This window comes from Sander lucioperca, chromosome 12, assembly GCF_008315115.2.
Source record: "Sander lucioperca isolate FBNREF2018 chromosome 12, SLUC_FBN_1.2, whole genome shotgun sequence".
Lineage (NCBI taxonomy): Eukaryota > Metazoa > Chordata > Actinopteri > Perciformes > Percidae > Sander > Sander lucioperca.
Window position 1 is genome coordinate 8,873,825 of NC_050184.1, and position 53,999 is coordinate 8,927,823.

At 40.6% G+C, this 53,999-nt stretch overlaps 3 protein-coding genes across 15 annotated transcripts; 1 reads left to right on the forward strand and 2 right to left on the reverse strand.

Moving 5' to 3' along the window:
• Window positions 1-601: 601 nt before the first annotated feature.
• Window positions 602-23,120, reverse strand: kif5aa (kinesin family member 5A, a). Of its 9 annotated transcripts, none has more exons than XM_031286935.2 (29): window positions 22,482-23,120; window positions 18,676-18,763; window positions 18,516-18,589; window positions 17,868-17,972; window positions 17,613-17,661; window positions 17,446-17,501; window positions 17,184-17,271; window positions 13,478-13,602; window positions 13,230-13,334; window positions 12,207-12,355; window positions 11,471-11,619; window positions 11,152-11,330; window positions 10,766-10,834; window positions 9,987-10,193; window positions 9,155-9,301; window positions 8,811-8,999; window positions 8,536-8,653; window positions 8,332-8,393; window positions 7,434-7,540; window positions 7,090-7,191; window positions 6,740-6,800; window positions 6,463-6,534; window positions 5,876-5,980; window positions 5,086-5,362; window positions 4,719-4,893; window positions 4,274-4,353; window positions 4,012-4,051; window positions 3,838-3,920; window positions 602-3,273 (listed from the first exon to the last, which is right to left on the reverse strand). In XM_031286935.2, the coding sequence occupies exons 1-28, from the start codon at window positions 22,608-22,610 to the stop codon at window positions 3,845-3,847; spliced, it is 3,183 nt and encodes a 1,060-aa protein (XP_031142795.1). In that variant the 5' UTR covers window positions 22,611-23,120; the 3' UTR covers window positions 602-3,273; window positions 3,838-3,844. The 9 variants fall into 9 exon arrangements, with proteins under 9 accessions (XP_031142795.1, XP_035864447.1, XP_031142794.1 ...); XM_036008554.1 differs by having other exon boundaries at window positions 602-3,270; window positions 3,838-3,923; XM_031286934.2 differs by having other exon boundaries at window positions 602-3,270; window positions 4,012-4,054.
• Window positions 23,121-24,182: 1,062 nt separating this feature from the next.
• mbd6 (methyl-CpG binding domain protein 6) lies at window positions 24,183-40,056 on the reverse strand. 3 transcript variants are annotated; one of them, XM_031286926.2, is made up of 13 exons: window positions 39,819-40,056; window positions 38,625-38,849; window positions 37,676-37,815; window positions 36,361-36,463; window positions 35,639-35,810; window positions 32,323-34,743; window positions 30,912-31,912; window positions 30,163-30,271; window positions 29,834-29,979; window positions 28,544-29,302; window positions 28,297-28,349; window positions 28,090-28,156; window positions 24,183-25,712 (listed from the first exon to the last, which is right to left on the reverse strand). In XM_031286926.2, the coding sequence occupies exons 3-13, from the start codon at window positions 37,789-37,791 to the stop codon at window positions 25,641-25,643; spliced, it is 5,019 nt and encodes a 1,672-aa protein (XP_031142786.1). In that variant the 5' UTR covers window positions 37,792-37,815; window positions 38,625-38,849; window positions 39,819-40,056; the 3' UTR covers window positions 24,183-25,640. The 3 variants fall into 3 exon arrangements, with proteins under 3 accessions (XP_031142786.1, XP_031142787.1, XP_031142789.1); XM_031286927.2 differs by lacking the exon at window positions 39,819-40,056 and adding an exon at window positions 39,443-39,791; XM_031286929.2 differs by lacking the exons at window positions 38,625-38,849; window positions 39,819-40,056 and adding an exon at window positions 37,241-37,436 and having other exon boundaries at window positions 37,676-37,796.
• A 1,263-nt stretch (window positions 40,057-41,319) lies between these two features.
• On the forward strand, window positions 41,320-48,965 carry stac3 (SH3 and cysteine rich domain 3). 3 transcript variants are annotated; one of them, XM_031286903.2, is made up of 13 exons: window positions 41,320-41,687; window positions 42,658-42,698; window positions 43,194-43,272; window positions 43,945-44,098; window positions 44,241-44,338; window positions 45,080-45,140; window positions 45,302-45,399; window positions 45,608-45,677; window positions 45,946-45,995; window positions 46,132-46,214; window positions 46,512-46,563; window positions 47,342-47,479; window positions 47,635-48,965. In XM_031286903.2, exons 2-13 carry the CDS (start codon window positions 42,691-42,693, stop codon window positions 47,740-47,742), a joined length of 999 nt encoding a protein of 332 aa, XP_031142763.1. In that variant the 5' UTR covers window positions 41,320-41,687; window positions 42,658-42,690; the 3' UTR covers window positions 47,743-48,965. The 3 variants fall into 3 exon arrangements, with proteins under 3 accessions (XP_031142763.1, XP_035864348.1, XP_031142762.1); XM_036008455.1 differs by having other exon boundaries at window positions 41,320-41,608; window positions 47,635-48,352; XM_031286902.2 differs by having other exon boundaries at window positions 41,320-41,604; window positions 47,635-48,352.
• The last annotated feature ends 5,034 nt before the right edge of the window (window positions 48,966-53,999 follow it).

Here is a 53,999-nt window from a genome sequence, read left to right on the forward strand (position 1 = left end):
ATGGTTTTGGTTATCCTATATGAGATACAGTATCTGTACTGCACTGATGACACTTTGCTTAATTTTGTTCTCCATTTCATTTAGATGTTCCAGCATAAACAGATTCATTCATGTCAGAATTTGTTTCATAACATAGTTAGAAAATGAATTTCCTGTTTGGGTCAGAGGTTGTAATAACAGAGAGCGTCCAACATACATGCAACTCACCAGCAGTGACTGTTCACAATTAAATCATAGTTTACAGGGGAGTTTCAAACATTGCATCAACAACTGGTATATACTGAAGTATAAGTATTCTAAAGAGGAGCATTTCCGTCTTGTTTACTCTAAATGGAGTTGAGAAACTCTAAAAAGGGAGTAGTCTTTTGGTGGGCATGGGTGCAGTCCCTCGGTATACCTTTATTCCATCTGAGGTTGGGTTGAAGGCAGCTGTTTCTTCTCAGAGAAGATGTGCTGATGTGGAGAGTCATCCAATGAAGGGGCTCTTCATTCAATCAAATCTGTATCGGTACAATTTTCTTTTCCATCCACTAGATGGAGCCATGATCAGTGTGGTACAGTGAATATCTTTGGACCCAAATGATTCTCTACAACACACTCCTTCCTTTCTACAAGTTTATTGAACTTTTTACTACAACACAATGATTCACATACAATACAGCATAGTAATGAGTCTATATATACAGAACTGTGATTCTTCACATAATCATGTTGACGCTACAGTATAGGCATACAGAAATAAATAAAACAAACATTTCTTTGAACGAAATTAGCGTGTGCATTTCTTTTGCATTTTACTATCTCATGGCACGCTATTTTACTTACAAGATTAACAATATATAGCACATGTATTTTAGATATGTTGAAATAAGACAGTTGGACAGCAGGTGGCAATATAGTACACATCCCCCCCTCCTTCGGATTTATTTATAATACTTGAAACATGATGTCAAATAGAGGGTTTGCTTGGACACATACAGTAGGGTCTGACCAGAGGGTTTTTTTCATTTTGGATGTCATGTGCTAGAATGGAGACACTATGTTTAAAATGTTGTTATTTCTGTATATTTATCATCCCATTTATCTGCTAAGCCTTGAAGAATACCTGCTGACCTGATTTTTCATCAGCACTCGCATGAGGAAGACAGTGGTGATGGCTCATGGTGGCTGTGATTGTGAATGCGAAGCCCTGAGATGTTGTGATGAGCATAAAGCATGAGACAGAGTGGTGCTGTCATGAGTTAGGCTGTTAAGTATTAGACAATTTACATACTCAGGTCCTATTTGGGCTAAATAGAACAAGTCCAGTCATGCCATGTAATACACTGAACTTAGCATAGAGAATTATTTTTCATTGTAAAAGATTTTGTTATTTAAAAGCTGTTTGGTCGTAAAGCACGTTTCCTTTAAAAGCGACACACGTCTGTTCTAATCTGTCCTTTCAGCGACTCAGCTCAGTCCAAACACATCCATATGTTCGTCACCCACCAGAGACATGTTGCGTTCTTCTATCCTGATTGGCTGGTCAGGATTTCTGACTGAAGAATAACAGCACACCTTGACAACAAGCTACAAACAACAAGCATCTGTCAAACGGTCGGTCCATCCCAGACTGGTGGCTGCTCAGCTGGGGACTCGTTTGCAGACACTCCCTAATCATCGGACTGTTGATGGGTCTGTTTAAAAAGCACTGAATCACTAAAAAAACATCCATATAGTCTAAAAAGTGTTGAAGATGTTACTTCACTTCTGTTTTAAAATCAAAATTTAGACAATACATAGTCTAACTTTACATTGGGAGACAAAGGATGCAGGCATTATAATTTCAGCCTTACTAGGTACCAAATAGGAAAATGCATCAAGCACCAGAAAGTTTAGGAAAATATTTGAAATCAATGTAGTATACCTTGATATGCCCTTACGTGGTAAACCCAAACTTTCTGGTCCTGCACTAGAACATTTTTGCAAGCACGTTTTCAGCCTAGCCCTGATTCTGTTTTATGATGGAGGAGGAATCTGTGTATGAATGAACTTCAGGAGAATATAACTACTGCTCTGATAAGAGCTTTTAAATCTACTTACAGCTATTGATGTACTAAAGTTGCATCTTTCTCTAGAAACTTTAAGATCAGCTCTTATTCGACATTTAAGAGGATGTTAGTATAGTGTAATAAGCGTATAATGAGTAGCTCTAGAGGTAGTAATTACAAATGTATGCACACGTGTTAGTTTGATCATGAGAAGTCAGCTCTTGTTAAGGCTCGACATGAAGACTCACAAGGTGTCGGTGCAATGCAGGGAGGGATCCACAATAAATGGAAGTGGGCAGCATTACCTGAAATATACAATGGCATCATACAGCTGCAACATCACAGTATCAAAGCAATAACAAAAGGTTTCCTCAACACAGGCTGGGTTTCCCTGACACATGTTGCTCCACTTATGATGTGTTTTTTGTTGTTTTTCCTGTGTTTGAGCCACATTAACACAACAGACCAGTTTTACATTAAAATAGGAAATCTAAAGCACTGAGCCCTGATCGGGATTAAGGGAAACCCTCTCGCTTTCTCTCTCTCTCTCTCTGTGTGACATCTGTCGAAGTCGATCAGACTCTTCACTCGCAGCATACCAGCTCCTGACTGGAATCAGGACACATGCAAAGATTTGAAAGCTAACCCTCTAAGCGACATGCATGCAGAGTGTGGGTCTTCTGTTACAAGCTGGCGTTACACACTATACTCTTATTTACGACAGAGAAAAAGGTCACGTCTGCCTACAGTATGCCATTCACATGTTGCCCATAAGAAGATGTGTGCAGGGGACGGTGGAGGCTGGAACAGTTGCTGGTCAAAAACCTCTACTGGAGTATACAGCACTATTATTTACAACATGTGTGTACTAAGTCATCAGGGATGGAGTTAGTCCCGTTTCAGCTCAACCACCTCAGGAGGTAATCAGCATCAGTGATATCTGGTGACAAATTGATTGGGAAAGAGATCAATGAGTTGATTAAGTGAAGTTCTTATTTTTAAAAAAACGAATTCTGATTTAATTTACTTCCTCTACTGACTGAACTGGAAGGGACTGGACCCCAAACCTAAGGGTCATAGTGGTCACCAAAGGAGCTGGAGGGGCTTCATCTAGTGTGAAGACTACAGGGCTACAGATCTTCATCATCATCTTCATCAGTGATGCAGTGGAGGGACAGGGGAGACAGGCTGCATGCAGATGGAAGGAGAGGGTCCGTGGACAGGTACAGTGTTTGGTCATCTTCTGGAGAGAGACAATAAAAGGAAGTCATCATTTGGAGAAATACAGAAATCTGTTGAATGTTCTATTAGATGTTTCTTATTAAAGGACCATAGCAATGGTTTTGTTTGTTTGAAAAAACCTAAATATGCCTTGCATTTTTTGCCCACACATTTTTCCAAAGCGTGCCATAAGTTTGTCGACTGATTTTCTAACTTCCAGGCAGCCACTGGTTTCAAGTTTAAGGCAGTGTGTTAATAAAGTAAATTGCAGTGACTTTTTCTTGCTTGACACAGGAACCACCCAACCCATCATGGCGAACACTTTTTCCACCTTATTAATTTCTTTCTGTAAACTGTGAGTTGATTTTCATAATGTACTATAACAAATCAAAGGACAGAAATTTGTCTAAAATGTTAAAAAGTAAATTAAAATGCAGATGACTCGTAGTTAATGTCTATCTGTATGGTTGAAGTAACTGCATTGATAAAGACGGTTTTAGTGTGTGTTGTGTGTGTGTGTGTGTGTGTGTGTGTGTGTGTGTGTGTGTGTGTGTGTGTGTAAGACTCTGTGTACTTTGTTAATTACCATGGCATTAACTTGCGGCGGTCTCCTGCTGAATGATGTAGTGCCTGTTTGAATCATCCACCTCGCTGCCACAGTAAACATCACTTCTGGTGCAGATATACAAACACAACACTCAGTATTGTAATTCTGTTTACTGTTGTTTTACTGTAAACTTAGTGTAACTGACATCCTCACCTGTTGTCATTGATGTCTCTTGTCTCACTGATACTGTTACCTGCTGTAAATAAAACAATAGATTAATTCCATTGGTTGATAAGGATGATCAATATCATCAACTGGTAAATGGATCCTATAATATAATAAAGAGTGTATAAAGAACAGTGAGCTCCTGACAATAAACATCTCATACTCTTGATGCCAAACTCTGTGCACGCATGTATACATGTATGTGAATATCAGTTTGGATACAGGTACGTGTGTGTGCTCTTGTACTTACCGTTGTCAATGTTGAGTGGGAAGGACTCCAGTATGTCTCCGGTATATCTGCCTGCTCTGTAGCCCAGTGCTGTGGAAACTCTGTGTAAAACATTACAGAGGGAACAGAAAACACAAATATGAGCACAGCATTAGACGTTACAAGTGAGGGAGACTTGCCTGATCCAGCAATATGAAAAATCAAAAGGTCGACAGAGTAAAAAGGAATACATTGTTGAAGCAATACTTAACATCAAAGAGAGAAGCCTGCCAGCTATAGATTATAATGAAATGACCATGCTTGGATGAACGACCGCTCAGTACCCGTCTACAAACCACAGGATGCTATGTTTTTTAAAGAGTAGTGCTGACTCTTCCTGAACTCTGTCATCTGACATATGTCACACACCTTACTTAGGCCATGCAATCTGTGGCCTGAAATGGTGGAAGGAAGGATTTAAACTCACGTGTTGCTCTGGACAGAGTTGGGGTTGCAGTTTGAGCTGGCGGCGCTTGGCTGTGTCACGTTGCCCTGGAAGAGGGCGTTGCTGTAGGTGTTGGCCTGTTCAGTGGCACGGATGTAAGTGTAGAACGGGTTGGTGGGAGAGCAGACAGGCATCTGCTTCGGTCTCACTGGCTTAGCTGTCAGGATGATAATGTAATGTAAGATAGGATACAATAATAATGAAACTGGGTTATTGCAGACCAAATAAGAGACAGAAAGTCAGTTTAAAATTCCTTGCATTTCAGACATTTCATTTAGGAAAATACCAATACCCAGGCAGCGACACAAACATAAAGCATAAATCAAATGATCAAGCTTCAGTGCTATACCGATCTGTGCTGCATGGGGGCGCCTCAGGGCGTTCTTTGCCCTCATGGCGTCCTTGATGCGGTCAACCTCCTGCTGGTAACGGCGGCGGTCCATCATTGCGCCCTCCTTGGCATCCCTCAGTGCAGTCTCCAGGGCCTTAACTCTCTCAGCAGTAGACCGAAGACGTTTCTCCAACTTTGGAAGCTCACAACGCAGATCTGCATTGTCACGTACCAGCTGGAAGGGAGAGAGACAGAGGGAGGGGTGAGAAATGACACAGGGTGGGAAAATTGGAATCTAAATTAAAAAAAATAATCAGTGTAAAGAAAGAAGAGGAAAAAGAGGAAGAGGAAGAGGAAGGAGTGAAAACATGTAGCCAAGTATGGCACTTACAACTTAAGAAGCTAATTCAATTCCTGTTTAAAATACTCCAAGAAGTACAAATACATAAAAAGCCATGCAATTACAGTAATGTGATGCAATATCATTTAGTAAGTCACTTCCATCACACCAGTCACTAATAAAAAGACATTTAGGGCAGAGTTTAGAGGGCACAATTTGCTTACATTATTTTATTATTATTATTATTATTGAACATACTACTTTACTTGAAGTCTGTTCAATATAGCAACAAATATTCTTTTCTGTTATGGACCCACTTAGGTCAGACTCCTGAGTGTGCAGTTTAGGCAACTAGCAGGCAAATTATCCACCAGAATTACTTTATCTCTTGAAATAAAAATATCAGTCAAACTGTGTTTCCATCACTAAAGGTTATAGTTCCTCTCATCCTCTCTGTGTGTTTCTCACCTGTTTGTGAACCTTTGTAAGTTGGTCCAGGTTATTCTCAAGAAAGGAAATCTTCTGCTTCTGGGTGCAAGACCCCCCGCTATCATCAGGCTCCATTTCGGAACTCTGCAGAGAGGAAGACGAAGCACAAAGATGAGGAAACAAATAGTAAGCAAGGTAGAGAAAGAGGTTTTCTAGTGTCCGGTGGCAGAAGATGATTGTAACACCTGACGGGGGCTGACAGAAGCCTTTATAAATACCACGGATTACTGTGAGAAGACCTTTCAAACTCACTTTTGAGTAATTGTGGTTTAAAACCTTCCACCTTATCTGTTATCAATACACAGTCAAATGTGCCAAACAAGCCCTTTTAGAACAGCTATTCATCCAGCATTTTGCATGGTGACATACTAACTCCTTGCAAGGCCTTTCTGTTGGATCTTTAATCCACTAGTTTACACAAAAGTGAATTTCTTGTGTCACAATATCAAAAAGTCAAGGGGATTAGAGGAATGGAGGATATTGTTGCTATTCTCAGGTTCATCACTGAGAATTTAGGTCACAGATTCCTTAACATCCCGTAACGTAATCATCTTTGAGCTGCTTACTTTTTTAACCCGCGACGTGAGGTCTTGAACGAACAGCTTGCGCAGGTTGTGGAGGGTCTGGAGTTCGCGGGCCTGGAGGACAGAAAGATGGAGAGCAGGTTAGGAAGACAATTCTGCATGTACAAGATGTTAGAGAAAGGTAATTCAAAAGAAAATATAGCAGACTGAGGTAAGACAAGACTCTAAGGTATAAAGAAAGAGAGAGACAGAGACACAGCAAGGGACAATGTTTCAGAAGAGACAGAGGTACACAGATAGTGGTGTATATTTTACTCACGACAGTCTCCTCCAGACCCTTCAAGTCCTGTTTAGTCTGCTCATGGCGCTCATGCAGGAATCTGACAGAAACAGCAAAACCATCATTACAAATAAGACAACACTTCTGTGTATTTCAGGACAATTTAATATCAATGGGTTGTTTTGAGTGCCCTCTGCTGGAATTTAAAAGAAGAAACAGTGGACTGTATCAATTCTATACTCCAATGTTTCTAAGTTCTCCATTGAAATAATCATGAAAACGCTGTAAACCACTGTATGCTGACCCATCCCACACATGCAGTACTCTATACTCAGACCTTTGTTTCAACCACACTGAGTAGTGAGAAAGTGGACCTCAACAACACTTACGAGAGCTCCTCCAGACGCTCACTCTTAGTGTTGTCCTGACTCTTCAGGCGTTCAAAGTCGGCGCGGACATGAGCCAGCTCCAGTTCCAGCTTGGAGTTACGACTGGAGGTGGGAAACAACAGCACACATGTTCGGAAGGAAAAAGAGAAAAGGAAGAGTTGAATGAACAGCAAACCTGTTTTATTCCACAGATAATAGTTGGTAAACCTTTGTGTCTACAGTATGAATAAATGTATGTTATATTGTAAATAATAAAAATAGCTTACAACAATTAATAATGTTAAATTATAACATATATGGCATCTATGTGTAAATAGAAAGAACTAATTAAGATGGTCACAGACTCAGTGAGCTCGTCAATGATCCTCTGCTTCTCATTGATCTCATCCCGCAGGCGGGCCAGCTGCTTGTGATGGAGGCCACGGTGAGACTCCTGCTGACGGGAAACCTTCTGCAAATGAAAAGAGCAAAAGGCACAACGTCTTCAGAGATGCTGGCTTTAGCAGGGAAAACTAGAAAATAAATATTAATAAATATAAATTTTTAAAAATAAAAAGCCACATAATCTAGGATTTTAGGATATTTTTAGGAAAAAGGTATTCCGTTTTAAAATTACAGAAAAAGAGGCAATCAGATAACTGATACATTTAGTAAAAATGGGGATTATTAGCAATATTACAATTAAAATATACATTTTAAAATAAACAACAGTATAACACCATGCACATGCGCACTCATTACAACATTTATGAGTCTCACACAACACCACTCTGGTCTTGAGTGAAACCATAGCTAATAGTTGCCATTGTTATTGCCATGTTAATTTGTAAATAAAGCAGAAAAGGGGAACAGCATTACAGTACAGTGCAAGTTATGCCCATATTTGGCATTGAGGGACTCCAAAAAAGTAATGGAAAGTAATCAAGTTATATTGCTTTAATATTGTGATATTGGGATTAGGTTGCTGACCACATGTTTTAATAGATAATAAGTAACTGTATTGGAATACATTTTTAAAGTAACCCTCATAAACCCTGCATGTAGCACCCTACAGAAACTAAAATACAGGCATGAAATGGCAAAAAGGAGTTACATCTGAACAATAAGTACCTTACTTGTATTATATTCTGGGGGGACAGGATGCCCGTGTCACAATTTCAATTAATTAAGTCAAAATCAGTAAATCAGTTTACTAAGGTTTTAGGCTGGGCACTAAAGAAATTGCCTTTTAACGTTTCTTACCTTCACATTTCCATCCTCAGTCTCACCCTTCTCTCCATCCTTCTCCTCAAGCAGGGAGTTATCTGTAAGAAGAAAAAGAGAAAGAAAGTATTCACCACAGAGCAACAACCTAAAAAAAAAATCCTATTTCCTTTTGCTTGAACATTAATTCTGTAGTTAATATTTGGTGTATGTGTATGTGTACACGTGCACTGTGCAGGTTACCCTGGTCTTGCAGCTTGGCCAGCTCTTCGCTCAGGGAGTCGTGGCTCTCCTCCAGCAGCCTCTTCTTCTGCTCCACGCTCTGCATGTACTCTGTCAGGGAGCGGATCTTAGCTTCATGCTGTACGAACACAAACAAACGCACACACAGGAAATAAAAACAAAAAAAGTCATAAAAACCCAGCCACAACAAACTACAATATTTCATTAATTCACGCAGGCTTTCCTCCACTCCATCTCTTCCTCTCCCATCCTGTCCCTCTCCCTCCATCCCTCACCTGGGAGATGAGGAGCTGGCATGAGGAGAGCTCCCTCCCAGTTTCCTCCATCTTGCGGTGGCACTCCAGCTGCATGTTCTCCAGCTGGCGGCAGCGCTTCACCATGCTCTTCACCTCCGACTTGATCTTGCTGATGTAGAGGCGAGCCACCGTGAACTCTTCTTCGATCGCGCCGCTAATCTCCACCGGCTGAGGATTGTAGAAAAGTGGTGATTATTTTCTCTTCCACGCTTTCTTCTCCAGTCGGGACTAACGAGAAACTCGACTCAACACACTCTATGTAGTGTACCTACAGTATATGTACAGTACATTTAAACCTCTGTTAACACTTAGAGCCAACTCACCAGCTTGATCTCCCCGTTGCCCACGATGGTGCTGAACTCACTGAGGTCCCTCATCAGACCGTTGAGGACGTCAGCGATGCGTTTCCTCTGCTGCCCGCTCACTTCCTGCATACGAGACAGCTCTGCCTCCAGCTCCATCAGACTGGCCTGTAAGAGAAAAAGAGAGGCTCAGTCAGGACCAGGGAAGCACTACCAATTTCCAACAGAAAGCACCCAGAGACCACATATCACCAGAAAAAAGTTTATGGTACATCTAGGTCGAGAAACCAGGATATCTCTTCATATGTAAATTATATAAAAGTAAGATTACCCCAAATAGGACAGAGGTACTGTTGCAGTTTCAAGCTTTCAGTTTTAGTCATAACTGTTGGGTGATGGAGGCCATAGTTTTTGGAGAATATCTAAAAATTGTCCCCGAACATTAAGGCTTTCATATGACGATGGATTGTGCAAGATTTCATCTCAAATGATTAGGTTGCTAGCTTCACCTATAGGTCCTTAAAATGTGACTGCACAATTCTAAGGTGTTATGGCAGTTAAGCCAAATGGAGAAGAAATTGACAACCATCTGAGAAACAGTACTGCATCTCAAAAGTCCATTTATTTTTTCAGTCCTCTACAGCTAAGCCTAATGTAATGTAAAAAGTCTCTAACACTTCTCCTCCAGTACTTGACTGTCATATAATTCCTGCAGTATTTTCCGCTCACTGCTACAGGTGCTTGTCTCTTTAGTGCAGCAAGGAAGCGAGCGTCCTTCTGTTTCAACTCCTGTCTCTGATTTTAGCTCTCTGTCAGTCAATCTCACATTTATACCATTCCTCTTCAAACGTACCATTTTCTGGGACAGTTGGTCAGCCAGCAGCTGGTTCTGCAGGCCTTTCTCCTCCACCTCCTGGCTCTTCTGGTCGTAGTTGATGGCAAGCTCCTCCAGAGCCTGCAGCACCTCCTTCACCTCAGCCTTGGCACAGTCGCTCTCCACCTGAAGCCTGCCAAGTTCAGCCTGGACCTTATCCCCATCGCCCTTGGATGAGGCTAGGAGCTGGAGGGGGGGAGGGAGGGAGTAAAAGAAAAGAGAGGGAGACATGTCGTCAGTTAAAGGTGCAGTAGGTAAGACTTATAAAACTAACTTTCTGTCATATTTGCTGAAACTGACCCTATGTTCGAGTAGAACTACATGAAGCAGGTAATTAAAAAAAAAAAAATCCGGCTCCTCTGGCACCACCTACAGCCTGTAGTGCGATTTGCAAATATCCACCGCTCCCTGTTCAGATACACCAATCAGGGCCAGGGGGGGTGTCTAACTGCATGTCAATCACTGCTCATGCACACGCGTTCATTCTCCCTTGTGGGGGGAGGGGCTTAGGAGACCGTTTTGGGCTTCAGCGGAAAGGGGGGAGGGACTGAGAAGTTGTCGATGTTTAAATTTTTTGAAGTCCTGGATCTTCGCAATCCTACCTACAGCACCTTTAAGTCATTTTCTCCATTCCTCAATTCTTCAGCGGCTGTTTCAACGCTGACACTTGGTTTTAAGATTACATTTAGAATTAGTAAGTACCCTCTCAAACATAGTCTGTGTGTGCATACAGTGTGTATGTGTTTGTATAAACTGACCTCATCCTGGTCCAGCATCTGCTGCTTCAGTTTCTCCACCAACTGGCACTGCAGGTTGATCTCATCATCCTGCAGAAACATGATTTTATCATTCTTGTTTGATTGAATATATGTGACACTGAAAACTTTATAGGCTTTCATCTACTTTGTCCATGATTGTTTTATATCTATAAACCCTTAATTAAATTTCGGTCTATAAGATGTCGCAAATGTTACTGTACACACTAGCGAGAAAGACACTTAAAAATAGTCCTTCCTTTGATATTTATAAAAACAATTACATCTACATTTACACTGAGGTGGAATTAAAGTGGAGCAAAAGTAAGCAAGTTCACTAATGTACAGGCAAAAAGTGTCTGTGGTAATTAGTATGTTGATGTTTGGACCTTATCATCCAGCTGCTTGTAGAGCTTGCGGATTTCCTCCTCGTACTTCTGCCGCTCCTCCTCGGAAATGCGAACCACAATGGAGGAGGTGTCATTGTCCAAAATGGGACGCTCCTCCACGGTCTCAAAACGGGTCACCACGTCTGCCGTGGTCTGCTCCGTCTCAGGCACCTCCTCTCCTGAAGGAAAGGGATGAAGGGACAAAGACGACAGAGAAACAAAGAAATTAGAATAATATGGTTGTGTTTATAATGTCAGCACAGAAGAGTTGAAGTTATGCAGCTGAAAAGTTAGTCAGAAAACACTTAATGTGTCTCACCATTTCTCCAGCGGTTGAGCTCAATCTCCAGCTTCTGGACGGTTTCCTTCAGAGTCTTGTTCTTCTCCTTCTCTTTCTCATACTTCCTCTTCCACTGCTCCGCCGTCAGCTCCAGGTTGATGGAGGCGGTGTTCCTGATGGTCTTGGCGCTGTGACAGAGGACGACAAAGACAGAGAGACACAAATGGAGAAAACAATGTGAGTCATTTTTTTAAGTTTTAAATTAAGGAAAGGACTGATGATCAGTGTTTGTGTTCAATTAGAAATTCTACTGGATACAATGCCCAAAATTCAGCTTTATGTTGATCATATAGTTTTAAAGTCACCTGATAAGTATGAGAGGAAACTATTGTAAAGAAATAAGAATATAACACAGCTAATGCCTGATTTTCTTATAGGTACATTTCTATTTTTGAGACATTTCTTCAGCCTTCTGACTCAAAAACACATTAATACCTCCCTGGTGAAATAACATAATTTCCTTTAAATAAATATAAGTGCAATATAGTCAAATGGGCAGTGTCAGTTAGCTTCTGTGTCTGCCTTGTTTGGATTTTAGGTCACGCCCAAAATAGTTCATTGCCTTCCTTATGTAAATTATAATCAGTTTGGGTTCTTGCTAAGAAACCTTGCAGCATGTTAATAAACTGTTAGACTGAGTTCATTTTTCATGTATATATTGTATACTAAAGTTTCTTTCCAAAGCTGCATTGGCTGTATCCACAAATGTATCTACCGTTGTCCAAACATTAGAGTGGATTTGGTCTCGGCGTCGTTGTAGCTGGAGGGAGAGCAGCAGATGAACATGGTGGTGCGACAGTTTCCACCGAGGGAGTCCTGCAGGATGCGGGTCATTTTGCTGTCACGGTACGGTACGTGACTTTTCTGAAGGAGAGAGGTGAGGGAGGGAAGATGATGAGAGAGGAAGCAGAGGGAAATAAAGGAGAAGAAAAAAAAGGAGGGGAAAAGATCCAGATCCAGAGACAATTTGAAACTAAAAGCATGACAGGAAGGCAGGAGATACATTTAATTTGCTTCCTGATTTTGGATTTCTGTGTGATTCATCAGCAGATTATATTCAGCAAAAATGTACACTTTCCCATTCAACTTGATTTCTCAAACAAATCCCATAACTCCTGTCAAAAGTCTCAGATTTATTGTGCCGCATCCAACTAATCTTATAATTGGCAGGGATAGTTTTGGCATTTGACAGCCAAACCTGTTGAGTTGGCAGAATGGAAAGAAGGGTTCAGATACTGGGCAGGATGCATTTCATAAACAAATTGACAGGAGGGACAGATTTGAAATGAGAGAGGAGGGCTATATGCAACAGTCTCTGAACATGGAGATAAACAGGACTATTCCAGTTGTAGAAATAGAAATTAAACACGTTTTAATTTATTTTAAGTCCCCAAATTCTACAATAGAAGTAAGCTTCAGTTGGGGAAAAGGTACATATGTTTCACTTAACTTAAATGTGAAAATACTACTTTACATCAGCTCCTTAAATATCTCACACATTGATTAAACACTGCGATACAGTATACTCCAAAATAGCAAACCAAGACCAAAACATACAGTAAGCACTACCATTGTTTAACACTTTATGGTGATTTATTAGCTGATCTACAAAGTATTTTAATTTAATCCAGATCTGTATTTCTGTAGACCTATTTTATTATATCTCTTGAGGCACACAGCCTCAATTGTTTCTCTACCGTCTATACAAATAGAGGTAAGTAGGGTGAAAATAGCTCACCGTGCCCTCAGCCAACGCAGAGATGACATTTCCCAGAGCAGAAAGAGACTTGTTGATGTTTTTAGCCTCATCCAGGACAGCTCCTGCTGCTCCAGTCTTACTGACCTGGAATAAAGAAAAAGAGTGAAGTAAAATATTAATGATGAACTGCTGCAGAAAAACACAGAAGGTAATTAATTTGAAGCAGCTGAATTGCATGTTGGAAGTTGCTGATTTATAAACAATATTTTCCTCAGGGTGTCTCCTACCTTCTCACTGCCAGCCAGATCCACCAGGTACAGCTTTCCACACAGTTTCTGCTCAGTCTCCACATGCTCCTGTTTGATGTTGATCAGGAAGATGCTGTGGCTGCGAGAACTGTGCTCGTTCATGTCTGCACAAAGACAAAAGCAGCATAACAGTTGGGTAGAGCAAAAGGCAAAGAGGTTTCGTTGCAGTCTTAGAACCTTTGCTGTTAAAATTTATGTTTAAAAGCGTTTTCAGAGACACATACATACAGGAAAACACAGTAGTTTCACAATAGAAAAAGAGCCTACAACTAGATGTGTAATAATGGAGATTTACATACAAGTAAACTTTGTTTTACAAAACATACAAACTATTATTTGCATGCCTCTCTCCTACCAGCAGTTCTTACCAATCACCTTAATGCAGTGAAACTATTAACAGATTAATTTAATAATAATTTATCTGTGCATTTCAAATCTTCCTTGTCTTTTTTGTCAACCAGAACAAGTCATCTCTGCAGCAGAATGATATCATTATTTCACAGAGTGCAGATAACAAGCAGCACGGATCGAAATGCTGCGCTTCATCAGACAGTAAGTAAGTTCAGGTTTCTCTGCAGACCATATATCTGAGGGCATCAGCTCAGTGTCTGCAGAGTGTCGCCCCATTAGTCTGCTATCAGCACACCGCTCTGCAGCACCGTGAGTCAGCAGGCATCAACCAGGAAACAGAGAAGACTGCTGGTGAACGCAGCTTTAAACACATTGGATCCACTTCTGCTCACAATCAGTTGATTTTCAAAGCTAGAATGTTGTAGGATTTGATTGTTTGTGAAAGGTTTGTCTTATTTCTGCTCTACTGAGCACACTTTCTTTTGGGTATATAGTATATAGGCTACATTACAAGTATGAGCAAATAATATATATATAAGTAAATATTTCTTATTTTCTTTTTTAAAGAGAGGAATTCTATTTAATTTGTCACAAAGAAGAAATTTGTCTTAGCCTCCATTATCTCCCACACAAGTACGTAAAATCCATAAAATACAAAGCCCACACAATCCTCTAGCTTAAACATCCATGCATGCCTGTTATACAACCCCGTTACAATGACAATGTTTATTTATAGTCATAACACACAGGCAGAGATACATTTCATAGTGATTTTGCATGCACCAAGGGACTTTGTATCTTCTGCCAGAGCACAAGCTGCAGCTCAGTGTGAAGAGTAAGAGTTGGGTCAGAGACCACCAATAGATCAACTCAATGGATGGATGATTTAAAACACCATAGCTGTTTTATAGCAGTCTGTACCAGACAAGCAATCTGACCGTATTATCTTTAAGTTGCAACATGATGCAGAATTCTCCCAGCCAATTACACTCTGTAGCTGAGCCTATATATATCTAGAAAATAATTGTATTCAAACTCTGCTGAACACAAATATCTGTTATTATTAGTTATAAACATTTCACTTTTGTTTGCCTTACATAAGACACCAAAAGCTTTGGAGATGACTTCATAATAAAGTCTTGGACTGCATAGCCCCAAGTGCAACAGATCTATTAAATGAGGAATATGATTTCTAAATAAAGATTATGCATTTCTGTGCTTCTCAACTGATCCTTATTGCATAAATAGGAATATTATATTTCTGTGTTTATAAGTATTACTGATATAGGAAAACATAGAAAACAATGATAACAGATTAAGTTGTTTTCTGTTGTTGGTCTTTAATATAATAATTAGAAAACCCCAAAACAACGCATGTTCCACCCCCTAGGTTGCAAATGTGGCATGAATACTATTGGGACATCAGCAAGATATAAATGTTTGCATATGACGAGCAATATGATTTAAAAAAAATAATAAAACGTAATATTTCTACAAGAATAGTACTGTTCTGCTTCCAGAGAGGCTGAGCAAAGGCATGCATCGGTCTGAAATGAACATTCATGTAATGTGTGAAGCTAATTTGATTGCATATCAATAAATGTATTAAGTAACTGTGAATGAACATTCCTCCAACATTAAGTGTGAGCAATAAAATCATAGTGGCTTGATCATTTGCTCATGGTGCCAAACAGGAATTCATGATACATCCTGCATTAATGTATGCATTAAATCATCATGAGTCATGCACATAAGTATATGACTTGTACCTTTATTATAAAGTGATGGCCAATTATTTTATTTTGAATGTGAGTATCACTCGTGATTCATCTCTCTGGCTTATTACCTGCATCCTGAGACTATGGGATTATCATTGTCAGGAAGCTACACTGCAGTGATTCAGTTTCAGGTGATTAAGGACTCAAACTGAGAAGCAGGAATGTTAATGCACAAAAGTTCCTACTGATATGACACAATGGCTGAAGCGTAGCAGATAAATAGTATTTGATGACTCTACAGTTAAATTAACTCCACAATATGCTGTGTTGATTTATGTGGTGTTTCTGGTTAACAATAAAAAGAAATTAACTAATGTGATACTAGCTTATGTTTTACAGAGGACATCTCCTTGTTCTGGAAGTTTCTTGATTAATATAACTGTATGAACTTGTCTTTGTTTGCATTAACTGAGTATTTCATTACAACGAGATAACCATGCACTTGCAGAAACGTGTTTTTATCCCTAAATCATAAGGGTTTTTAGCACTGTAACGTATTGTGGGTCATTCAGTGTATTTTTTGTAATTCATTTAAAAGGATCTTCTTGTATGAATGCATGTAGGTCTGGTCCTGCAACACAGTTGATTTGGAATGGCTGACAATAAAGAGAAGTCCAAGTCAATCACTTTGCAGAAAAGGGCAAAATCAAATCACTGATTTCTTGAAAATGTCACAGAAAGTCTGACACACGAATCACTGGGGTACAAAATGCATTAACTCTGAAGAAAGGAGAACTGCACAGGTTGAGATTTATTACACTGAAGCTGTCATGGTGTTTTTGTTGAGCACTGAATCCCAAAAGCTCATCCGGTCACACTCTTTTCACTTCAGTCAACTTCAGCAATGTGAGTCAGCAAAAGAATGAATGAATATGGTGTAATGGCTTGTTGTTTGGATAGTTCTCCAAGGACTTGCTTCATTGTATTTTTGAAATAGCTCCACAGTGATTTAAACTGATTCCTACTTGCTTAAAGACATGAAAGAAATGTCTCAGTGGGGTATGATTATTGTTTTTGCTCTTTTTTCATTATAACTGGCACAACATTTTGACATCAAACCAAATTAGAGCAATCATACTGAAAGACATTGTAAGACAAATGGATACACCTATTGAAGCATTTCTATGGATTTGATGGAGTGCAATCACTGGGTTTACTGAGGTCACGTCTGATTTATTATAACTATAATGAAGTGTTGTACAATGAAGCTAAAGCATCACTCTGACCTGTAAACCCACAGTATTGAAGACGTTAATAAGATATTAGTACTACTGAACCACAGACGAGTGAGTCAGCAGCATGGAGGGCAGCACAAGGTGCAGGAATTACAGATGAGAGAGCTTTTATTTCTTGTGTTTGAAGGTTTTGTAACATACATTAAAGATAAACATACTGTTGCCATTTTATTATATATATATATATATATATATATATATATATATATATATATATATATATATATATATATATAACTGATTTATGTCCTGAATTGCTATATTCATACACCCACTGAATATCCTATGTTGCAACAACAATATTCTAAGGTATAGACTCACTGGTCACAGCAACATGGCGGGCAGCTTTGCCTTCATCGATCACATCCATAACCTCATCAGGGCTGGAGACAAAACGCTCAGTGCATCCCTGAGGAGAGGAAACGAGAGGAGAGGAAATAAGAAGAAACAAGAGCAAAGGAAACAAGAGGAGAGGAGAGAAAACAAGAGAGACAGAGTATGAGTCAGACTTAATATCATGGATCTGAAGCAGTACAGGAATATTGTCGCCTACAAAGACAACATACAAGGCACTTTCACAAACCTTGACAAATGGCACCCTATTCTTATCCTCATGGACAGACAGGTTGGTCTTTGTCACTAAAAACAATAGAGAAATGCATTAGCTAAACACTGGTGCTATATGAGTTTATATTTCACAAATAAAAATACTGTTGCAGGTGATTCATGAAGAGCTAATTAGCACTTTACCATCCAGAAGGTCACGGATTTTGTCCATGTAGATTTCAAAATATGAAACCTGTTGGAGAAAAATAGGGAACCAAATTTAGCTCAGGCTGAAATGTATCATCACATTAAAAAAACTTTCTTTTTGTAAAAGTGCATACAAGTTTTTTGTTGAACAGTTTGCAGACACCAGGTAAAGATTGATACAAAAACAAAGAATTAAGACAAGAAGCATAACATAACACCAGACATAACTCAGGTACTCATGAAATACACTACCTTGATGTGGAATTCCAGGTTTTCGTCCATGGCAAAGATGTGGTTGAAAATATCCTCAGCGATGCGAGGAATGATGCCCATTTGGTGAGGGTCGTGCAGCTTGCCCTGAAACAGGGTGTCACAGATAAAGGTATAACTAAGAATGAGGTGGTGATAGCTATCTGGGGCCAAAGGTTAATAGAGATTTCGTGCATTAATGCCTTTAAATTCTCATAAAATGCCTGTTAAATCAAAACTGAGGACAGCAAATTGGCTTGGCAGAAAAAAGAGAAAATGCTATCCTGGTAGAACCATGAGTCAACAAAATATAGAGTACTCAAATAATATGACTGGTGTCACAGAAAGAATGACTGGTAGATCACTTCTGTGGACCTCCCACTAGTTCCTAGTGACATTAAAATTAATCTTAGTTGTAATGTAATTTGTGAAACAAAAGTGCAATGTTAAATTAGTTCATTGTCCTATAAAATTATCAAAAAGACCCAAAACTACCCAAAATGTTAATAAATAGGGGCAGATAAACACTGAAACTTAATGAAAACGTCCAAGTGGTTGGACACTTTGCCTTATACAACTTTCCATATTTGAGTGGTTGGATAATATTAAGATTCATTTAAAGAAATACTTTTGCTTTATTGCTCTGAATACCTCCATGGTGTGGGTCTTCCCGGAGGAGGTTTGTCCATATGCGAAGATAGTGCCATTGTATCCACCCAGAACATCTATGAGAAAAACAGAATAACAAATGAGACCACAACACATACATTTCAAATATCTGACATATTGTGACATGGCTAATGATTCATACCCTTGACAATCTGCTTGGCACAGGTGTTGTACACCTGCTCCTGGGTGGTGTTGGTCGGAAACACTCGATCAAACACGTAGGACTTCCCCTGTGAAGACCATGAACAACAACAAACAATGAACAAAACAACATAAAAGATATAAGGTGGTCTATCTCCAAATTGAGATCAGATTTCTCAGTTTAGTCTCAGGACATTCAAATAAATCAAAGGTGCAGTATTTGTTGAATGTGTTATGCAGTAGCAGCTAGTCATCAGCCTGAGCTTTGGGAAATGATGTCAGCCCTGTGAGGTGGCTAGTGATTGATTCCTCTGTTTGCACGTGCCTGGCCATAAAGGTATGACATACACACTCATATAAAATGGGTAACTCATCTTTAAACCTTTAAATTTCATCTCTCATAGAGAAACAAACATTAATGTTACTGGCCAACACAACATATTGCTGTTGTCGTGCCAACATTTCAGAAATGTTTAAGAAATGTCTCTTGATGGATTTCTTTTTTTTTTGAAAACTCAACACATTCAAGAGAAAAACCAGTCTCTGAGAATGCTTCAGTGTTGGTAGCATTTTTGTGGATGGTTTGTACAATGCTGCATCATCTTCTGAACAGAAAGTGCACAACAACAGATGATATCAGCAGAGGGAGAAAGCTAGCTTTGCAGTGCCTCTTTCTCCCAGCTAGTCAGAGCCAAATTTCATCCAGGACCAAGGTTGTTAAAAAAACAAAAACATTTTATAGTTTTATATCTAACATGGGAAAAAGTCGTATGAAAGACAATAGCTACTCATGTGTATCCAGTGAGGTGCTATCACTAGCTTTTCTGCAGCACCCTCAGCTGTAGCTAATCAGTCCTAACGAGCTTCTGTTGCTCTATCAACTGTAACTTGATGGGTGTTCTCATTGTGGGTTTCTTCCATCAGGCTTTCTGGAAAATAGAAACACGTTCCCGATATTTTCTGTACGTATTTTTAAAATTAAGGAGTATCTACTGCTGTACTACATTTTAATATGTGAACAATTATTTTGTTATTAGTATTAGTATTTAGAAGAACTACAGCTCCCACAAGACTTTGCCAGTGTACCAAGACTCATGGGGTATGTTTTTTGCTAAATGCTGATAACATATAAAATAATTATCCTTTTATCTTTGTTAAAGGAATAGTTGGACATTTTGGGAAATACATGTATTCATTATTTATATTTTATTTTTTTATTTATTACCTTAGCTTAGCACAAAGACTGGAAACAGGGAGAAACAGCTAGCTATGGCCAACATCTTCCAACCATCACCTCTAAAGCTACCTCCAAAGCGTAGATCCATTTGTTTAGAATATGAACAGAAAACTCCAGGAACACGTTTCGGCTTTTAAGAAAAACTGATTAATTAAATATAAGAAAATAAATTAGGTACAGATGCTAGTTGAACAGGTAGAAGAGGGGACAGGACTTTATAGTCTCTAATTTCTCAGAAAGAGTTTCCACTCTGAATATATTGTTTGGAAATTACCACTCACACTGCAAGGAAGTAGGTCAACAAACCGAAAAATGAAGCTCCTCCACTCAGCATTTTAAATTACTGCAAAGCTCAGTAGAAAGTGCACGAGAACTACAACACACTCTAAGTGTTCTTTTGAGTTTAAAAAAACAAAAGAATATTTATTGTGTGTAGCTAGGTATAATGTACATTGATGTCTGCCCTCATTTTGTAAGAGGGTTGGCAGCTAAATCCACAAGAATGGATTTTGTTTATTTCAAAATGTGCCCCAAATAAATCCGCTCCTCCTAAAATACACACAATCTTGCATAAAACACTGATGAGTGACTCAGCTCTGACACGCCTCGCTGCAGAAACCAAGCTATGAAACCCCTGAATGTCACCGTCCTATCTGATACAGAGGCCAAAACGCAAAGCAATGATGTGAGCTGCCAGAACATGAGCCGTATTAAATGTCATTAACAAATTGACTCATCTGCAGACCTACCCCATAACAGAGTGATTTACCAGAGAGAGATACATTTAGTCCCAGAACAGGGAGGAGGGGAGGAGGGGAGGAGGAGGAGGAGGAGGAGGCACAGAAGGAGACATAAAAATGGAAATGGATGAGCAAAGGAGAAACAGAGGTGAGAGTCAAAGAGGCAGGCGCAAAATATAAAGAGAGAAACAGTAGAATGAGACAGAAAAATTCAAAGACCGAGAGAGAGACAGATGGAGCCGGAGACAAGACTAAACGCAGGTCAGCCGGTGATGCAGGAGCTTGCTGGATGATTATTGATTCTCTCTGTGTGCAATTAGAGAGATCAGTTTCTGACTCTACTGTCCACCGTCATGGGGAGAGGAAGGTCAGGTTGAGATGTTTCCATTATCACTGGAGAAACTTTCAACATGATTCCTCCCTCTGCACACTGCATGTATCAGCCACAGGAGAACCAAAGCTAACTATTCCTCTCCTTTTAGCACTCTAAGTATTCATTGTGTATGTTTCTTTAGCCTTCCTTAGACATGACATAGGCCTACTTGACCAAGAAAAAAAAAACATAAAGAACCAGCAACATATATAAGCAAAATAATAGGCCTACAAGTTACAATCTTTCCTTCATTTGGCCTTTAAACTGGATGTATTTGGAATGATTTTGGCCTCTGAAAATGGGATCAAATCAATTTACTTTCTTTGGATTTCAAATGTAACAGGCGCCAGTGTAGGTGGAGTATTTCAGTCTGCTTCCGATACAAGTCAACTTGTTTCAAGATATTTCTAGAAAAGTGTAGATTGCTGCCCGAAAAAATCTGAAAAATCTTTTAAAAATGCAATTTGTATTCAAAACTAACGCTGAAATGAGGCGACGCTGGCAGTTTTTCTCTTTTGAGGAAATGTTTTCATGATTCAGTCATACACAAAAACATGTCATGTAAGATGACAATGTTTTTGAGTGTTGGATTAACTGTATGAAAATGAATTTAAGTCAAGTGTCCTGACATGAAACAGTGTTCACCCCACATCATAGCCACATGCTCTCCAGCTATTAAACATTCAGAATTTAAAGAGACTGGCTTATGTAATTGTATCCTCCCATACAAACAATCTTCAGAGTAAACAAGGCATGAATCATGAGAATTTGGTCCACCCAGCTCACCAGACCCCATTTCCCAAAACCTAAACATCTACTACAGAGGTGCACCAGTATATTTGTCTGCACCAGCTGAGTAACCCACACAATAGAAGAGAAGAGAAAGCTTGCATGTGCTGTAGCTGACCTCCTTCATGGCAGCATTAAGGAGAGGTTAATTTGCAAATTAACTAAATCACACAGAATTAATGAATGGACCCATCAATATCAGCATGGGAAATACTTTACATTCATTTATATTTACCTTTGAGGGTTGTATTCGTTGTGTGTTATGAATCAGGATTAGGCCTATAGGGCCATGACTGACTGATAAAGGCCTACAGAAAATTATAGCAATTTGTTGTTTTAAAATATGTTATGTTAGCATATCTGTCTCTTTAGAAAAGTGCCTTCCAACATACGTTATGATAACAAGGTGTTGGCTATGTTTCATTCATATGCTACACAGTGCAGACTTTGGTCAGCTGATGCAAAAGGCCAGTTTGCGCACTAACAACATTACATGTATTTGTGCTTTGTCATGTTAAGGAAAAGACAGATTGTGGGGAAATGTATATTCCCCTGTGCTGCACCGATTATCATGTTTCCCTTCCATTCTGCGACCCAAACAGATGAGTCGAGCTGATGATTTATTGATGAAGGCCTGCATGCACAACAAAGCGCCTCCCTTTACTTACCCCGACGAGGACAGTATCGTCTGATTGGAATTTGGGGATGAACTGGTCCCCACGTAGAATCTCTGACTGGTTGAGAGGACGAAAGCGACACAACACTTTTATGTTACACTCCGCTGGAATATCGGCCATTGCGCAGATTCAAGGAGGAAGGATGCTGCTTTCTGAGAGGAGAGATGCTGCCGAGGCTGGAGGCGACCCGTCGCTGATCGGGGCCTGATCTGACCGTCTAAATAAACGAGGAGGGATGCGCAGTGACTTAGTCCTTCTACGTCGAGGGGACTCTGAGGACGGTGGAGAGGTTGGATGGTTTTATCCTGACAAGCTGCGAGAGGATGCAATTTATTTATGCGCAGCTGGATGGTGTTTCCGTGTCGCAGAGAGGCTGGCAGACTGAAATTAGATGTCAAACCGCAAAACGATCCCCTACATCATTGAAAAATAAACCCCGACTCTGCTGTTGCTCGATTTCAATTGTTGGTTTGTTTGACGCTGTCTTTCTCTCGTGTTTTTCTTTTCCTTTTCGGGTGCGGCGGTGGATGTGCGTCAGGCCGGTTGAAGGTGAGATGCTGCTGGAAGGGCAGTGAGGTAAAGCTGCGGATGTTTGGCCTGCTTTGATGGCCACAGCGCCCTCTATCGGCGATCAAAGGAAGGGCGTGGTCAGCATCCGTCTCTTTAAAGTGGTACCCACAGCCTCGCATCATCATTTCAGCATCCTCACTAGCAGGCGGAAACAAGAGCCCCCGTGCTGCAGCGTCACATCCTCACAGAGCCATGAAGAATAACTTCATTACTTTCTGCAAAGCAGCTGCCAGGCCCGATGATGCAGTGACTAATCATCAAAGTCATTATTTGGCCTCTCTCCAATGCCTGATTGTATTCTTTGGAAGACATAAGAAACCATTATGGAAAGGCAGTGGATATTATTGATTAAAGCTGAGTTTAGGCCTCACCTTGAAGGAGCATCTCAGAGATGATGCAGCACAATGTAAACATTAAAAAATACAATTCAGAATTAACTCATTAAGCTGCACAAACCCGTACCTTTGTTTTCATTAATAGAAAGATTATGGATACTTGAGATATTGTGCCAGATATTTTAATTTATGAAAAAAAATGCCCATTTTGCTAACATTTAAGATATCCTGATAAAAGGCTAACATATTATTCCAGGGGCAACTACATTTGAAAATAAAATGTAGTTGGCCCTGGACTTTGTCTAGACCAAACAGTTAAACCTCTTAACTACGGTGAACGGTCACTTTAATTGATATCTTTTGTAGTAACAGCCTCCAATGTTATGCCCATGTTTAATATAATCCTTATCTAACAATGTGTGAGACTTAAAGGCAAATTCTCATAGCTATAAACTGCATCACAAAGTTTCTTGCATCCCTTTCAGAAGAGAACTCAACACAAGGTACATTTTCTGTAAATAGTTTAATATTAAATAAAAAAAGACTCCCATATAAAAAAGAAAGCTACAGTCCACAATTTAATCATCTTTTTAAACATAAGTATTGAAAGCAAGGGGTAGAATGAGAAAAATACTTAATTACAATTCCCAGAAAAATTCACAATTCGTTGTTTTCTCTCTTGTCTCTTTCTCTAACAATATAAAATCAAAATAAAACACATTAACTGTACATATGTACAAATCTCTAAGTGTAGAAATTGCATAATTTGCTTTCTTTTTCACTTTTCTTTATTTTTTTTTTATCTTATTTTTTTTAAATACAGCAAGAGATGCCAGTACTCTTGGGGCAGGGCAGTGTGTGGAGGAGAGCTCAAACAGTGAGAGGAGACAGAGGGAAGATATTAATCCAAATCCACAGTAACGCACGGACACAACAGATTCACGTACAGTAAGACGTCATTGCTCCCTGTGTTTTAGGTTTCCAGCCATTTGTTCAGCCAATGAAAGGACATACTGTACTGTACTTTGTATAAACTCAGGATTCCGACAAATATTCCATTTCAAAATGAAATACCTTTTCCAGACATTTATTTCATATCTGGGCAGTGAAAGTTTTGGTGTGCATCAACAGATATTAAATAGTCTCCAACACACCACAGCTACATGTAATTCTTCAGAGCAACAAATGACAGCAAGTGGGTTGCCAAAAAGTGACAAATGATGCTGAAGGTTTTTCTGAATATTACCACATTTGTTGTGGACCTTCCAAACGATAAAAACTGGATGTTGTCAGGTTTACCTCATCCGAATGTGTTATGACATGTTTCAAAGTGGGTGTCCAAAAGAACTTCTTTTTTTCGCATTAAATTAATAGTGACGTACAAACTATTAAAACATCTCACAGGACATGTGGAATCATGATAAAATGGTGTTTTCTGTGTGGCCAGAGGTTGATGTAAAGTGATTCATGAAACCTGTTACAGTGAACATAATTTCCTTGGCTTGTCCCATATAAAATATATTTTATACTGTGAAAGAAAAAGAAAAGCTCATGTCTGTTCCTTCTTATATTCTCTTACAGCACCTTCTGAAAACCCTTCAAAAACATTTTTTACACAACCACTGCGAATCTCTGCAAAGAACCCTTTATCTTACAAACAGACAGGGTCTGGTTTACTAGAATGAAAATAAATTCTACTAACGGTCGGACAGTGAGGGGCTCAGCAATAGCACTGTTGTCCAACATGCACTCAGACACATAAAAAGACACACACATCCACACTTTCAACAGAGAGCACAGTCAAGTAGTTGGGCTTCATCCTGACTCAGTTATACACTGATGAGAAGAAAACAGTGCTCTCGTTTTTTTTGTGTTTACTCATCGATATCATTCTAACACCAACCATAATTAACAGATATCTGATCACAATGTCAAGCAACCATTATTTTGTGAACTAGACCTAAGAGAAGTGAAAAAGTATCCACAAAATGTCTCAAGTTTTTTCTCCCACTTTTTATAAATTAACATTTCAGACTAGATCTCTCTATTTTTTTTTTTTCATAGTGGTTGCCATAACAATGGTTGACATGACAACGACATAATATTAGTGCAGTTGAATAAAAAAAAAAAAAAGAAAGGTCTAAACAGTGGTGAAGATGGTGGAGAGATTGAGGGGGTGGGGGGCGGCAGTATCTGGCCGCCTTTTGATTGGTGAAGAGCTCAGACTTACAACTCCCTCCACCAATCACTGCCTCTGGGACCTGGCGCCTCGTCGCCTCCTGCCGCGGACTGACCTCTCAGGCTTCAGCAGTGCTGTCTGGAGCAAGACAGAGAGAGAAACTACAGTCACATTGGCCTCATCTCCTTCCAGACCCCCAGTGGTGGAGTGACTGTACCACCGCAGTCAGAACTACACAATTATTCCCAGCATGGAACAAAAAGCTTTCTCTTCTTTAGCAAACCCTTCACATCTAGCATTTGCTTTTCACCCTTCGCAGGGTATTAAGAGTGCAGTGTAAGAGACAGAATACTACGCCTTTAAACTTCCGATGTCGGATTCTTGCCAGTTCTGTTTTTAGCACCCAGCTTTTTGAAGTCCTTTTGTGAGCTTGGAAACAGCAGTTGCGATAACAATCTCACCACAAGGCCCATATAAAAGGTTTTTGTTTTCTCACCTGCTGTTTCGAAAAAAAAAAAAAAAGAATAAACCTCTCAGCTTTTAGAAGTCCTAAAAAAATTTTTTTAAATTGAAGATCTACAACTGGGCATCTCCATCTGCTGATGAAGCTCCTAAAACAACACAACTAATTGGACTTTGGGGTGAAATTGTTTTCTCAAATGCTGCTTTTTAATTAATTATTTTTTCTTTTCTTTTTAGCTTTTGAAAAGATTCTCTGACTTTCTTTTAAATTGGTGTGTGCTATGCTGAAATTGCTGTGGTGTTTCTGCACACTTCGGACAAGCTAAGTAAAACACTTTAATTCACAGTTGCTTGAATGAAAGTATATCATATAAAGGAAAATGATAAGCAGCCATTTGTTGATATGACAATATCACACAGGATTACATTAATTTGTAACTCTTGGTACTCTAAATGCTAATGTCACCATGCTAACATGCTCACAATAACAATGCTAACACGCTGATGCTTTTTAGTGCTAATTAGCCAACTAGGTAAAGCTGAGGCTGATGAAATGTTTTGCAGGCATTTAGTCATAAAACAAAGTACTGAATAAATTCAAATTTTGACCTGATGATTCATCATGAAGGCGAACATGAATGTATGTACCACATTTCATAATAATCCATTCAATAGTTGTCAAGACATTTCACTCAAAATCCCAAATGTGAACCTTCTGGAGGTGCAAGAGGAAAAGTCAGAGGATCAGGTGCTAGCATGGCAAAAAAAAAAATCCAAGCTTTTGGAAAGTAACAGTAACATATTTGTTAAAAACTAAGGGGGGGGGCTTGTCTGACTCAAAACAGTTTGACAATACTAGTGAGAGGTAATGAAGACAATCAGTGCTGCTGATAATGAAACCTGTGTGTGTGTGTGTGTGTGTGAGAGATATATACATATATATATATTTATTTTAGGGCTGTCAAAATAACGCGTTAATTTCGATTAATTAATCTGAGAAAAAAATAACGCGTTAAAAAAAAATAACGCAGATTAACGCAGATTAATCCATTCCATATTGACGTTTGACCCGGAGCCGTTCTAGCCACCATTCGACTGTAAAATGAAGGAGGGAGACGAGAATGTTCTGCCTGGATCATTAACTGGAACATTTACTTGTAAAAATCTTCTTCCTGCCAACCCTGGCTACCGAAATCTGGTGCCACTGATATGTCTGCACTTCCCTCTGGTGCTCTGAAACAGACGATACAGGCAACACAAACACCGCTGCATGTGACGCTAGTTAACACTATACTCAACAGCAGCTAACGTTAGCCTACCGCTAGCTAGTTAAGTCTATACTCGACAGCAGCTAACGTTAGCCTACCGCTAGCTAGTTAACACTATACTCGACAGCAGCTAACGTTAGCCTACCGCTAGCTAGTAGCTGGATTAAACACGGTTAAAATGCTGACAGCTAACGCTAAACGGTGTAAAGTTTGACTGTGTTTTACTGTGACTCAACAGCGGGATGTAACAATCTGCAGCTGCCGAGCTGCCGTCGGAAAAACAACACAGACGGTGCGTTCAAGGAAACTGGTAAACTACAGCTTCGTGGTGCATTTGAAGTTATTGTAAATGTCCTTGGTGGTTGTTTTTGTCGTTCAACAGCAATTTACTAGTGAAATAAGTTATTGTTATTGTTATACATTATTATTAATGTAAACAACATTTAATTTTGACCATATGGCCTTAGCAATAAACAAGCCGTTCTTTAATGTCACCGACTGTTGTTTAGTACCCTTTGTTTTCTTTTCTTGTTTTACTTTCTTAAAAAGTATCGGTTCAGGGACCGTTAATTATGTATGCGATTCATTTCGATTAATTAATCACAGAGTCTGTAATTAATTAGATTAATTTTTTTAAATCGATTGACAGCCCTAATATATATATATATATATATATATATATATATATATATATATATATATATATATATATATATATATATATATATATATATATATATATATATATATATATATATAGTCACTGAGGGGGAGCTGGGTCTTACCGTAGCCTTGGTTTCCTCTAGTGTTGTAGCATCCATGTCTCTGAAATCCTCTAACACATTCTGTAGCCTGATACACAAAGCAAGAAACACATGAATACTCAATACAGCACGATACAACCAAATAAACATGATAGAACAGTCGCTAGGCGCAGGCGATTCCCTGTCTAGAGCATGTCTGAGACATTAACGGTTAACAAGACAACTTACGTCTGTTTCCTTTTCCTTCCTCTTCTGGCTCCACCAGCTGCTCCGGCTTGATCCTTTGGAGGTAAAATAAGAAATCACAACAATAATGAAAACATCTACAGGTATCAGTGGTACATTCCTCTTTTTACAGTCTTTGGTCCATACCATATTAAATTCTGGTGTCTCAGCAGGATAATTATGCAGTCCCACTTTGTAATATTAAATCTAGTTTATACATTTAAAGGAAACAGGAGACCCAGGCACTCACCCTTCCCTGTTCGGTGTGCAGCAATGTCCCAGCTGTCTCCTCATTGGTCCTCCCACTGCATCCATCCCTGGGACTGAGGTACCCCACGTGGGGAAGATGCCCCTGCCTATCTACTCCTGCCTCCACATAGGGGCACACAGCCGCAGCAGGCCCAGTACAGTCTGTCTTAGCCTCCTCCAAGTATATGGATGGCAAAGGAGGCTCTGGGTGGGTATGCCCCTCTACCATAAGCGGTTTCCTTTGTAAGGGTGACGTAGACCCATCCTCAGTGGGTTTGGGCGTCCCCTGGGCTGGGGAATGCGCTGCTGCCTCCAAGCTGAGTCGAGATAAGCATGGATTGCGGAGGGAACAAGCCCGACGTGGGCTGAGGGAGACTGGGGCACTTGCCTGGGGCAGAGTTGGGACAGGGGTATGGTGTTCCACAGGGAAAGAAACCGGTGGTAAGGCACAGAAGGGTGAAGTGGGGTCAGATGGCCCCATGTGGGCCCTGCCTTCCTGCTCTTTAGCACTGACTTGAAGGAAGGAGGTATAAATCGTGTCCATGAAAGAGGTGTAAGGATCAATAACAGACCTGCCCTCAGATACCCGCTGCTGGGTTGGGGTGTGTTCTTGGGCAGGCGCTAAAACTGGAGCTGGAACAGGACTGGGAACCACTTCGGCAGCCATCTGACAGGCTGGAATGTCTTCCTGTGGGGCAGGGCTTTGTGCTTCCTGCAATGTCATTGGCTTCTCTCCTTCTGAGGGTGGTGCAAGGTTTAGCTGGAGGAAAAAAGGGAGAAAATGAAGTTGTGGCAATCAATAACTGTCAAAGAAGTCCCAAAAAATATGTGAGGGAACAAACAATGAGTTTTCTCACTGAGGCAAAATAATCCAAAAGCTAACTATACACATTTCCTGCCATAAGGGCTGTCAAAAACAGTTTAAAAAAGTTTGGATATTTCTTTTAAAAAGCACACATATGTTTGTATATATTATATTATTATTATATATATTCGAATATCTATTTTTACGCATTAGTCCACAAGAGGGTAAACCAATACAACGAGAGACATAACTTCTTGTAATTTTGTTTCAACATAAACATGTCTTTTAAAATATCTACATACCTACACATTACACAATAAACAACTATTAAATGAAATATTAAGAATTAACTTAAATTAGCGATACAGCCTGCCACTGAAGACGTTTATCATTTTAACTGGCGAAAGCGACGGTCAGCGCCGGCTAAGAATGAGAATTCATGTTACCTGAATGTTTTATCCACTAAGCTTAATGCCAGTTACCTACCTGTATGTTGTTGAGCAAGTTGATAGCTCCATCAGGACCCTGCAGCAGAGGCATGCCCAAAGCAGAGGTCTGGACGGGGGGTAGGAGGATGGAACCTGCTCCAATCCCCAACAAGTTGTGGAGGCCTGTGATGCCAGAAAGGTCTCCTGCAAAGACACATTTCATAGATACGCTGATATAATGGCTTTCTGCTACATAACGCCTGCAATGTTTAGAGTTTTGATACTGAGAACAGTTGGTCGTGTTTGCTGGTATAATTTTAATTTACTCCTAACATACAGAGTTTAATCTTTAGAAAGAAGTGTTACACAAGGTGGCCACCAACTCACCTAATACAGCAGAATTAAGCAAAGTGGGCAGTAACTGTTGGAGGATGGGGTTGTCCTTGCCTTGAAGAGATAGGGGGATGAGGGTGTCAACACCAGCATCAGTGGGTACCTGGTGAGTAGAGTACAGTAGAGGACAGAACAAAAGCTTAGTTACTGAACATAGTTACCACTGAACTGCACTTTATAGTGCACTCTATTTTTAGAGTCTGTTTGTGTGCGTTTGTTTTTTTATAGCTCTTTTATTAGTTTTTAAATATAACTTATAAGTATTTATTTCTGTTTTTATTAATTACCACTGATGTGAAACAACTTTTCGTTTCTTCTGAATATGCAAGTACTCAGGGAAATGACAAAGTGAATTGAACTGAGTTAGAGTCTTAGGCAAACACATTACAAAAGAGTGATCAAAAAAAAGGAAAAGATGGGGTTTAAGAAATACAGAAAGACAAGACTCAAATGCAAATATAAAATTGTTTCCAAAACATGTGCATTAAAATCTAAATTACATTAATATAGACAGGCTGTAACCAACCCAAAACAAACTACCTATGTAGTTTGAGGAGACCTTCATTTAAAAACTCATTCAGAAAAAAACATATTTTAAAAAGGAAAACAGTTGATGGTTTTAAAGAAAAGAATCACCTAACACAGGGGGAAACAATGGAGCAGTTAAGGAAATGAGCTCAGGTTTTTCTAGGGAAATAAGGAGGAACTCAGAGGAAATAGCTATAGGAGATAGGGGAGCCTACCTGAGGTTGGGTATGTTGGGTTTGCTGTGCAGAAGCTAATTGGGTGTGGGGAGGTGGGTGGAGTTCGGCAGAGCTCAGGGCAGCAGTGAGCAAGGCAGGGCTGAGGGGCAGGAAGGTTGCGTGGGAAGGAGGAAGAGAGGCAGGAAGGAGCAGAGACTGGAGGGCTTGGATAGAGCCCTCAGCTCCTGGAGGAATGGGGAGAAGGCTCTGGGCGACCTCCAAGAGCCCCGCGCCTGATAGGGTTGATGGATCCAGGAGGCCAGAGGTCTTATCCAGGGTGAGACCCTCCAATGTGGTGGAGATGTTATGTGGCTGCTGGAGAGGAACTTCCAAGCTGACCTGGCTCAACTGACCCAGCCCAGATAGAGGTAACAAAGGTGTCTGCTGTTGCCCGAGCAACAAGGAGGCCATAAGCAGAGCCTGAAGGCTAGGTTTTTCTGTTAGCCCTAAATCAGCTTCCTGTCCTGGGGTAGGGGTTGAGGCAGGGGGTGGGAGCGGGTTTAGTAAGCCCAAAAGGTTCAGAGGCAGTTCCCCTTGGGCACCACTCAACAAGGGCAACAAGGGAAACAGAGGATTGTTGTTAATCTGTTGTTGCTTCTGTTGTTGATCCTGGTTTTGCTGCTGTGTCTCTTGTTGTTGCATCAGTAACTGCTGCTGCTGCTCTGCAAGAGTCTGTGGTGGTTGTGCATTGGCAGGGGGTATCTGCGCATGTTGCCCTCCCAACCACAGCCCCCCTAGTTGCAATGAAGCCAGGACTGTAGGGTCCAGGAGGGATGGTAGACCTCCTGTGGATGACAGCAGCTGAAGCAGCTGCTCTTGGTTCATGAAGGGGAAGGCCTCTGCCAGAGGTAAGGGAGAGGTTGAGTCGCCCACAGCTGAAGGTGTTTGAGGACTGTGATTGTCCACGAGACGAGAGGAGAAAGCGGGCCCGGGGCTCGTGGCTGCTGGAGGTTTGGTCACTATGGAGATCTTCGAGTCCACACATCTAGGCTCCTCTGGCCCTATGGGACACATAAGTCATTTACATCTGCTCAGGCTGACTTATAAATCAGTAAACAAATTGTTAACAAGGGGTCTTGAGCTGGCAGTACGCAGTGTTTTACACAGGATTTAACCGTGGTGGTTGACATGGTGGTGGCAACCATGAGAAAACTGTTGTACCCTTTGCCCTGAACCATTCTAAGAAATACAACCATCTGTAAAGCCTGATTTAAAAAAGGTATAGCTCATGACTGTACACAGTTCATATTAATCACACTTTGAGTAAGACGTGACAGTATCTTGATATCTACATAGGTACAATTCCAGTATGTTGTAAATATCTACAAACCATATTACTTTAATATGTATTCAAAGTTAAGGTTTTATCTTCCAAACTAAAAACACATTTTAGACTGAAAAATATTTTCACCTGCAGTTGGATTTTCTTGGGAAGACATCACAACATCAGTGGTACGGTCGGAGGAGCTGCCCTCTCCCTGGGGTACAGTGGATGATGCTGCGAGAAGGGCCAGGACATGGTTGCTAAGGTCAAGAGGCTTCGGGGAGCTGGATATCGCCATAGAAACACTGCCTTGAGAATGACTCAAGTCCACTGATGTAGGATTGCTAATACTACTAATATCCGTTGCCTGCGGTGAGTCTTCCCGCAATGGTGCTTGGGAAACGGAGTCTATTGTAGGAATGTGATTTTCAGTCGGTTGATGCTTGTCTGAGGGAGTGGGGAACGTATGCTGCGATGGGCTGATGCTGTTGTGTAAAGCTAAATTTGAGTTGGGCAGCAGTGTAGAAGGAGAATGTCTCTGTAGAGGACTTGATTTAGTAGGCTGAGGACGTGATTGAGACTGCACTGATCTGAACTGAGAGGAAGTGGGGGGAGGAGAAAGCGGCTGTAGCACCGAGGGTAGAAGATTAGTGTTACTGGTTCGGCACGGTGACCGAGTCTGTGGGTGCCTGACGTTAGAGTGAGGGGCGGGAGAAGAGGGTGACCGTCTGGGGCTCTGTTTATTAGTGGGTCCACCTCCTTCAATAGACACAGATCCTGGCTGAGCTGAAGCAGAGTTCAATGCTGAGGCCTGTGCGTTCTGCACACTGAGCAGGTGTAACAGAGCAGACAGAGGCTGGGTTGGAGGGTCCAAGCCAAGAGGTGAATGTGTCAGGCCTGTAGTGAAATCCAGAGCCTCAGTTTGTCTCGGAGGCCTGGAAAGGTGTGCCATCTGTCGGGGAGCAGGGAGCCTTGGCATCTGCCCGGGGAGGAGATGATGATGGTGGTTTTCTAACATGGCAGCATTCTGGTTCTGCACAGCTGAGGTAGAGGAGGAGTGCGAGGAAGAGGGGAAGGAAGAGGAAGAGGAGGATAAGTTGATAACTGTAGCAGAAACGGCGTCTCCTGGCGGGGTTTTACGCAGCCCATTAGTCAGCTGCTGGGTGTCTCTTAGCATGCTGAGCACTGTGGGAGATCGCCGCTGCCTCTTTCTGTGCGACGCACTGCGCTCTGCTGTGGGAGGCAGGTGGGGCAAGGAGGAAGCCAGGGACTGGGCCAGAGAGTGGGATGGAGGAAAAAGGACAGAGGAGGCTGCTGCAAGGGAAGGATGGGGAGGCCTAGTAGAAGCATTGGAGGAGGGAGGGTGGCTGTTATGTAAAGTGCTGTTTGTTACCTTTGATGACTGTTGCTGCTGTGCCTCTTTCGAGACCTCCAGAGAAGAGGGCAAGCTCACGGGGTTGCTGGCCACATTTGAGCTTGGGCCCTGGGTTATCTGGTTAGCCAGCTGAGCTTTGGCAGCTGCAGAGAGAAGGCTACTTGCAGGGAAAGAAGCTGGGTGTGGCAGCTTGACCTGATGGCTGTGGTGGTGGTTCAGAAATGGCCCCAGAGGTAAACTAGAAGTCCCTGCAGAGTTCAACCCAAAACCTGGTGGTCCTGTGCTAAGAATCGGACTCATGGCACTCTTTAAGGGCTTCGAGGAGAGAGCATTAGGGTTGCTACTGCTTTGGTTGGTCAGTGAGGAGGGGTTATTAGGGATTAGGAGGTGGTGGTTATTAGTGCTGCCGTTGCCTGAGTTCTTAAACTGCTCCAAGATGTCTTCCAGCTTGTACTTGGGAAAGTGGGGGCTGGGATTTGGGGAGCCATGGAGAGGAGAGTGTGGAGAGGAAGAGGTGGATTTCCTCCTCTGAGGCAAGTTACTTCCCATCAGTCCACCTCCTGCTGCTGTTGAGCCTCCTCCATGATCAGAGAGAGCGGAAGGAGAAGCTGAAGGGTGGCGGGACCGCTGGTGAGGAGACACACAGTTCATGTTATTGACAGAGGGAGAGGGAGAGCGAGAGAGGGGGGAGCCTCCCACAATGACACCATGAGGATGATGAGCGTGAGTCTGTGCTCCTCTTCCTCCACCACCCATGGCCATAGGGGAGGAGGGAGGAGGTGAAGAGAGGGGCCCGTGCCGAGGAGAACCCGGAGTCTCGGGGGTTTTGGGTGTTCTTTGACCTTGAGGTGTGGGGGTGCGGGGTGACCTCTGGGCAACGCTGTACGCTGGGAATGAGGAGGTGGAGGAGGAGGAGGTGGAGGAGACAAGAACAGGAGGAGGATGGGGAAGCCTTCTCAAAGCATCGAGGGGGTGGTGAGAGTGTGTGCCTGTGTGAAGGACAGGGGAGGAACCATTGTAAGGGTAAATAAAGTGGTAGGAAGATTTGGGGCTGGCACAGGGGTTTATGTGGATGTTGCTGTGGGGTCGAGCTGGGGCCGGATGGAGTTTGGGATGGTAAATGCCATGGTCCTCTTCTTCCTGCTCAACAAGTACTCGCTTTGAATTGCGGCTGTCCACTCCACTGCTCATCTCTGAAAGACACACAACACGCCACACACACAAACACACAATGGGTTATGGGGAAGTCACTTTCATAAAAAAGGTATTGCATACAGTCTATGAACTGAATACTGAAAATTAAACTTCTGCCATATCCAAGTGCTCAGGAGGAGCATTTGGATGTTTGATTTTGATGCTTGAGGTAATTGGAAAACATCCTACTCCCGCCCACTCCTGTGGTGATTCTGATCACACACCATAAAAAATGTTTTCTATTAAACATCTGTCGGGCCCTTACCACAGGGAAATAAGACATTTAGCTGTTTCAGTTCATACTGGTTTAATCAAAATAAATAAAAAAGTCTATCTAAGCACGGACATCGGAAGACTTCAGAAAGAGAAAGGAAATGGGGGGTAAAGGAAAGTGAGGGAGACACTAAATGGAAACATCTGATTCTGTATTTCGGAAGCATGTGGTTTACTGGAGGACAATGTATTTACATGTGTGGTTAAGCCCAATAATAACAGCCTCTCATACTTTCATAAATTAAATTTCCATCTCTAATTCATCCCACAATGATGATGATACTGACAAAGCGCTCCCACACACAGAGTAAATTTGTGTTGGGTCCTGGGCCCAACACCAACCATGACCTGCAAGATCATAGTCTAATTGCAGGTCTCTTACATTACTGCACACACAGCACACTCAAATCAATATAATAATTTGGTGTTTTTTGTTATAATCTAACACACATAAACTAGAGAAACCTTACAAATTAATAATGATGCCGATCAGCATCCATTAAGTGAATCTGTAGAAATTAGTATAGAAGTATATAGAAGTATGAGTATAGATTTCTTTTTACACACTGTTTGATAGTACACAGGTACAAGAGTAGCATGTCTCAGTGCTTCAAAATGTACCTGGATGATGAAGGTTGGCAAAGGGCAGCTGTGAGGCCTGCATACTCCGACACAGAGCAGCCATCGCCACCACTTTCCTGCGGTGGTTACACAGTTTGGTCATGTCCTGCTCTGCTTTGCCTAATGGCTGGATGTGCTGCTCCACCTTCACTCCCACAGTGAAGTTGAAAACCTGTTACCAGATAAAGGAGGATCAGACAGAATTTAGATAGGACTCTTTGCATAACATTTCATCAAAACTTAGGACAATTAAGGGCACTAGTTGGGTATTTTACACTCATAATAGGCATAGTCCCACAAGGATCATTGCAGACTCTCCGCACTCATATTTTTATGATGAAAAGGTTAGCCATGATTCCACACAGTTGCGGAGTTAGTGAAAAGTTAGTCATAGATATTAATTTAATACATTTTACAATTTCTCTATGCAAACATGTCTGTTATTAGAAGCTAGTTTAAGTCGTGTTGCCTACAGCAATATCAAAACAGCATGCATTGATATCCTCAGTGTGTGAACAAAAACCCACCACACTGATCAAAAAGTTTGAAGAAATTAAAAGGTCATGGCCATGCTGTTAAAATATGTGTATAATGTCACAGAGTTACTAAATCTTAAAACCCTATAATGTGTGTATTTTGTCTGTATTGCCAAGGCTTACCACACACACACACACACACACACACACACACACACACACTTAAAACTTATAGACCGGCTTTACCTTATGGATGATGAGTGGACACTCAAGACCACATTTGCAGGTGCCATCAGTCAACAGATAGGTCTTGACCTCGTCCAGAGAGGATAGGGCAGTGCTACTGGGACTATAGACAGAAGACAGAGACAAACTGTAACAGAAAACTCTAAGCACACTGAAAAAATATGAACACAGATATGTTCAAAGCCCACCAAAGATCTAAGTTGCAAAGCTGAACACACAACTTAAGATCTCATATATACATCTTATGGAGATTTGAACAATTCAAGCACTTCTACAAGGCTACGTATAGAAACTGAAAGATGTAGTGTTTAACAGTAAAAACACCAGGCGCGTAAGCGTCACATATAGGCGCATAGCACAGGGAAGGACGGACAGAAGGAAGAAAGAAACAAATAAACAAAGAGAGAAAGAAAGAAAGAAAAAGAAAGAAAGAAAGAAAGAAAGAATTGTGATATAGATTGTGATATGAATACGATATTGTTATATTATATTATCAAGCGCATTGCTGCTTATACAATCAAGCTTCTCTTCATTTGACAGGCTTGAAAAAAACCTGACTCTTTCTTCAGATGGTTAGTGGTCCTAAGCAATTTCATATTTCACACACTTTTATTTTGAGCAAGATCCAAACCACTGTTCAATGAAAAATGTGTATTAAATCAAATTGAATTAAACTCTTCCGATCTGAGCTGGCCAAGGAAAATAAGGGAAATGAAGGTCTTTATTAGAAAAAAAAAAATACTGATTTCTCAAACAAACCCACAGAAGCCACAGTCTTCTTTGCCAGTAATATCCCTCCAAATATGTTGGCAAAACCAGCATTCCTATTTCTCCAGAACAAATGATACACACATTCATGCATGTATACTTTCATATTTACCTTGCACAGCAGCTGGATTCTCGCAAAATCACGAGATCATGCGAGAATCGCAGGAACACATATCACACGAAAATCCATCTTGTCAGGCTTCAAGTAATATGTTTGTGTCCGCAGAGCAGCGGACCGAACCAATCAGCACCCTGTGAGGAGTTACTGGCAGCTACGGCCGTGGTTTAGGTGTGTGTGACGACTGCCACTGTTTGTTCAAAACAACAATGGCGAACGTGATAGACAGATGGTTCATCCAATCACCTGGCAGGTATTTTTTTTGAAAGTGACAGCCCTTTCCCAAACAGTTTCCAATCACGGATTCTCAGATGGTTCTGTTAACAAACCATCTGGCGCGTCACGTTACATTTTTATACCTTCACATTAAAATCTTTTCTCCAAAGATGAATAAACATCAGCAATAAGCCTTCAACTGAACCAACGCACCTGACATAGATCACCTGCCCGCCCTCCACTCTCCTCTGCCAGCCGATGGGGACGTGTATTGCAGTGGTGTGGACCCCATCCTTGTCCCCACTGACAGTCTCAGTGCCTCCCATCATTTTGTAGCTGCGGCCTGCCAGCACCTTGGAAAAGCAGCAAAGTGTTGATACATCTTTCTTTAATCCCATAAAATGAAGTTACATTTGTTTAAAGACGTACTACAGCGTCAGTAGTATTCAAAACTGAATTTACTATTGTAATCTTTCAATTTAAATGTATAGTCTGTATCACATTTCAATATAATTTTGGAATGTCACCTTACCAGAGCTTTAAAAACAGTCAAGTTTTTTAGTACGGCCCAAAATCTGCAAAGGCTCACAATTGAGCTGAACTTCTTTTAAAAATGTATGTATGCATGTAGTTGTATGTGGTTTGTTGTGCCTCACTGTGAGTCACTAAATAAGTAAACACATGCATGCATAAAATAGATGAAGGAATGTCTGTGTTGAAGTCTTCAGGATATCAGTGTTCTTTAACCTGCATGCCAAATGTGTAGGCCACATCCATCTGATTACACAACACCAAATGTCAACGTCACACATCAAATATTACAAAATGTAACCTCGGCACCATGATGACATCAGCCTAATTTTCATGAAGAATGCTATATAATAAGGGCTGCCAATTAAATGTATTGCACGTTTTTAAAGTCAATTACTGAAAGTGTACTTTTTAGCTGTCCTTTATGTGCCCAAAAAGGTCTGTCAAAGTGCTCAACATTTACTTTACTCCTTTGTGTGTGCTCCTTACAATTCGGGAGTCTAATTAATGTAGAAACCCAAAACATAAACATATCACCACTGGGTGTGGCCAAGACAAAAGGAAAAAAGTTCTGGTTTGCTGTCAAGGTTAAGTAATAAAAAATAGAATAAATAAAGCAAATTTAGCATACCTTGTCATCTTTGAGAAGCCAGGATCTGTTTTGGCTAGGGTATCCACTGTCCAATGTACATGCTGGTAGGTTAGAAGCACACAGACTGCCAGTAAAATCTGACTTGATGCCCAAACACCTGGACTTATCTCAACTTCGACGCAAATCCTCAAATAAGATGATAACTCCTGCAGGTGTATTTGTTGAGTTTACATTAGAGTAGGGTCTTGGATGAAGATGGAGAGCCTGCAAAGAAAGGTGGAGGTGGATTATGTAATCTGACAGGGACAACTAGGGTAAATAATTCATGTAACAAACCATTTCTTGCAGTTAATGTGTTCCAAGCATATTTCCAAAAATGATTACATCAGATGCATTACTCTTCCATTACTCTCAAAAAGAATACAACTTCAGAGCAAGCTGCGGCTACTTTGAAGTGGGAGGGTGTGTTTGGATAGGCCCGTGGTTTACTGGATGTTTAGCTACGATATAAGCAGCTGCCTTTCCAACAAACAACATACAAGCTAACGCGCTGGCAACATGAAAAGAACTTGAAATACAATCTCGATGGAAGTCGTAGTTGAGATTAAGTCGACATATCTGCAGTGTGCAGCACTCTCACCAACTTAAACGACTGATAACGGCAGGCTAGCAGCTAGGCTAACAGCTAAGCTAGCAAGCTACCCTACTTTGTACTATGTTGTCGTGACAGCTGTCAGGCGCACAAAACAATCCGATGTAAAAGTCTTGCTTCTTAGCTACGGTTACAAGAAACGAGCCAGACGCAATACTGCTTCGCAGAAAACCCCCTATGAATTTGATCACCAGATTGCACTTACTTATTGACAGCCGTTCGCCAACATTGGTAATGTTAGCAGGACCTATGAACCTGTTTCTGCGCGTCAAGCTCTCTGTGTTGGCCAAGTTTTGGATACTCGCTTTTCTGGCTCGCGGGAGAATCAGGAGTTAGCTGTCAAGCTAACGGACTAGCCAGATAATGTTTTGAAAACGGCCGATACTTTAATAATTAACTGTAAAACGAACAATTTCATCATTCAAAACGCGTATCGGCGCAGTCAATCAGCTCTAAGCGTTTATGCAACGTCTGCCATTCCGATTTAAAAACAAAGGGCAATAACGCTTCATTTTACTGCGCCTGGTATCTCGGGGCTAACGCTATCAGCTAGGCTAACAGAGCTAACTGGCTGAATTTACTTGATTGTGGAGTGTCCCAACAAGACTGAAGGATGTCCCGCACCGGTGCACAGTTATCCAGCCGTTGCTTTGGTCTCTGCTCTCCTAAACCGTCTAGCATTCAAATGTATTCCGACAACCATAGCGATCCATGTAATCCCAAATTCACAGTTTCCCACTGTTTTTTTTTTCTTACAGATTCCGAGCAAAAAAATAATGGAGTTTTCTGTCGGGCATGCGCATTCAGCGCTCAGGGAGTATTGTACCCGACATGCAACGGGACCTTTGTAGTGTTCCAGACAGAAATCAGTGCGGAGCTCCTTGATAGAGGACATGATAATGAGAATAATAATAGGCCCGTGATACATGTCTGCAGTTCACAATAATGGACTAATGAGCACCTGTCTACGCTGAATTGTAGCCCAGATAACATATTGTTTATCAAGATACAGAAATTAAATGTAAGTTAAAAATGTAGGCCTATTTCAATGTGTACAATTTATCAATGCATATCACATTATATAGGCCTACTGCTGCTCAGAGGGCCCTTTCATGTTTTCATGTTTGCTCTAAATATAATAATACTTCCGTGCATAGACTACCTCATTGTCACATTATAGAAATGTCTGTCAAGGCAGTAAAGTTATTACCTTGTTTGTGTGTGTTTGGTGTTGTCTGTGATTAACATATTTCAGAAAGCATACACTGATTGTAGTAAAGAAATAAGCAACCTAGTAAAGCAGGCAACTGCCCTGGGGCCCCAGACCCTCAGGGGGCCCAAAGGCTCCAGCTTCACCATATGGCAATTAGTGTGTGGTAGTTAGATTAATTACAAATTAGTTTGGTAATACTGTATGCACATTAAAGCACAATATAAACTGAAATGATGAAGGCCTTAAGGTGACATCTGAATCATTACTCTTGTAGTGGGGCCCTCAAGATTATTGATTATTAGTTTAAAAGTAGCCTTCATTAATTCAGTTTCAGGCTTGCATGGTGTTAGTTCCAAAATATATATTTGTGCCTTATTAAGTTACCAAAATGTAGGCTAATACATAAACACTGGTTTAGTGGTCAGAGGCCCACAGCTCATGTTTACCCCGAGATGGTTATTCTGGCCCTGAGTTCGGTGACCTGATGTTACCTATAGCACCTCCAACAGGACAAACCTTTTATTTTCAGGTGAACCATCAAAACACACATTTGCGGTGCACTTTCATGCACCAAACATGAAGGGGAAAAAAATTGGTTTTTGAGACCCCATGACCCACCTCTGAAAACCTCCACAATCAGGGTCCCTGTGACTTAATCAACTGTTCTGTTATCTGCTGTGAAAACTGATGTGAACTATCAGATAAAATGTTTAATAATAAAAGGTGATGCACAGGTTTATGTATTGTTCTTGGTCTCCCAGGGATAAAAGGACAAGGACCGTGAGCAGCATGAAGACAGAGGGAGAAAAGGTATCTGATTTCCCCTCGTCATCGGTGCTCACTCTGAGGTCCCCAGCTGTTGCAAACAGTCAGCTTGACATATGAGTGCTCAGCCTAGCACGCACACAAACACACATACAAACACACACGAAAGCATAGATAGGTATGCGAGTATACAGACATATGCATCACACCCGAGCCTAAAATCCCTTTGGAAATCACCAAAAGATGCTACAGAGGGAATAGAGAAAAGACCCAGACTGTGCGAGTGTTGACACATAATTCAGGGGGCCTGAAGTGAGGAGACAAGTTGCTCGGCTGGTTTGTCAGACTCAGACCCACTGGTCGTCCAGCGCTCCAGTCATCGGCAGCAGGTAAAGGACTCACTCACAGACAGATTTACCCACACTCTGAATGTTGTCATTTCTTCTCTGAGCCGCGTGAATTTTGACAAAAGGTATGTTTCAGTTTGAAGTTTGAGTTATCCCATTACAAAATATATTTGCACGACAAAAGCATGTACGTCAGTTTATATAATTTAATTTCAGTAATGCAGTAACATAAAGCTGTGAAATACTATGAATAACTGCAGTATTAAGATAGTTTTGCCAAATCACAAAGACTGATTTTTATTGCTGTCATACTTTCGAGAATTTTGCTCTTCTTGTCCTGACTGCCAGAGGCACCCAAATTTAGCTGTGATGAGATTGAATTTCACAACCCTAGAATAGTTTGGGTCAAGCAGACAAGTACACTCACAGTTTGTGTGTCTGCGAGTACATACATGAAACTTTTTTGGTAATACAGACACAAAAATATATCTATAAAAAAAAAGAATATATCTATTTAAATATATCTGTGTGAGCTGTGTTTCAAACAACTGTTTATGCTAATCTCCACATAACAAACACCACATATAATTCCGCTGTGTATATATTTTTTTAAATCATTATCCTCTTATAGAAGATACAAGATAAAGATAAAACACTGGGTGCCATGCCAACATTCATACATGACAATTATAAATGCTAAATAAAATCTTACTTTATTCAGTTGTGTCTCTATGAACATTTTAAATATGCACATATGGCTTGTGGTACGTGTTGATTTTACCAACCATGCCATACAACAGCTGAAATAGTTAAAAAAAAAAAAAAAAAAACTTTTTATGCACTGTATTTGAGGTTAAAGAGAAACAAGACAGACGTTTAGTTCTTTAATAAATTGCTTGTTTTTCCATTTTTCCCCCCACTAGGGCAAATAGAGTACACAACCTACTAAAACATTTTAAACTGCTTCAAAAACGTATAAGATAAGATCATCTTTAACCATTTATCCCTGATATCATTAATCTGCATTACTTTTTGCAAAACTCTTCACAATTATTTGCTTTAGAAAAAGTAATAAATATGTATTTATCTTTGTAGGTGGGGCCGTGCTGACATTATCCACCAAACATCATGGACCAGTGAGTATTTCCTGAAACCAGTCCAATTACCTCTACAATACGAATATATTGCTTGCTCTACTTTGCCTGCCTGCACCTCTTAACCAAAAAACACGCATGCAGTACAAAACCCCTCCTAAACAATAATGATAAAGAAGCTCCATGTTAATTTGAGAAAATGTGCCATAAATAATAATAAATAACACTCAACTATTTTGAGGTGGAATGGCAATTTGATATCAGCACAAAGCATGTCGGTTACATCAGGTCACTCTATGAGGTTGTACTGTGAAAACCTTCTAACCCCATCTTTGGCAATTTTTATGTTCACATGTCCTGTATAAGTGTTACATGTTTAAAAACGGAGAAAAAAAGTTAACACATAGAGAGACAAACTTTTCACATGAAAGTAATGAATGTAGCAGCATTCATGATTTGATGGCTCATGGCTTCGTATTTTTTTTTCTTTGTGTGTGTGTGTGTGTGTGTGTGTGTGTGTGTGTGTGTGTGTGTCAGGGAGGAAGACAAAAACTCTGTGGATTTCCATGACAACCCTCCAGCTCCTGACAACGTAGTGAGAGAGGACGGAGACACAGTGAGTGACAGGACCATGTCAACCCCCCACTGTTAGCAGTACCATTCCCGGGTTGGTTTAAAATAGTCACCAGCTGCAACAGGAACTCAGTGCAGCGTCCACTGGAAAAATATAAGCCTTGGCTTAAGTGTTTCTGTCTTGTATCCCCTGTGGGATAAAGTAACGCTGCTGGCTGATCTGTGAGGGACGACTACTGTTAGAAGACACAAAAAAGTAGAAGATGAAGCAAATCTTGTTTAATATCACATGACATAAGTGACTGTGAGTGCACATCCTTAGAATACTTCACCGTAGTTATGGTTAAATCCAATAGAAGTCACTTTAAAAGAAGATGCACAATTCAATGGCCGTCCTCTTCAGAACAGACTTTTACACAGAAATAATACTGACTCTGGACCGGTCATTTGTTTTGGTGGGTACATTATTTTTTAAACCAACCATTTTTATAGCAGAAAACTCTACACAATGCAAAATATGCATCATGATTTTATACAAAAGGGATATCAAATGACAAAGTGGGCGACACAAGAGCAAGACAACTTTGACTCTTAATCACTGTCCTTTTCTAATCAAATTCTTTCCCCTTGCAGGCAATACTTCCCTGGAATCATAAAAACTTTGCCCTTGTATTGTGTTTAGTAAATGACTGAGATATGCCCTTTGTGTGTCCAGGTCTATTTCATATATGATGAGGAGGTGGAGGTGGAGGAGAAGGAACCAGAACCTCCTCCTCCTGTTGTCCGAATCAACGACAAACCCCACAAGTTCAAGGACCACTACTGCAAAAAACCCAAGTTCTGTGACGTCTGCGCTCGTATGATAGTCTGTATGTATTTGAAATCATACTTTCTTATACATGTGTGTATGTATATACACATTGTGTATATATAGTATACATGTTTTCTACATATCATTTTGAATCTCAGTGTCTGACTGACCCAGTTGCTGTTCATTTGTTCATTTTTCAGTGAACAACAAGTTTGCTCTGAGGTGTAAAAACTGCAAGACCAACATCCACCACTCATGTCAGTCCTATGTCGAGTTCCAGAAGTGCTTTGGCAAAATTGTGAGTCCTGGTGCTTCTGCTCTCATGCTCTATATAAAACAACAATGCACTGTATCTAGACCAGGGGTCTTCAAAGTTTTTTAGGCCAAGGCCCCTTCAGCTGATAAAGAGATGGAGCAGGGACCCCTTACCATTTCTATTGTATAAAATTGAGTTGCAAATTAAACTGGGCCTACAACAAGGCGGCCTAAAGCCTTTACACAAACCTTTTTATGGTGCATACAATACTAAGCTATTAAAATAATAATTGTTAAATTATTCATATATTTATACATCATGTTTTAATGTTAATATGTGGCACAGTGAATCCTTAAGCTTAACTGTATCTGTGGATGGCTACCTTATGGCTACGTTATGGCTATCTACCTATAGGCTAGTAAGCCTATCATCAATGTTGTGTAAATTAAAAAAAAAAGATTTATCTTTAAAAAATAATATTTTGGATTCATGGTAATGTATATTTTCAGACATACGTATATATATATATATATATATATATATATATATATTTTTTTTTTTTTTTTAACTATCTAACAATAATTTGGTGGCCCCCCTGCAGCAACTCTGAGGACCCCCTAGGGGTCCCGTACCCCCTGTTGAAAATCTCTGATCTAGACAGTAGTACTGTAGACCACTAAAATGTATACAGATTCCCATGACTTTACCCTTGGTGAGTCATATATTCATAACTAAAGTAGCTGGAAATAGTGAAACTTGATGTGCTCTATTTGTTTCCTGTAGCCACCTGGCTTCAGAAGGGCCTACAGCTCCCCGCTGTACAGCAGTGACATACCAGATCCAAGTGAGTCCACTGAATGACAATATGTCTCATGTATATCTAGGCTTCTTAACCTTTTATCTTTAGATTTTCGTGAAGAGTACAGCCTATTTGTGATAAAGTGTATAATCTAATTAGCAGTACTATAATTTAATTTTCTGGCTAACTACTCTGTCTGTGACCAGACAACCCGAACCGGAACGACCCAGTCTTTGACACCCTGCGTGTCGGTGTCATCATGGCAAATAAGGAGCGCAAAAAGAATGAAAATGACAAGAAAAATGTGAGTGTACAATAAACTTGTTATCAAACGGCAAAGCCTAAAATCCTCAGATAATGTTTTTAAGTCATTCATTAAATTTGCCTCACACCAGTAGAGGAAATTGGTGAAGCATGAATCCACCCATAAAGGTATTACAGCAAATATATTGTTTAGAAAGAATATAAAATATGATACGGTACGGTTCTGATTAACAATGTTTTCCCCTTAGCTGATGGTGATGATGGAGGAAGAAGAAGAGGAGAACCAACGGCCCAAAGAGAACGAGGAGGGAGGAGAAGGTACAAAGAAAATATTATGATCGTTAGAAGTTCTCTGTGGTATAGACTACGCTAGTTGTGGTTATAGGAATAAAAAAAAATTGCACATTCTTTCATGGAATTCATAAACATTTTAAAAACTTCACAAAATGTGTTTTCTTTAAAGTGCAAAACAAATTAAAAAGTCACAAATTCAACAAAGATGTTACGTACCCAAAATAGTGAAGATAACATAAGTGGATTTAAAACATAAGCAAGAAATGTGTTGATTACTCTGATGTTCATACAGGGAAACCTGATGATAAGAAGGAGAAAGGAGGAGACAAAGCAGATGACAAAGTAAGAAAAAATGTTCAGTTGCACTCTCAAGCAGCTACTAAAAGTACTGATTCTATCTACCGGCTGTAATACAGTACATGTGTTTGTTATACTTCAGTTGTCATATGCAGTAGCATCTGTGCTGTTTTGTCAACAGAGTAAAGGTACATTCTCCCAGACCCACTATTACCTGGCTCTCTACCGCTTCAAGGCCATAGAGAAAGACGATCTTGACTTCCAGTACGTTTGAAAGATGCAAATATTTCCCAACATGCAGAAGCCAAATTACGTGCAGTACAAAGCATTTTTTATTCAATTAAACCTACCTCAATGTTCACTACACTACACTTTTTATATCCAAATGTAATTGTTAAAAGACATTTATGTTTATTATGTGTGTGTGTGTGTGTGTGTGTGTGTGTGTGTGTGTGTGTGTGTGTGTGTGTGTGTGTGTGTGTGTGATGTGTGTTGTGTGTGTGTGTGTGTGTGTGTGTGTGTGTGTGTGTGTGTGTGTGTGTGTGTGTGTGTGTGTATTAGCCCTGGTGATCGTATCACAGTACTGGATGACTCCAATGAAGAGTGGTGGAGGGTGAGTTCTTTTACTTCAATTCAATTCAATTTTATTTATAGTATCAAATCAACTAACAAGAGTTATTTCAAGACACTTTACAGATAGAGTAGGTCTAGACCACACTCTATAATTTACCAAGACCCAACAATTCCAATAATTCCCCCAAGAGCAAGCATTTAGTGCAACAGTGGCAAGGGAAAAACTTCCTTTTAGGCAGAAACCTCGGACAGACCCAGCCTCTTGGTGGGCGGTTGTCTGCCGGTGCCGGTTTGGGGTACGATGAACAGTGCAATAAAGATAATGGAACTATGACTAGAAATAGTGGCTGTAGTAGTTCATGGCGTAGCAGGGCACTGCAGGGCGTAGCAGGGCGCCGAGCAGGACCAAGCTGCAACCATGATTTAGGTGCCGTACTTATCCAAGGAAAACTGTGAGGCGAGAAAACGTAAGGACTCCGGGGAATAAGCTCCCCAGAGCTAAATTAGTAACAAGCATTTCTGGGGCATGAGTGTACACAGATGGAAAGAGAGAGAGGAGCTCAGTGTGTCAAAGGAAGTCCCCCGGCAGTCTAAAACTATAACATAACTAAGTGCTGGTCCAGGGCAAACCTGAGCCAGCTCTATAAGGGTTGGTAGATGAATCTGACAACTATGAGGAGAAGCACAGAAAGGATTTCATTTAAACCCTTGAAATGTGCTGTTTCAGTTTTATGGTAAACCAGTTTCAGTCGTGTCCCTTTTGTCATTCTCCTTTTCTGTAGAGAATGAACTCAAAGTCTGTTCACTCTCTATTTCAGGGAAAGATGGGGGACAAGTCGGGCTACTTCCCCACCAACTACCTCATAAAAGTGCGTGCATCAGAAAGAGTTTTTAAGGTGTTACGTTCCTTCGTAGGGAACAGAGAGATGGGTCAAATCACACTGAAGAAAGATCAGGTAACTGCACTAATGTGTGTGTGTCTGTGTGTTTTGCTAAACTTGTTAATGTTTTACTGACAAAATAACTGTTATAACAGTTGTAGTATCAACACATACAGTACAATTGGTGCATGGTGAATCAATTCATCTGCTGTTGTCACTCTGTGTTTCAGATTGTGGTTAAGAAAGGAGACGAGAAAGGCGGCTACTTGAAGGTCAGCACTGGACGCAAGCTGGGCTACTTCCCTGCTGATCTGCTGGAGGAGATCACTGTGACATAAAAAGCACGACATGCAATGAAAGAGCCTGCAACACACTTTAAAAAGTAGCAAAAATTGGAGACATCACTGTTCAGAAGATCCTCCTGATCTTTTCTATAGTTGTTAACCAAAACAAAATATCAAAATGAGCTCTTTTTGTGTCTGTCACAGCAGAAATGTATTTCCTGTGATGTATCTGTGACTTTGACACAAAGTGAAGCATGAGAAAGGAGAGAATAATGATTCACATACATTAAAATATTTGTAAGAGGCAATCAGGTGATGTATTGGCTTTGTCGTGACTAGCATGGTAAAACAAAGGTCAGATCCCTTAAGTTACTACAGCGATTATAGCTAGCATAAAGGAGAACAATTGAGACAACCTGGAGAGCTTGCGAGAGGTCATAAATGAATGCATTATTGATATGAAGGCAGACAATTAACTCTAACTCATTCATTCTAAATCAATTTGACAAAGTGGACAAAGAGAGTTCATGTTACATCTCACAGCATATTATTTAAGTTTGGCCATAACAAAACCTCTGAGTACCCTTCATTGTACTTTCAGGCTAAGTATTTTTATGATAGTTATTATTGTCTAATAAAATATCGAAAGACTTGTTTGCTGCCATTTTCAAGGCTCTCTAGGTCCTATATAGTTACTTATAAATACTATAGGGTCCAAAGCCATTTCAACATGTACATTATGTTAACAAAAAGAGTGAACAGTGCAAAGACAATTTCCTAGATTGGGCTTGTACAAAATTTCACGTTAACCTGACAAACTGAAGAAAGGCTATATGAAAACAAATTGTGTATAAAAACAGAAATACTGCTCAGAATGGTCTCAAATGTTTACACTATTTGCTGCTAATAAATTGAATGCCTGAAGTTTAAATGTTTCAAAAAGGAAACCTGAAGTGCACTTAAAAAGTTCCTGTGAAACATCCTTTAATATGTTTCCAAAAAAGGCAATGTGGTATTTAAAAACAAAGGAAGAGACAGAGAGATGCAGAGGGGCCTCTCTTGATGTGCTGGATAGTAGCACTTGTTACTGTTGCTGCAAGTTATCCATAGCTTACAATGGCGTTTTAACTCACATCATATCCTGTATTTATGTTAAGACTGGCAGCTGCAATCCAGTTAAAATTGAGTTTGAAGTTGGAGTGGGATTATCAACTCTGGACAGAAAAACATCATGTGACCCAGCAGCAAATATCCTTCTAAATAAAATGCATCAATATCGCCTACTGTATATCTTTCCTCCATACTCAATCTGCTTCCTCCCTCAACGTTCCCCAAATTTAATGACAGCTAAGAATTCAAAATAAATCCAGGAACAATGCAGAAAACAACAACATACACTCTTCACAATTTTTTATTGCAACTTGATTACCAAAATATATAGATGCTACATAGTGGTGAGTGTAAAATACTAGTGATAATAAAATATAACCAATAACTTTCATCAAAAAGGAAACTAAAGACTACAAATCCAGCTTTACTCATACATTTTTGCCTTACTCGTGTCAGTTTCTGTTTTTTGCAACCTTAACTCAAGGTTTGAACATGTCAAACAGAGAAGAATGTAAGACAAAGAGTAGCCCATCTTTATGACAAGAGAGCACACAACAAAAGACTGTTAATGAAATTTCACAAAATTGCACTTGTTGAAAACCAGCTGTGGCACAAGAGCTCATAGCTCCAAAGCCTCTCAGAGTAGACACTTGTCAGTGGGCAGGCCAAATATTTGATTGCCACTTGAGCCAGTGCAGGATATTGTGCCATCTTTGCTGTCCAGTATGGTTAGGACTTACTCGTTGGTGAAGCTGCTGTACAACTTCGTTGCTGAATGCCTCTGGGAAGTGTGTAACGGGGGGGCCACCACTTTCATGAGTTTACAGAAGTCTTTGTTTTCCCCCAAATGATACAGCGAAAGACTTTCAGTGATTGTCTGGGTTATTGGCTGATTTGGTCGATCAAGGGTTTAAGATTGGGAACTTGGGGAAACAAGTGGTGCAGTAAGGCAGGAGGGGCAGGGGTTAGCTGATCTTCTGCTCTTATGAGTGCAACAAATTCCTGCCTTATTGCAATGTCTGTAATGCATATGGTTGTGCATAGTAGGCTTCTGGTGGTTAGATGTCCTGAATCCTTGCCTCTGTTCACAACTCTTTTGCATGTGTTGCAAACTCTGGTGGTTAGACGTCCTAAATCCTTGCCTCTGTTAACAACTCTTTTGCATGTGTTGCACAGCAGTTTGCAGGGTAATACGATTTTAAAGGAGGACGTAGGCTATCTCAGCAGGTCCACATGCTCTTCTTCTGGTCTACTTAAACCCGTCCATGTGTTATTTCCATTAAGCATATAAGCCTCCTCCTCGTCGTAGCCTACACTGGATGAAGGGGTTAGATGCCACTTGAATGTCAGTGATGTAAATAATAAATCCATGGTCGATAAAAACTAACTCCTGCAATCTGATAGGGCCAGATATTGAGCAGCTTCCTGCAGCAATTTCCTGCAGATTTAGCGCCACTGGTGTGTTGCTGCCCCTCACAGGTAATTAGGTGAAATTCAGCTGCTCAACTCGGATCCCTGTCACAGACCATACAGTCATGGTTAGTCAACGGTTAATGATCTGGGTGTATTCAAATCATAGGCCTAATTTACATAATAAAGACATTTGAACCATCATTTGATGCAGAAAAGGCACAAATTGTTGCAGAAAAATTAAGTGTTTAATATGCTCAAAATTTCAATTTTGCTCAAAAGTGGAGATCTCAACCCCAATGTTGACCCCAAAGTTACGCACTTGATTCAAATTGAGAGAATATCCGATACTTAAATTCCATATTTGATCTAGCTAAACTACGATCTGAAGAGAAACCGCAGTGCTCAGTTGGGTTCATATTATCCTACCACAGTGGTAAATGTAACTGGTAATGTTTTTTTAAATCGCTTCTGGAATAAAAACTATTACTTTTCCTTTCCCAAAATATTATTTAACTGTTGAATAAAGAAACAGTGCAAATGACATTTAACTGTCAGCTATAATCTATATATATATACTGTGTAGCCTATATACAAACAAATAAAGGACAAATACAATAATATTTTTGTATGGATTTGCCTGACTGAATCATCATTAACCTATCTGCAATATACAGCTGCATACCACGCTTTTCTCTGAAAATTAGTTCACATTTATTAGAAACCCCATAATAAGCAGGGCACAACATATCCTTAAGGAACACTAAGAGGTTTAACTAATTTCCCCTGAAATTTTGAGTAGCACAAGCTGCAATACCAGAGGCTGCACTTTTAGGACCGCAATCCTAGGATCGCATTTAGGACCTAGCTAGTTTTTCGCGACCACTGAAGTGGGTGACTAAATGGTCAGGACCGCATTTCTACCATGGATGTATTATATTGACTAGGGCTGTCAATCGATTAAAAAATGTAATCAAATTAATTACATACTATGTAATTAATTAATCTAAATTAATCACATACATAATTAACGGTGCCTGAACTACTTTTTAATAAAGTTAAAAAAAAAGAAAAAAAAGAAAGGTACTAAACAACAGTTGGCGACATTAAAGAACTTGTTTATTGCTAAGGCCATATGGTCAAAATTAAATGATTTAATAATAATGTAATAACTATAACAATTAAAGCTGCAAGCAGCAACGGACGGGCCCTCGCTCCTCTGCGCGCGTCGGGGTCACCGGCAGTCGCCGCTCCTTGCGACCGTGCATTTGCGCAGCACTCAGACACCGCAAATCGTCACCAATGAAAAGGGAACTCCCTGCTGCGTTCAATGATACCTCACACAAGACTCTACCTTAGATGGTTCAAATGTTATGAAAGGGGGCGTGGCTTAAGCATAGGGGGCGGGCCAAACCATCACCAATGAAGAAGCAACTCTCTGCTGAGTTCAATGACACCTCACACAAGACTCTTCCTTAAATGGGTCACCAGTTATAAAAAGGGGCGTGGCTAAATTATAGGGGACGGGCCAAACCATCACCAATTAAAAAGGAAGTCTCTGCTGAGTTCAATGATACCTCACACAAGGGTCTACCTTAATCGGTTCAAATGGTATGAAAGGGGGCGTGGCTTAATCATAGGGGGCGGGGCAAAACATCACCAATGAAGAAGGAACTCTCTGCTGAGTTCACTGATACCTCACACAATGGTCAACCTTAAATCGTTCAAATGTTATGTAAGGGGGCGTGGCTTAAGCATAGGGGGCGGGCCAAACCATCACCAATGAAGAAGGAACTCTCTGCTGATTTCATTGATACCTCATACAATGGTCAACCTTAAATCGTTCAAATGTTATGAAAGGGGGTGTGGCTTAAGCATAGGGGGCGGGCCAAACATCACCAATGAAGAAGCAACTCTCTGCTGAGTTCAATGACACCTCACACAAGACCCTACCTTAAACGGTTCAAATGTTATGAAAGGGGGCGTGGCTTAAGCATAGGGGGCGGGCCAAACCATCACCAATGAAGAAGCAACTCTCTGCTGAGTTCAATGACACCTCACACAAGACTCTACCTTAAACGGTACAAATGTTATGAAAGGGGGCGTGGCCTGAGTAAGTGGGCATGGTTATATTATAGGGGCCGGCTCATTATCACATGTAGACCACACATTCTAAGTTTCATGTAAATCGGATGATGTTTGTCATATAAGGCGCATTTCCTGTCGCCAGCGGGGAGCGCTATGACCAAAAGTCAAATATGGCCTGTAGGTGTCCTCAGGCCTGGACCCTTGTCAATCTTGAGAATTTTCGGGCAGATATGACAACGTACACTCAAGTTACAACAATTTATTTGTTCATCGCTCAACACTCAAAATGGCCGCCACGCCACGCCCACACCGTCAGACGAAAAGTTTTTCTTTTAATAACTTTTCATCTTTAAGGTGTTGGGATGATAGAGACCAAGTTTGAAGTACATCGGATGAAATCTCTAGGAGGAGTTCGTTAAAGTATAGCACCTTGACTTTTAGGCCTACTTCCTGTTGCCACTAGGGGGCACTATGACTTTAAGTAAATATCGGCCTTTATTTGTCCTCAGGGTTGGACTCTTATGAATCCTGAAAAGTTTCGAGCCAATCGGACAATGTACACTCGAGTTACACCCACTTCCTGTTTCGGCGGCGAAACGCACAAAATGGCCGCCCCGCCACGGCCATGCCCTATGACAAAAAGTTTTTCTTTTAACAACTTTTCATCTTTAATGTCTTAAGATGGCACAGACCGAATTTGAAGTTGATCGAAATCTCTAGGAGGAGTTCGTTAAAGTACGACATGTGGAAATGGCCAAAATCGCACTAATTTCGAACTTTGAAATCAAAATGGCGGACTTCCTGTTGGGCTTAGGGTATGGCTTCAATGACGTTTTTTGTACATCTTGACATGATACATATGTGTACCAAGTTTCGTGAGTCTACGTTAAACGCACTGCAGGGGCTCAATTATTTTAACATTGTAGGGGGCGCTAGCGAGCCATTTTTGCGCGCCTATTCCCGAAACCCTTAAAATACGTAAATTTTCACCAGACTTGATGCGACCGCCAAATTTGGTGAGTTTTTGAATATGTTAAGCCCCTCAAAAAGCCAATTCATTTGCCGGGAAAATAATAATTCCTTCAGTTTCAATAGGGCCTTCGCCGCTGTCGGCGCTCAGGCCCTAATAACTTATTTCACTAGTAAATTGCTGTTGAATGACAAAAACAACCACCAGATGGGAAAAGGACATTTAACAATAACTTCGAATGCACCACGAGGCTGTAAATTACCAGTTTCATTGAACGTACCGTGTGTGTTTTTCCAACGTCGGCAGCTGCAGATTGTAACACCCCGGTGTTGAATCCTCTACAGTGAAATACAGACAAACTTTACACCGTTTAGCGTTAGCTGTCAGCATTTTAACCGTTTTTAATCCAGCTACTAGCTAGCAGTAGGCTAACGTTAGCTGCTGTTAAGTATAGTGTTAACTAGCTAGCGGTAGGCTAACGTTAGCTGCTGTTGAGTATAGCGTTAACTAGCGTCACGTGCAGCAGTGTTTGTGTTGCCTGTATCATCTGTTTCAGAGCATCCGAGAGAAGCGCAGACACATCAGTGGCACCAGATTTCGGTACCCAACCCTATTCAGGAAGAAGATTTCTGTAAGTAAATGTTCCAATTAACGATTCAGGCAGAACATTCTCGTCTCCCTCCTTCATTTTACAGTCCAATGGTGGCTAGAACGGCTCCGGGTCAAACGTCAA

Excerpts from the sequence above, each read along its gene's own strand:
- kif5aa (XM_031286931.2), bottom strand. The coding sequence starts at position 22,610 with ATGGCCGATATTCCAGCGGAGTGTAACATAAAAGTGTTGTGTCGCTTT. Across the intron at positions 18,764-22,481 it reads ACGATACTGTCCTCGTCGGG|GGGAAGTCCTACGTGTTTGA; the intron begins GTAAGTAAAGGG and ends TGGTCTTCACAG. Across the intron at positions 8,654-8,810 it reads GCCAGCTCCTCATCTCCCAG|CATGAAGCTAAGATCCGCTC; the intron begins GTGAGGGATGGA and ends GTGTTCGTACAG.
- mbd6 (XM_031286926.2), bottom strand. The coding sequence starts at position 37,791 with ATGATGGGAGGCACTGAGACTGTCAGTGGGGACAAGGATGGGGTCCAC. Across the intron at positions 36,464-37,675 it reads GGGCAGGTGATCTATGTCAG|TCCCAGTAGCACTGCCCTAT; the intron begins GTGCGTTGGTTC and ends TTCTGTCTATAG. Across the intron at positions 29,303-29,833 it reads ACTTGCTCAACAACATACAG|CTAAACCTTGCACCACCCTC; the intron begins GTAGGTAACTGG and ends TTTTTCCTCCAG.
- stac3 (XM_031286903.2), top strand. Across the intron at positions 43,273-43,944 it reads TGAGAGAGGACGGAGACACA|GTCTATTTCATATATGATGA; the intron begins GTGAGTGACAGG and ends TTGTGTGTCCAG. Across the intron at positions 45,996-46,131 it reads GAGACAAAGCAGATGACAAA|AGTAAAGGTACATTCTCCCA; the intron begins GTAAGAAAAAAT and ends TTTTGTCAACAG.